General features: G+C 46.7%; 1 protein-coding gene across 4 annotated transcripts; it reads right to left on the bottom strand.

Moving 5' to 3' along the window:
• Positions 1–549: 549 nt before the first annotated feature.
• On the bottom strand, positions 550–57530 carry RCL1 (RNA terminal phosphate cyclase like 1). 4 transcript variants are annotated; one of them, XM_019463716.2, is made up of 9 exons: positions 57216–57524; positions 41547–41618; positions 39057–39232; positions 33788–33862; positions 32768–32892; positions 19840–19965; positions 15706–15862; positions 10903–11006; positions 550–1348 (listed from the first exon to the last, which is right to left on the bottom strand). In XM_019463716.2, the coding sequence occupies exons 1-9, from the start codon at positions 57349–57351 to the stop codon at positions 1198–1200; spliced, it is 1122 nt and encodes a 373-aa protein (XP_019319261.2). In that variant the 5' UTR covers positions 57352–57524; the 3' UTR covers positions 550–1197. The 4 variants fall into 4 exon arrangements, with proteins under 4 accessions (XP_019319261.2, XP_019319265.2, XP_019319263.2 ...); XM_019463720.2 differs by lacking the exon at positions 57216–57524 and adding an exon at positions 54835–54923; XM_019463717.2 differs by lacking the exon at positions 550–1348 and adding an exon at positions 14528–14681 and having other exon boundaries at positions 10929–11006; positions 57216–57530.
• Positions 57531–72089: the final 14559 nt, after the last annotated feature.

Here is a 72089-nt window from a genome sequence, read left to right on the forward strand (position 1 = left end):
CCGTGACCCCGTACACACACCAGATGTAGACTCTGTTCGTTGTCAGGGCCATCCCAGCACGGGCCGGGTGTTCCTGCACGTTCTTGCCAGAGAAGCTTTGCAGGACCAGCAATCCTGAGGGGTGCAGATACGACCCCATCGGGAACGAAGAGCAGGCTCGCCGGAAGAGGTGGAGCCTCCAGGCTCGCGGACCTCACTGGCGGTGATGCAAACTGCTGCTCCCGTGGCATCTGTCTGCCTGGGGTCCCTCCACGTCAGCAGGGGGCAGGGAAAGCGACACAAACATGAAGCTCATGCTGCTTGCTGCGCTCCAGGTAGTAAAATTCTCTGTCTCTGACGCAAGACTCGCGGGACTTCTGCTGGCACCCACGGAACAGTAATAACCTAACTTATTAGCTCGCAAGTAGGGTAAAACTCCAGATTCTGACACTATTATACACAGAAGTTTAAATCAGGAGATCAATGTCGTTACATTATACATTTCAATGGAATAAAATGCCCTTCTTGAATTTTCTTAACAAGATAATAAAATCTACATCACACCTGAGATACAGAAAATATCCAATAAGTTTCATCGAGCCCTGCCCTCTGCAGACACTCATCCCCCCACATATACACGTGACGGACCGGAGAAGAGTGGTAGCTGCCTCCAAGATATCAGTCCGTTCACAAGACGAGGGACAAATTAGTTTCACATTATCGATTTTTGACACGTGCGTTCCACATAAAGAGCTTCCACCCATATGGTCTCATTTAATCCCTACCCAGAAACCGAGGCTCAAAGTGGTCAGTCCTCGCAGAAGAAACTGTAACGGACCCTGCAGGTCTGGAGAACAGCGCCACGACAGAAGCCGGGGATGCAGGCGGAGTGAGCCCTGCCGAGATGCAGGGGCGCGGTTGCTCCAGCAACACAGCTGTGTCCTGAAGGCACGTTCTTCCTCCCCGTGGGCTACGGGAGCTCTGGTCGTGACTGGGCTTCCTGAGGAGTGTCAATGCCACTGCAGAAACGGCTAGAAACCACATGACACAGAGAGGTCTTTTATTTAAATGTTCTGGCTTTGTTTTTAATGGAAAATGAAGAAATCCTTAAGGTAAGAGGCTCTCCTGTCCTGGATGAATTTGGACTTGGTCCCCTTGGGTGTCCGTGGCAAGCGTCTGCTTTGCTTGTAGGCGTTGGGGCCTCATCTTGTGACAGTATCACTTGAGGGTCTTGCTAAGGTTGGAGAAGCCAACGCCAACGCAGGTCAGCAGCACTTTATCCCCACCCTTGAGTTCTTCGCCACATGGCTTGGTTTCAATTTTAAACATAATCTGGAAAAAGCTCTTCAAATGCCGCAAAAACTCTATCCTGAAAAGGAGAAAAAAAAAAAAAAGGGAGGAAGGAGTGAAAAAGGAATTCGATTTTCAAAACAAATTCTCCTTCCCCCACATAGAACCCAAGCTCTTACTTTCACAGATCAAGAATATCTAAAATTAAGAACTGCTCATCAAAGCTCATTGAACAGTACTTCTTCACAGCCTGCCAGTTTCCAAAGTGGATTTAGACAGCCTATAGAGATGCACACGATACAAGATAAACACATTTTTAAAAGGTCCAAGGTGAGTACATGACACAGAAGTCATTCGGTCCCACGCAGTTGAGGGGACATAAACACAGCGTTAGTCTTGAGCAGCGCAGGCAGAGAAACATGTACTCCCGTGACTCACAGCATCATGAGGTAAAACCAAGAAGATGCCAAAATAGAGCAAAGTCTTTCTCTTTGCTCCTCAACCGCAACAAAACCCTTCCATTCACTCCACACAGATTTACTGAGTGCCTACTATGTACCAGGCACTGTCCTTGGTGCTGAGGATGTTGCAGTCAACAAAAAATCCCTTCTGTCATGAAGTGTTCAATCTAGTGAGGGAGACAAGTTAAATATTCTTTAAAAGTACTATGGAAATTTAAATAAACAAGGAGGGGGGGGGGGAGAAACGTGGATATGACAAGATTTGTGTGTATACGGCAGGAGGCCAGGGAGGAGCTCACAGTAAACATGACAAGGAGTTTCACGGGGTGGTTTCCTGTCATCTCCTTTAAGACAGAATGATGGCTGCATCCCAACAGCACCCTGGGAACAGCAATTGCGCAGAAGGACCATGGGACAGGTAAGCGACTTCTACTGGTCTGCCCTAGCCGACTCAACATCTCCCCAAGCTGGCCCAACCAGAAGACTCACCTGGAGTGTTCACTGAACACACAAGTTCCTGAAGGTTTTACTCAACTAACAACTGGTAGGGAACAAGGGTCCAGTGGCAGAGCCTAGAAGCACAGGCCAACACAAAGACAGGCCCTCCCCACCCCTTACCAGGCCCCATCTCCCCAGGGCACAGGGGCCAGAAATCTATTGTTTACAAGTAACCCTAGTGATTCTTTTCAGGCAAGTTTGGGAATACTGGCTTAGTTAAAAAGAGATGGTCTGCATGTCTATAATGAAATATCCAGCAACCTTGTGTTGCCCCCCAAATGAACCATCCAAACTCCCTATCCTGGCCAGATGCCTCTAATGGGCCTGCTATGGAATCACCTAAAGAGCTTTCAAAAGACTGATTCTAGACATAAAGACCCAGGCGAAAGAATTGAGAGTCAAGAAATAAACTCACATACTTATGGTGAGTTGATTTTCAAAAAGGGTGCCAAGATAATTCAATGGGGAAAGAATAATCTGTTCAACAAATGGTGCTGAATGACTCCACATACAGAATGATGAAGTTGGACCCTCTCTTGCCAGCATACATAAAAACTAACTCAAAATGGATTAAGAACAGCTAAAACTATGGAAGTCACAGAAGAAAACAGCAGTAAATCCTCATGATCTTGGGGTAGACATTGGTTTCTGTGTGTTGTTGTTGTTTATTTTTGAGAGAGAGAGAGAGAGACAGAGCGTGAGTGGGGGAGGGGCAGAGACAGAGGGAGACACAGAATCCGAATCAAGCTCCAGGCTCTGAGCCTGACAGAGCCTGATGCGGGGCTCAGACTCATGAACTATGAGATCATGACCTGAGCTCAAGTTGGACGCTTAACCGACTGAGCTACCCAGGCGCCCCAAGTTTCTTAAATACAACACCGAACACAGAGTGATAAAAGAAAAGAAAAGAAAAAGCCACACAAAATGAGACATCATCAAAATTAAAAACTTTTGGACATCAACAGACATTATGAAGAAAGTAAAAAGACAGCTCTCAGGATGGAAAAAAATATTTGCAAATCATATACCTGATAAGAATCTGGTATCGAGATTATATAAAGAACTCTTACAACTCAGAAAACAAAAACAGAAAGACAAGAAATACAATTAAAGATAGGCGAAGGATGTGAATAGACATTTCTCCAAAGCCTTACAAATAGCTAATAGGCACGTGAAAAGATGGTCAACATCATTAGTCATGAGGGAAATGAAAACACCACTATGGGGTCCCACCTCACACCCTATAGAAGGGCCACAATCAAAAAGAGAGAGAACACAGGTGGGGGTGAGGATGTGAAGCAGTTAGAACCCCCGTTCGCTGCTGGCTGGAAGGGAACACGCTGTGTTCCCAGTCTGGCGGTTAAATCCTAAATAAGAAGCTACCACATGACCCAGTAACTCCCCTCTCAGGTACGTGCGCAGGAGGAATGCAGCATAGGCCCACACAAAGGCCTGACACAAAGGTCTGCGACAAAATTGCTCAAAAACAGTCAAAAAGGCAGAAGCAACCCGAATGCCCATCAACTGCTGAGTGCCTACACAAAACGGCAGATTATTCGGCCTAGAAAAGGAAGGCGGCACTGACCCAGCCACAGCGCAAACTCTGAAATCCTGACACTAGGGAAGAAGCCGGACGCAGAAGACCACACGCTGCAGGAGCCCATGTATGTGAAGTGGCCACAAGAGGCCGACCCTGGAGGCAGAGAGCAGACCAGTGGTTGGCCAGGGCCGCGGGGCCCGGGCCGGGCATGGGGAGGGCCGGGGGCCACTGTGAACGGGCAGAGGGCTTCTACCTGCGGTGCCCAACATGTTCTAAACTTGTGGTTATGGTTACACGACTTTGTGAATATGCTAAAAACCACTGAACTGCACACCTTAAATGGGCAAACTGTGTGGCACGTGAATTATATCTCAACACCACTGATTAGAATACATATATACGGTATTTGTGAAGTTCAGAAGACATACTGAACCTGGCTCCCGCGCTCACACCGTGTAGACACAACTGAGCGCGGGGCACCTCCTGGGGTGCATTTTCCACCCCCTCCTGTCCCTCTGTCTTTCCACCTACACAGGAGAGAAAGGGCAAAAAGGAGAAACGGGGCTGGGACAATCCCTCACCCCGTCCGGCTGACGTGACCAGCATTTCAGGGACTAAGAGAAGAAAGAGTACCCCAGAAAGCAGTTCTGGTGCATGGGGTGCGCTCGCAGGAAAGCCCCTCGCTTCTCGGCTCTCTCTTCATCTCCATCTTTACAGCGACAGCCCAGGGGCACCTGGGTGGCTCAGTCGGTTGAGCGTCCGACTTCGGCTCAGGTCATGATCTCACGGTCTGTGAGTTCGAGCCCCGCGTCAGGCTCTATGCTGACAGTGCGGAGCCTGGAGCCTGCTTCGGATTCTGTGTCTCCCTGTCTCTCTCTCTGTTCCCCCCCACCCCGCCCCCCGCCCACTTGCTCTCTGCCTCGCTCTCAAAAATAAATAAACATTAAAAAATTAAAGGAATTAAAAAAATAAATAAAGCGACATCCCATCTGCCAACTCTCCGGCGAGGCTTCCCCAGCCGGCAACCTCTCTGAGATAGGACAGCATTCCCGGCCCTGCTCGTGGTGTCCGATTACTGCTCGTGCGCCATGGGCTCACAACTGCCCCGTCCCCTTTGGGTAAAGCACCTCCAGGGCAAAGACCTCGTCTACTGCTCAGAGCCACTCCAGCTGCTGGGCACCGCTGGGTGAGGAGGCAGCAAAAGGAAGTCAGGAGCCAGGGCTAGTCCTGACAAGTGCCGTCCACACTCCCGGCAGGGAGGGGAAGTCGCTTCTTCCCCTGCTGGCTTCCCGGTCTTCTCACCAACTGAACATTTCAGTTTCTCGCTCTCTGTCCCAGCCTCACCACACCCCCCAGCCTGTCCCAGGAGAGAAAACAAACACATCAAACCCACGGATCAACAAGCTGCATCCGTGGGCAAAGCTTCCAGCTGGCAGCCAGGGGGAGGGCACAGCCACCTCACCCCGTCTGCGTTCTAAGGAGAAAACAGTCTGTTCTCTCGCGGCCTGAGCGCTAACGCAGCCCAGGCACGCTCCGCTCCCAGGGCCTCCCCGGCCGGCCGCACCGTGAATCAGTCGACTGTGCTGGAAAACCCAGACCCCCTGGGCAGCTGGCAGAATCCCCGAGGGGCCCCCTCGCGCTCCTGGGCTCCCGGAGAAGGATGCAGGCCTGCGTATTTGCAGCTCCAGGGTATTTGCGGCCTTTGGACCTGGTGGGGTCCACGTTTTACAAGGTGTTCTGCCGGCCCGCCTGCCCGGCTGAGGAAGCCCGCCTGAGGGGCTGGGGGCAGCCTTCGGAATGTCCTCCGGCCTCCGGCCCGGTTCTCCAGAAGCCGAGACCCTAACCACAGGCGACGTTAAATCTTAACGGTCTCCTGAAGGGATGAAACAAGTCATTAACCAAGTCACATCCTCGCCGGCCGGCGCCCTTCTCCGCCGCCCGCACCCGGGCCCGAGAGGCCCCACTCCCGCCCTTCCCTCTCCCCCGGAAGCCAACGGCGCACCGCGCGCCCTCGCCTGCTGGACACAGCACGCGGCCGCCGGCCAGCCGGGAGTGACCTGCGGCGCGCTCACGGCAGCCCTGTCCCTCAGCGGAGCGGCGACCACCTGCACTGCTCCGTGTACCTGCAGAGGTGGCTGGGATTCTTCCTACACAACTCCCGCGCGAAGGTCCGAACCCCTGACTTAGACAACCGTACCTGCCGTGAGCTTCTCTGGTTGTTGTTCGGGAAAAAGTGACTTGTTTTTAGAAGAACAAAACCGAAAACGACAACCTCCTTTTCCACGAAAGCCTCCAGTCCGTCTGACAAGCAGGTTTCAGAGAATCCTGGAGCACACAGAGCAGCCTTCCTGTCTATTTGCCAAGTGGGGGCTGTTCCGCCACCATTGCTGGTCACCAGGTGGAGGCCAGTGGGCTCCCGCTCACCTGCCCCCCGAACCCCAAGTGCCCGGGACCTGCCAGGTGGCTCGCCCACCTCTGAAACACAGCCCCCGTTGCCTTCAGAAGCCTGACGGAGGCGATGAGAGGTCGCGGGACAGCGCTCTCTCGGGCCGCTCCACAGACACAACCCGGACAGACGGTCCCGCCTCCTGCTCCACCAAGGCACTTCGATATTAGGGTTGCCTGCTTCTCAGGCCTCGGGCGTTGCTCTGCAAGTGGAGGGGAAAGACGCGGGAACAGGAAGAGAACCTGCTCAATGGGGTCCCCAGAGTCATTACACAGCAGCTTTTAAAAAACACACTGGCGGTGCTTTTTGTGGCCAAACAGCGGCTTTCCCAAAGCCCGCTGGCCTCTGTTCCGAGAGTGAACGTGAGCTCTCGGCCGAACTCGGCCTTGGGACCCACATCTCTCCCAGCCTGGCTCCCTGCCTCCTGCTGCCTTCACAAACCGAATTTTGTTTCATCTGGAAAACTGACGATATCGCGTGCTTTTCCCGTATGCCAGCTCCGTGCCGGGGCTCTGACCGTGTGATAATAAGAGTGCCAGGGCCCTGCAGCACCGCAGGCACCCCCAAACGTGAGGTGCGGCGGCGCCCCGCCAGCTTCCAGACAGCAACTGAGCGACTGGACCCAAACAGCCGGGCGTCATTCGCAGGCTGTGCGCCAGACCACACATGGGACGGGAGCCCCCCGTCCCCATCAGTCAGTGACAAAAGGGCCACCAGGCTCTCGCTCCCCAGCTCTTCACAAGCAGTGGAAAGAGGTCATTTATTCAAGTTAGAAAAAAACAAAGTGGCATGATTTATTTTAGACTTCGAACTAAAGATAGAAGGAGATCGTTTTACGGCAGAATTTGAAACGAGGACTCTGAAAAGACGTGGCGTGGCACCCTGCCCCAGGCAGCAAAGTGCGTGGAGCCCAGCAACGTGGATGCAATCCCAGCTCTTACACAAGAGCTCAGTGCGTCAGGGACGCAGGGACTCTGGACGAGACTGTCTCGGTCAGAACCCCACGGCTGACCCATGTGCCTCCGGGCACGTGGCTCCACCTCTCTGTGCCCCAACCCCCCACCTGTAAGATGGACAGCGAAGGGTACCTACCTGCTTTTATCACCCCACCCCCCCATAGGGTCATCATGAAAACTAAGTGAATTCATATTCTGAAAGCACTTCAAACAACATCTGGACAACAGTAAATACTGTAAGTGCTTGTTGAAGAAACCGACCTACACAATTCTCGGGAATAGTACGTAAGACGGGAATGGTTTGTTTAGTAAAACAACTGCAGGAAGTTGCTCATAACGGACACAGATTTAGAGTCGCTGAACAGACAATTTACGGTGACTTCAGGCCTGAGAATACCCAACGCAAGTTTACTAGGCCTCCAGGTGTCCAAAGTGACCTTAGCGGGACACTGGACTTCCCAGACAGAGGGGATGTGGAGGCAGGAACCTCGCTGTTCAGCACAGACTGAGCTCTGTCAGGCACACCGCACGGCTGGGAGGACTAGGTACCCGACCTCATTAAAGTCTCATACCACCTCCACAAACCCAGGGCCGCAGGACCGCTCAGCCACCTTCACTACCGAGGACACAGACGCGCAGACCCGCTCAGTGCCTTGTCCACGGTCTCCCGTGCTCCAGCGCAGAGCCAGAACTGAAACGCACACAGGGGGGGCTCTGATGCCTGCGCACCGGCAGGACGCAGAACGCTCTGGTAACCGCAGCCCCCGATCGTGAACAATTCCCAAAAGCGCCAATTAAGATGCCCATTAGTATTTCCCTTGCTGTTAAACCTGCTTCACATGAAGTGTAAATCCTCCCCTAAACTGTAAAGTTAAGCGTTTTGAGGGAAAGGCAGAACCACCACCGCCAACTCTAACTATCTAAAACTCAACGAAGTCAACAGAAATAGAGCATACACGTACCGGCATGCCATCCAACACTATTTTATTCTACGGGGAAAAAAAATCTCTCTGGCCTTCCTGAAGAATTTCACACATACAGACTTACTTTCTCAAGTAACACAGGAAGCCAACGGCAATCTCCTGAAGTAAGACAGAGGGAAGAGGAAAAGAAGAACACAGAGACCCTTATTTTCCAGAAAGGATTTGAAAGCAAGAAAAAACATCCTCCTTACTCCCAGTGCTCTGTCAACAGACATTTGAAAAGCTATCTATAAAAATCAAAATGTGCAAAGGGCCAGAATACATTTCTTTAAACCAAAGAGGGTCTTGCTTCTGGTTTTCATTAGAAATCTGAGGTTTCAGAAAACGGACTTTTAGGACTTTAACTGCGCATAAAACTAAGTGCAACAGTTTGACCTCAAAAGCTCCTGAACTGGATTAGGATAAACTGCTCCTCCCAAGTGTGGCTGTCCTCATTGCGGATTCCATCCCTTTCCACCCTTCGCCGTATACAAGTACGATGTTAGCTTCGCCTGCTGCGTCCCTGAAGGACATATATTTCTTCCCACCTTTGCCCCTTTGTCACTTTGGACCACCAGAGCCTTCCACGAGGATAAAGGATCCCAAACAGGGGCGCCCGGGTGGCTCAGTCGAGTGAGCGTCCGACTTCGGCTCAGGTCATGATCTTGCGGTTTGTGAGTTCGAGCCCCACGTCGAGCTTGCTGCTGTCAGCCTATAGGCACAGAGCCCGCTTCGGATCCTCTGTTCCCGTCTCTCTATCCCTCCCCCACTTGTGCTCTCCCAAAAACAAATAAATAAAATTAAGGGAAAAAAAAAAAAAAAAAGGATCCTAAACAGATCCTTTCAAAAATACAGCTTTCAAAAACAAACCTCCTTACCCCCACCCTAATGCTAGCTTACCAGAAAGTACCGAAAAGAAGGTAGGCAGTCCTTTCCCACCCATGGCAGCCCCTCTTACATGAAGCCCTGGGAGGCAGGTAACCCAGAGGACAAATGTCCTGTAAGTCCGAGCCCCAAGTCTTAAAACACATAATTTTACAATCTGTCCTATTCCTCTGAAGCTCCATTCAGAGCAGACCGCTTTGTTTTCCCAGGAGACGGTATAATTTTAGGCAAGGTTTCTGGAAGACAAGACACTGCAATTAATGTTTGGTGAAAAGTGAGTCAAGGAGGACACAGGAACTTTTAAAAATGTCAGTCACATCTTGGCCATCTCCACGGGGGCTGCTGACTTGAAAAGATTATAAAGGCCCTGTAGCCAAACTGAAGAAAAAAAAAAAATCTCCAAAAGAAAAAAACCGTCAAGGAAAAATAAAAACATACATTCTGTTTTTCACGCCACGTTCTGCCAAACCCCATGGCCCACGACCACATGCATTTGAAGACAGGGCCTGGTGCTGTGTGAGCAGGAGGCCTTCTGCTGCCCTGAGGCGGACAGACGTGGGCAAAGCAGCAGCAGTGAGAACGGATGCCTGGCTGAAGGGGCCGTGGCGGCCGCAGACTGTCAGCAGCTTCCAGGAAACTCTCTCCGGGAAGCAAATCTCTGCACTCGGGAGTGCTGTGCTCCTAGCCCTGACCTCCTCCTCTCCGAATGCCTGAATTACCAAGTCTATCTCAGCAATGCTGACCCCCGGTGTGAGTGTGCCATTTACTCAATTTCGGGTCCCATGTCCTGTGAGATACTTTAGATGACTTATTGGGAGACCGTGTGGTCCTCACCGGCTTCCTGCTTACCAGTCTTCCCCCACTGTTAACAGAATGGACTCTCTCTCTTCCACCTCCCTGTTCAAAACAACCTCCCCCCATTAATCAAAAAAAAAAAAAAAAAAAAAAGAAGAAGCCTCCTTAAGAATGTCTTTTGAGCTCTTTGTCTCCAGGCCCCTGGAGCCATGGCGGAGAACGCAGCACCCCATGGCTGTGCTCGCCCCCTCTCTCAATGTGATGGCACCATCATTCTTCAGTTATCACAGTACTGTACCTTTCAGACATACAGCATCGGTACCATGATAACCGAAAAAGGACAGTTCAGTCTCATATCTACCTGAAAACTTCCTCCCATGAGGCCCAGCCGGCCCTGCTCCCCACTCACAGATGAGTACGAATGATCTCGAGTGGATAAGTACACACTCGCAGACATCAGCGCTCCAACAGGCTGTTACGGCAACCTCAAGTACTATCAGTGGGAAATGCTTCTCCCCCTGTGCCGTGTATCACTGAAGTCTTCTGAGAGCTGCTCTTTTTGGAGAGTGCTTGCTTTAATGCCTTAGCCGTCAACTCTGGAGGACACCCACAGCCTCAAACTCACCTAACTTCCCGCTAGTCCAGCAGCATGCCTACGAACTCTGTCTCTTCCTCCGGCTTTCCAGCCTGCTCACACCCTATCATCTTGGACAAAAAGACAGTCCTTTTTGCCACAGCTAAGGAAAAGAGGGATTTAAAGAACAACAAAATCCAAGCTATTAACAGAACCAGTTTACCTTTAAAATGGAAACAAAGTCTAAAGCACAGACAAAAGAACTGTCTGGTATTTCTCACGTAACTCTCATATCATGGGAATGACACACGGGAATGATGAAGCTACAAGAAAGGATGTGAAGCAAAATCCTCGTTAAATACCGGGTTTAGGGTGACAACCTCCGGTTCATGTAAGCAACGGTACGAGCAAGCGTTCACGGCGACAAGCTACACGCAGTACGACACCCGGGTGGTTTTGTGCAGCTGCAAGATCGAACTGGATGGCACGGCGCGAGGTGGAAGAAAAACGACTCACGTGTAGGGAGACAGCGGTCCTAGCAGGACTTTGGAGACATCCTGCTGTCCAAGGGTCATGAGCAACAGACCCAGGCTCTGGTTGGTCGAGTCAACACATCCACCCTGTAAACACAAACACTTTCGAGATTAATCGTTCTACCAACCGGAAAATGGAAAACCAACAAAACAGAGAGAAGGAAACAAACCACAGACACCCAGAATATCTGAAGCACAGACGAGCAGGCAACAAAGTTCAAGCAATAATGAAACACAATACCGGTCTTGTAAGAGCGATCCTATACCAACTAACTTCAAGGGGGTAAACAGTTAATAAAAACAACTGCAGGGGCACCTGGGTGGCTCAGCGGGTTGAGCATCCTTCGGCTCAGGTCATGATCTTACTGTTTATGAGTCTGAGCCCCACGACAGGCTCTGTGCTACAGCTCAGAGCCTGGAGCCTGCTTTGGATTCTGTGTCTCCTTCTCTGCCCCTTCTCGTGCTTGCACTGTCTCTCTCTCTCTCTCTCTCTCAAAAATAAATAAACGTTAAAAATTTTTAAAAATTTAAAAAAAAGAACTGCAATCGCGGAGACTATGAGAACGAATAGACACTCAAGTCTACTGAGGCGCATCTAGTGAAAAACGCCACTTTGCCTTTGGAACTAAAGCCGCGGCAGGACATACGGGCAAAAACGTGCACTCGGTTCCATAGCTGAATACCCAGGGCTAAATGAAGGTTGCTTCTATTGATCTGATCTGTCACGGAGCACCACAGTTAAGGTGACGTGAATGGAACATCACCTTCCACGGGCACCACCTGTGCACACACTCTGTCACACTCAGAAACGGCCGGCCACGCTCCAGGGGCCTCCACCTCTCCCTGTGCACGCCTTAAACCTGGGCAACGACTATGATCACCCCCTCAGTTCTTACTGAGGGTGCGTTCTTCCCCTCCCCCCAACTCCTCCTTCCTTTTCTTCCGTATCAGAACTCAGACCAAAACTCTCTCCTGAGGTGCAACTGCTTTGGTTGCCCTTCTTCTTTCGCTCTTGAATTTGTCCACCTCTGCCGCCATTTTGCTTCAGCAGAGGCTTGCATGACAGCTGTTGACATCTGTGCCCTTAAATTTGTCTTGATCTCTCATCATTCCTCCTGGGGTAATTTGATTTCGAACCATTCAAACTTAACACTGTCCACAATGAAAGCAGGATGACCCTGGATCTCTATGTATTTGGCACACGTCACAGTAAGAAACCCGGTTTCTAACACAGTGCATCCCTGTCCACGGCGAGGCTCTCTCGGACTGTGCACCCACTGTTTATGTGGGTACGCCTCTGTCCTCTGTTAGTGGGGGCAGGGTAGCGGATAAGTCAGTTTTCAGGCACAGACACTCATTCTCTGTGTCACACTCTGTGACAACAGTCAGAAAATAAAGGGGTTTCTGCTACAGCTGGCCTTTATGAAAATCCACTGCTCTTCGCAAACCACTGGAGATAGTAAAGGACAATATTCACCTCGTTTAGCAAATTTTAAGAAGAGTTACTGCGTACGTATTTCCATCTACAAAGGAAAACCTGACCCACACGGAGAACAGGAGGCCCAAGGAAACTAACTCTGTTTGACAGAACTTGCTCCCTCTCACAACTGTCTAAAGTTAAACTGTTCTCTTCAGTCTCTCCTTCTTATCACTGTGTTGCTATTCTACCATCCTCACGGACTTCTAGTACGTGCTGGACCGATATTTTAGTGCGATAAATATGTCAGGGTCTGTGCACAGGATACCACGGAGGGAGTGACGGGACTACCCCCGAGGCACGGGGTGTAGAACCTGTACTGAGTGGCTCTGGTCTTGTGGCAAAGATGATACAGGGGCAGGAATGGGGACAATTCAAGTGGAGCCAGTGCTATGCAGCAGAGGGGGTGTGGCCACTGGGGCTGCCAACGCGGGCAGGAGAGGGCTGTCACCCAGCTGGCAGCAGAGGGAGGCTCTGGGGAGGGGGACGGGAGCTGGCCCTGGAGGGGACAGCAGGAGGATGGGGGAAACTGGACCCAGGGCCAGCAAGGAGCAGCCAGGAGGCCAGCGAAGTGGCTGCCTACTGTCTGCAGAGGAGAAGGAGAGACCATGAGAAGAAGAGGACGTACACAGACTGGCTTTTCTAACCAGGTTGAGGGTTTTGACTTTATCTTGGGAAAGTGAGAAGCTGGAGAAGGTCTCTGAGCACAGGGGGGAGTCGATCAGATCAGTATCTCAGGGGGAGACCTGGTCTACAGAAGATACTAGAGAGGCAGGCGGACGCGAGGAGGGCAGCAGGTGGTGGCAACGAAAGGCAGATGAGAAACGCAGCCCCAGAGAGCCTGCGGCGTAATCAAGGGGGCCTGGGAACAGAGGAGACATAAATGAAACGAGGGATTAGACCAGAGGGTTAAAACGCTGGTAAAAAATAAGCGGGACCCTCCAAGGGATGGATTTTTTTTTAGGTTTATTTACTTATTTTGAGAAAGACAGAGACTGTGTGTGTACAGGGGAGGGGCAGAGAGAGGGAGAGAGAATCCCAAGTAGGCTCCACGCTGTCTGCACAGGAATGCTGGGCCTGACACAGGGCTCGATCTCACGAACCATGGGATCGTGACCTGAGCTGATATCGAGAAAAAGAAGTTGGACGCTTAACCGAGCCACCCAGGTGTCCCCAAGGGATGGATTTTATGACTCATTTAAACCATAACATATCACACACCTATGAAAAATTATTCAGGAAAGCATAAAGCGTTTTCATCCTTTTGACAATTAAGGATCACAGACACACACACAGTTTTCTCAATGATTAAAAACAAAGGCAAAAAACCTGGTCCAGGCATAAGGCGATGGTATAAAACAGAACTTAACTGGAGCGTAAAGAAAAAATAAAATAAAATAACCTAATCCAGATTGCACGTTTCCTCTCGGGTGGACTGACGATGGGCTGTGCTCTCACCCAGAGGCTTACAATCTGCTCTTTACAGGGATGTAACATACACTCCAGCTGTGCTCGTGGGCCCCCACTGGGCTATTCTGTAACGCGATGCTTCTGATGCCCCCAGGTCAGCTAGAAAGAGACAGCAGCGTCCCCACGGTCACAGAGAGCGCCTGCCAGTCACCACAGGATGCAGTCTTCCCTCATAAATGCCGAGATGACAATCTTCCTGAACTAAGTAACAGGCAGAGCGAGCTCTCGATCGTTCACTCCCAGCTTCCGGTTACCACCCATCTTTCAAAAATCACTGAATGTAGCACCAAACGTTGGGCTGGTTTAGCATCAAAAAAGCGGAGGCCAGACGATCGAGGCACTCCGACGCAGACAGGTACAGTCTGTCCTCCATTTTAATCAGATGGACGTTAAATAGAGCCATTTCAGACCTGGAAATTTTAATCAACTCTGAAGAAACAGTTCATTCTTACTTGTTCCACCCTGGGACCGGTAACATATTTTCAAGAATGCTGACCTGGATCAGGGGAGCAGACGGCGTTAATAAGCTGTTTTCCTTAGTGAGGCCTGTACAGGGATCAATACCCACGGCCCAAGCATCACCCTACCTCAGAGGTTAATCAGCTACCGTGGAAAAAGGAAAAAGGAGAGAAAAAAAAAAAAAAATCACCACTCTACCCGCCTTACTGGTCTTATTTCTTCACTGGGCTCCCATGTGAGTTTTGCTGCTCTAAACACGGCAAAGCTTCCCCGGGAGACTCCAGAAAAGTACCACAGAGATGTCTAGTGTCCGAGAATAAATACACAGACAAATACAGAGACGAAAGGCCCTTCAGCTAGAGAAGAAAGACAGGTTACAAATGCTACACGCCATCTGGTAGCGCATCACCCAGAGTATGGTTCCCACTTGTGCTCAGTTCTGAAACGTGGGCCCTCGCATCCACAGCAGGGCAGTGACCGTCCCTCAGAGCCTGGATTCTGCACGTCAGAGGCAAAGCCTGGGCTTCCTGACATGGAACCAAGACAAAAGGTAGTGCAGGGTAACAAACCCTGGAGCCAGATTTGGGACTCCCCACTAAATAAAGCGTGTAAGGTCACGAAGAATGTATTTTCAGGTGGCTTCATCTTATTTTCTCCTGCCATCATTTTTCCTTCCTTCCTAGTTTCTTCCTTGCTTCTCTGAGGTCACCTCAACTATCTTAGGGAACAGCGTGTGAGCACATACAGCGTGTGTGCCGCTTGTCTGGACGGGCAGAGAAAGCACCGTGGCGACAGAGAGGGCAGGCCATGTCCCACTCCCGCCGTCCCGTGCGCGGACCCTTCCAAGCCCCGACCACGCTTGGACGCAGGACTGCCTTCCCAAGACATTCTTCTGTGCTTGAGAGCACGCTGCACAATGCGGCCTGTCGATATTATTTTCTATCTGAACTGTCACATACAAATCCAGATTTCCAGTTTCTCTTGAGAAATCTGAGAAGAGCGCACCCCCATTCCCCTACAGCCAGACTGGGGGAGCCGGGAGAAGGCACCTGTGTGGTCAAGGCAGTGTCTGCTCTTCACCTGGCCAGTCACCACCAAACGTGCTCCATTTTTACCTTCCCTCTCTTGTTCCAGTTCTTTCCTCTCCCCATTAAACTTACCTGCTCTGTATCCCAAACCAGAGGGGCTGGATCTCTGCTCACTGACTAGCTTACCTCATCTATTAAACTAGTTAATGCTAAACTGCTGAATGCACAGGAAGAAGTTAATTCCTTGGCTCAAGCCCTCGGAGGAGAAGAAAGTTGCTAAGGAGTAAGAATGAGAGACAGCGAACCGCTCCCTGATGGCACCGCTCCCAGACCTGCAGAGGCCGAGACGTACCCTATAGATCTCTTCGAGCAGCAGCTTGGCGCAGTTCTGGCCGAGGTCCTCCGGAAGCACGGCAGCCCCCTGGCCCTGGGGGTTGGAGGCCAGCTCGGCACTGAGGAATGCGCCGGTGGTGGTTTCCGCAACCAGTGACAACCCGAAACCCGGAGACCTGGAGATTCAAAGGCATGGACGTGAGTACGGCTGATAAAGTGGGGGGTGCACATCCACCCGCAAAAGGAAAGAGAACACAAACATCTTTCTGATGGCCTTCTGTCTGGCCACACCAAGCCTTGCCAGCACTCCCACCGCCTTACACTAGAAATACAAATGACTTAGCGAGAGCATGCAGGGCAGAACCAAAGGAGGCCCGAGTCTGCACTGCTTCTCCTACCGGCCCTGCCTTCCCCCTCTTTCCCCCGACGCCTACCCTGTGAGAGACCCCACTGTGAGAGTTTGTCACCATCGACGTATAAAGCAGCGTTAACAAGGGCTACCAGATATCAAGCACCTACTGATGGCCAATTTCTGAGCTAGGGGTCTGACACTATAAGTCTGCAAGGTAAGTATTACCATCCATGTAACAGGAGAGAAACAAAGCAACCTGCACCAAGTCCACACTGCCAGCAAGTGACCGAGACGCGTTTCGAAGGCAGGTCTTCCAGACTCCAAAGCCTACGAGAGTTCTCTACCACAGTACTGGGCCCTCAACCAACCCAGAAGGAAGGAGCAGCCTGGAGGCCACCTGAAACATCAGGCTGTTCATCCCCCGTGATGAGGAAGTACCACACGAGCCAGAAGAGGCCCAGGGATGGCACACCTCGGATGAAGGAACATCCCCACCTCAGAATTCATTTGAGATAACCAGCTAGCACCGCGTCCTCTTCCGCTGTGTTTCTACTACCAACAGCCAGAAGCTAACGCCTTTCTTGTCCAGAATCACTGCTGACTCATTTGTTCACGCACCCCAACAAACGTGGCGGAAAGCTTCTGTGGCCAGGACGTGGGGCACCACGTACACGAGTGTTCCTGCTCCTAGAGAGCTCAGCGACAACCAGTCTGACACAAAACAAAATCGGTCCACAAACAATAAAAACAAGTCTCTCTCCCCTAAAAGTTCCAAATTTAACATTTCACAGATGTCTACTTTGCCTGGTGCCTTTTAAATGTGTATGTCCCAGATGTACACTCCACATGCAATCATGGCACCCACGTGCCTCCTTTAACCCAATTCAACACACGTGTTCCTGAAGCACTTTCTACGTGTCCAGCACAAGACTAGCCAAGATACCTGCTTCAGAAAAACTGTGCATAAAATCATAAAATTAATAGTGTTTCAAACGCACTAAGTGAGCTCACTGTATGAGAGAACTATATTGGTCAGTCCTAAATTTCTTAAAAGAAAATGGTGTCTACACAGCCAAGGGCTACTAACTAACACCTTTGAGGACAAAGGTTCTGGGCGCTCCGACTCGTGCTCTACAGTGGACACCGCGCCACCCAGCCATCACGCTACGGGACAAGCTGAAGTGGCCTTCGAGTCACCTGACCAGGAGGAAAGCGTGGCACCAGCTCCCTGAGCGGTACAGGCGGAGCCACGAGAGCTTGCAGAGTGGAAAACAGAGGGACGCAGAACCAGAAGATATGCTGCCATCCCTGCTTCAACCCACTCACCTGCAGTTCCCAAGAATTCTGGACTCTTCCATCTCTGAAATTTTTGAAGTGTGTGTAGTTGTTGTTCCAATAAACTTCATGTTTAATCGAAACTGCTCCATTTAACGCTGTATTTGTTGTAGGAAAAACAAAGGACTCGAGAGCCTACGAAGCTCCGTGTGCATTCCTCCAGTATCTCCCCTCCAACCTGGGGTGTGTGTGTCCTCGGGCCTGTTATGCTGACAGAGCAGCTGGTCACCAGGCGACCTCACTGAACATCCGCATCAGTACAGTTTGCAAGTGACAGCCTCCAAAACTTCCCAGTTGGTAAAGGACCAGATTTTTTTAAGGTCCTGACTGCGAGGATCAAAATGGGCCAACGGGCAAATGCGTACGCTGGTCAACGAGCTGACTCAGACCACCCGGAACCTCTGGTCCCCGGGCTTCCGGGCCTCAGCACCCGCTCTCTCAGCCTTAGAGTCAGCAGCAAACCTCACTACAGGGATCCCCCGCTGAACTCGAAGAGGAGAATACCCCCCTGTGGCTTTACACTTCCATTACAGACAAGGAAGGTCACCATGAGTCCTCTGCAGCTTGAGATGTAGAAAACAAACACTCACCTGATGTTATGCATTGCTCTTACACGTAATTTTTTTAAGTGGGGCTTGGAGTTGATGACCCACGAATCTCCATCACGCCCACATCTTGATCCCCATGTGAGCTTCCTACTCACCCTCAGCAAGGACAGGACTGAACTGCACACGGGGGTCAGCTGAGTCGATGGCATTACAAACAGCTGCATCACAGCCGGGGGCAGCATGGCCTCAAGCCCGCTCTGCTCTATTCTCAGCCACCCTTTGGTGGAGCCAGAGGCCAGACCCCTCAGACAACTGCTGCTGCACTGATCCTCCCCCACCGCTCTGTGATCCCCGTCCCCGGAGAATGGCCAAGAAGGGAAGAGAAAGGGAACCTTTTCTGCAGCACCTACTACGTGCCAGCCATTGCATTAGTGGCTTACGCGGGTGATCGCTCCATCTTTACGGTGACCTAACGGTGCCGGCACCATGACTCCCACCATACGAGTGAGGAAGACACCGGTGGTTTCAGAGCAGTGCCCCAAAGGGGTCCAGGACCATCACTGACATTCCCAACTACCCAAGGAAGGGCCAGCTGTGCACACAAATCCTTTCCCAACTACAGCCTCCAACGTCTTCCCCTCTGCAGCGCTGAACCACGAGCCACTGCCACGTGGCTGAAATCGCCTTCGTCACTCCCATGGGCCTTATCAAGGTCAGAAATGCCACATCACCCTCACCCCTCCTTTGCGCTCTCCTTCTTCGGCCGAAGTCAAAACAAAGCTCAGATCCAAGGGCCGCGGACAAGGGTGGGTGTGTGCTACTTCCTGCTCAGAGAAACACCGAGGTCTGAACTCACAAGTCAATCCCTGATGTTCTTATTTTTAGGAGACACAGCCTACAAGCTGCAGACTCCCCAGCGTTAGTGATCCTGTCGTTCACATTGAAATGATTCAGCAAAAACAAGAACACAGAAAACCCACACACAAGTAAAGCCGATTTGGCAAAACAGTCACTGTTAACTAGAAGTAGAAGGAATACACAGGTGTTCACTGTGCTAGCCTTTCAACTTCTCTGTGTATTTAACATTTCCATAATAAAAAAATTAGTTCTTAATTGCTTGCCTAACTTACTGGTTTCTAAATATACAACCAAAAGCCTAAAACAAGTATTTTCATTACACAGATCATCATTAACTTTTTATTTTCTAAAGTGAGGTTTTCTACAAAGGTTTAATTAAACCCAATTCCAATCTGCAATAACAACCCTCTCTGGCTCTAAGAGTGTTGTTCCACTCGATGGAGAGGGAAGCCAACTGGCTGGGACCTGTGGCAGAGGACATTTTCCCCTAAACTGTTATTTACTCAGGGTGGGAGAACTTGTTTACTTTATAAACTTTTTTTTTTTTTTTAAGAGTGAGAGAGAGCTCGAGAGAGAGCGCGCACAAGTCAGGAGAGGGGGAGACAGAGAGGGGGGAGAGAGAGAATCCCGAGCAGCCTCCACACTGTCGGCAAGAAGCCCAACTTGGCACTCGATCCCACGACCCCAGGATCATGATCTGAGCCAAAATCAACAGTCGGACGCTCAGCCACCTGGGCCACCCAGGTGCCCCGAACTTGTTTCGTTTAATTTTTTGTGGGAACAGATGTGATTTAAAGCTGGAAGCACCTGGGTTTTAACTCCCCCAGGCCAGGGTCTGGACCCCTCATCTCCAGCACTGGCCACTGTGACACTTTCCATGCGGCAGGCGCTCCAAAGATGCCTGCAGGTGACGATGGCAGTAAGTCGGGAGGAAATTAACTCTGAAATCATTCCCCTCTGGCTGCCCTGTAGCACAGCTGGCAGCTGTCATTTCGATCAGAACAGGACTGGAAAAAGGCTGGGGTAGCTGCAGAATTAGGCTCTGGACGTGCACACTTACTTTCCAGAGCTGACTCCTTTCATGTGGTCTGTGTAAATGTAGATATCGGGGATGAACTTGTTGAGGATGCTCCTTGCAGAATCCACGATCCGGTTTGCCATCTGCGGTGACACACGCACGGAGTACCTGCGGTCTGCAGTTAAGGGTGCGTCCTGCTCACACTCCAGGACAGAGGGAAGTCAGTTCTGAAGCCAGCAGCTACCCGCGGAACTGTAACACATCGGGGCTCCCAATGCCATTCTACTTTGCACCCGTCTTTAATCGCTTAACTTGGTAACACTTTAACTCAACTTTTAGAGCATTTCCATCAATTGTTATCGTATTAGTATATAACTTTTATATTCTTATTATATAAAAGGATCACAGTGAGAAACACCCAGATATAGAGAGTTGGAAAGTATAAAATAACAAGTTCCCAACCCTGCTCTAGACTTCCTACCCAATGCCCCTCCCTTCCCCTAGAAATGGTTCACCTCAATTCTGGAACAAGAGAAGAAGACCGCCTGTCTGTCTGGCATGAGCCGAGCTCGCTTTGAAGTGTTTGTTGTCTGACCACCCCCCACTGCTGGAACCGATGAGTCTGTCCCTTGAGAACCTGAGGCCAGAACAGACACCACCCTGGGGCTCACCAGGGCCAATCCCAATCCACCGCCCCCCCCCGCCCCCCCCGCCCCCCGTTCTGTTGACAGGAAAAGCAGAAAAAGATCAGTGAAAGACAGTACAGTAGCTGTTTATAAAGATCTAAACAGGGTGTTTTTGTAACAGAGCCTATTTTCAATTATTTAAGTATCAATTACTCCTTTTGTGGACAAGACAGGCTCCTCACAACTGCTACCTTACAGTCAAAATACTGATAATTGGCACTTTTACACCAGGGCACCCCCCGAGAGAGAAGGAGAAAGACATCAGCAACTCAAGCGAAAAGGCTGGTTTTTTAAGGAAGTGGAAACAATTATCTAAAATTTGACTTCATTATGGAGACCGGCTCTCCTCAACCCCACGAATCAAAAATTCAGTACGGAGCACTTTCGATGTGCGACGTTCAGTCAAGAGGTGGCTACGTACGTGGGACAAGAGCCTAGAGAAATGGACGAGTAAGGACATGTGATCTTCCCACTACCCCAATACACACCCCACACAGCAACTCCAACAGGGAGAACAGGGGGTGTGGTCTGCCCAGTCCAGCCCAGCTGCTCAAAACTTACTGTCAATAACATATTCCATTTCCATTCGAGCTGCAGAAACAAAATGCTCAGAGACTGCAAAGAACGCGGCTGGCACCCAGCTCCGCTTTCTGATCCGTCTGGCACCTTCGCCGGAAGATCAACCTTTCCTCATGGCGGTGAGACTCTGCCAATTAGCCCGGGTCCTCCCAGATCTTATGATCAGTCTGCTCAGGGTTCGTCCCCACCTCGGCACCCCGCCACTCGCCCAAACTGTCCAGATTCTTCCACCTGAACTGCCTCCCTTCACTGTCCCAGCCCCGAGCTCCCCTTCTCTCCCCAACACCCTCCAGCCAGTGCCGGGCTGTGGTCTCCTCTTGACCTTACCATACGCCTCTCTTCATCTACACACGTGCTGCCCTTGCCCGTCAACAAGACCATGCATTCCATAAGGAGAGGGGCTCTGCTTCTGTACAGAGCAGAGCTCTCCGATGACTCTCACACCCTATTTCTGTACTCAGAAACACTCGATAAATATTTGACTTGACACAAAGGGCAAACCTAAAATGGGGAAAGAGCAAAGAGGAATTTTTCAATACCCACACCAAGCCCGGTTACATCACCACCTCTGTCCAGAATGTACTTCTGACCACAGGCAGCTGAGATAAACAGTGCCGGGTCTCCTACCTTTGGACCGGGCAGGTGCTGTCCTTCTGAGCCCGAGGCTGTCCACTCTCCTAAGGAGAGCACCAACGCCACTGTCCTGACATAATCCCACGGCATCCACGGCTTCCAAAATCCTTTCAGGTACATTAATAACTGATCTTATGCTCACGGTGACCCCAGGGGCCAGGGCCATGGATTCCTAGTTCCGGAGCTTACACTGAGGACAACTGAGTCACAGAACGGAGATACAAATTAAACAGATCTGACCTCACAAAGACAACCTCCTCCCTCCAGCCCCTCCAGAGATGTGGAAACCAGGTGGGTAACTGTTCCAACTCAGGGCCAGTGGAGTCCTACATCAGAACCCTGGCAGTGCAGAGGGACAGGGCGGCTACACCCCAGACTCACTGTGGAACCACCTAGCGCGGTGTGGAGGCTGAGTTCCAGAATCGGACCATCCGTGTTCAAGTCCCAGCTCCAGTGAACCATCATTCTGTGTCTAGTGTGCTAGACACATGAGGGGCCCCACCTCCTCATCAGTGAGAGAGGGATAATCAAAATACTCTCCCCCCCCCCCACCAGGGTTTAGAGGCTCAAAAGAAAGAATGCACGTGAATGCCTGGCGATGCCTTGTGTGTGGTGGGAACCCCACGAATGCCAGTCACTGCTTTTCAGGCCCAAGACTCAAATCTCAAAGCAGAGGCTGCTATCCTTTCAGGAATCAGAGATCCTTCTGGGAACCTGATGAAAGCTACGGCCCCTCCCTCAAGAAACATGCCCACGTAATTTTGCAGGCAGTTTCAGGAGAATGTGAACCTTCTGAAGCCCATACGTGAATACCATATTAAGAACTCCCATAACCGAGAGAGACAATTTCACAGTTCTAGGCCCTACTATCCCTCACTGGCGTTCCAGGTCAGAGAAGGCACACACGGGTGTGGGTGTGGAAAGAGAGAGACGCAGATTGATGCTCTACGTACCTTCCCTACAATCAGAGAAAGGAAACCAGTTTGTCCTACAAATTCTAACTCACTGCCATCTTGGGCCTCTACCCCAGCTTCTTCATTTGACTCTTAGGTACCAAATCATGAGCTTCTGGGACAGCGCCACAAACTGGAAACAGAGCGTCCCCCTTCTCCCCACCACCCCCCTCAGGCAGGGGGAGAGGAGAGTGGGTGGCATTAAATAAAAGGTAACCGCACCATCCAGTCACAGCTGCTGGCAGGAACCCACACCAGCTCCTGCCCAGGACCTGGCCAGTCAGGGAGGGAAAAGACGCGCCCTCAGTTAAAGCCACAAGAGCAGGGCCGGCTCTTCTAACCCCGGCCCTCCCATGGGGAGTACAACCTCCAAGCTCAGACCCACAGTCAACCGGACTTGGAACTACAAAAACCACAAAACCAGCTAGAGCGTTTTGCCGAAGGCGGCTCTTTTTTTCCCAGGCTCCAAAGCTGGCCAGGAAGGCGATCTCAGTTCAAACCCACATTCCTTTGGGGTGTCCGTGAGAGGGGCAGCTCACATCTGGTTTGCAGACAGGAATCTGAGCAAGGGCACCATGGCTCCTTCCCCGAGGAGCTGGGAGGAGGGTTCAGGGGTCCCAGCCCCGGCCCCACACGAGGAGTTCCTCGGGGTCTTCCTGGCGCCGGTTCTATACAGGGAGGCTCAAAGAACACGGGAGGGAGAAGCAGGGAGGGACGGCCCGCCGCCCGGGGCTCTTCCGGCTTTCTCCGTCTCCTCTGCACAACCCCCGAGCCTTCCCCACCTCCCAGTGTCCTCATCAAAGGTTCACTCACAGGGCGTGTGCACACGCGGGACACCATTCGGGGAGACCCCAGCGTGACAGCCTCCGTGGAACCCATGTCGTTACCACAAGACTGTGTCAAAACAAACAGCACACTCTGCAAATCACATTTCCAGACTACAGAGAATGGGCCCCGAGCAGGGCTCACTGCCACGAGACAGCATGAAGGACACAAATCTCAAAAGAGAAAAATCAAACTGAAACGGCCCGGAATGTGGGCAGGATTTCACGCGCAAGGCCACCGACTGCCGCACTTTCCAGCAACAGAGGCAAACGGCCACCAGCAGGGTTTCGTTCTGGGTTATTTACATGGCAAAACACAGGAGCCTGTTAACAAGAATAAGGTTGAGCTAAAAGTGCATGCGTATTTGGTTAAAGAGAAAACTAAAAAAACCTTCCTACTTGCACGGCATCTCCATCTCTCCACAGAGACCATCACCTTAGAAAGGCCATACAACTGTGCGCCAACCTGGGGGCTCCGGGGACAGAGGTGCTGGGCGTGGCCCTGAGATGGGCCCCAGGGGAGCCACGCAGAGAGAACAGGTCACAGCGCCGGAAGCTCGGTGACAGGCTCCTCTGGTCCCGAGGGCTCCTGCAAAGAACTCCGGGCGGCACCCTCTGTCTCAACAACGGCTTCCCCAGCTAATCCGAGTCCTCACGGCTCACTGTTCAAGCTGATCAAGGCCTCCGAAGAGTCAGTCCACACCACGTTTCTTTTCCTCCCAGGAGGACTATGCCCAAACCTCCTGAGAAACATAAAACTTGACTTTAGGCACCTATCCCACCCCTGGGAAGAAGACATCCTGATCTCTCCCTTTTGTCAAACTCCCACCAGGCAAGTCACTGCGCAAGCCATCCAGCCCTCGGGCCTCCAATGCCTGCCCTGACCCAGATCTTGTCGGCCTCTGGAATCGTACTACTTTCAATATCCGAGACCCCAAAAGACAACTCCCCACACACAAGTTCTTGTTCTTCCACCCAGCACACACACCTACTTCCACTCAACCTTTAGGGCTATTTACATTCAACCTTTAAATCCATTAAGGGTTCCAACCCCGTGACCGCCTGCCTTCTCCAGGCTGGCCAGCCCCTGCCACAGGACTCGGCCAGGAGCACCCGTCTGTCACTGCAACAATACTCACCCCCCCAGTCCCTCTAACCTATCCCCTGCACCAGTCATTCACCCCGTCATCCACACTCAGCCCTAGCTGAGAGTGGCCGTCCGGCCTTCTCTTCTCTGCCCTCCAGGCTGCCGACTGCCGCCAGACACGGCCACACAGTCACAAAGCCGACACCATAATGGTCACCATCTCGGGCTGAGCCCTCACTGCTGTCACACAGACTTGCTCTTCTCCTCAGTCACTGCACCCCACTGCCACAGCACATCCTGACACTTGTCACACTGCCTCATCATACCTCTGCTATTGCCCTTGTCCTCAATCCCAACCTAACTCTTGAAAACGGAACTGTTCCCACCCCCCTTCCTACCACCTTCTGGCGGCTCGATTTAGAGCTGTCCTCACCGCATACCTGCCATCTTCAACCCACACCCTCTCCAATAATAATAAAAATAACAGTAGCTGCAACTTACCACGTGCTTACTCACACACCAGCCCAGTGCCTCGTACTATGCATCTATCACCTCACTCAACCTTCACGGCAGCCCCACACGGTGTCTGTAAAGTACCCAGTGACATGCGGGTCAACCAAGGCTTTGGGCCGAAATCCTGTCATACCTGAGCGGCAAAGCCAGAGTCGGAACTCACGTCTGATCCCAGCACCTTATCACTGCTACCCTGCTGCATGAGCCTCCCTCTCACCCAGAGATCTACCTGATCAACAGCAGTACTCAGATCAGCACCAACCTTTTCTTCGGAAAGGGAGGGAATCTTCTCAACTCTCTCCATCTCCATATGGCAAGTAACCGCTTATCTTTCCTCCTGCTTCTCTTTCCGGTCAAGACTCTTGACAGAGCAACCTCCATGTTGCACCACAGCCCTCCGGGTCACACCCCTCAGCCGGGAAGTGGTCTTGGGGCTGGCTCCTCCTCTCTGGAAGGAGCTCCTCCTTGGCCGTGAGCTGCCCAGAGCATTCTCCAGCCTCAGGCTGACTCCTCTGGGCTCCTCGGGCAGGGGAGGGGGGGCGTCCAACCAGGACTTCTAAGAAGCTGCATTTTCTTTATTCTCCTCTCAACCCCTTGACTCTCCCTGGTCCCCCTTCCCGGGAGCACTTGGCCTTTTTTTTTTTTGGTTTATTTTGAGAGAGAGTGTGTGCTCTTGAACATGAGTGGGGGAGGGGAGAAGGAAGGAAGGGAGGGAGGGAGGGAGGGAGGGAGGGAGAGAGAGAGGGAGAGAGGGAGAGAGAGAGAGAGAAAGAATCCCCAGCAGGCCCCACACTGTCAGCACAGAGCCCAACATGAGGCTCAGTCTTATGAGCCATGAGATCACGATCTGAACTGAAATCAAGAGTTGGATGCTTAACCAACTGAGCTCCCGAGGTGCCCTGGGAGCACTTTGCTTTTGCTTTCAAGTCTTAGTGGCTTCTCAGGGATCCACCCGCCACCCGCCTCTCCCGCACACTACACAGTAGCCAACTCCAAATCACCCACTTTGGGCTCTCACCTGGCCCCCAGGTTACAGATGTGCATTTCTAATTTCCTTTCTAGGCCTATCTCCCTGTAACCACACGAAGGGCCCTCGAACCCAGCAGGAATAGAACTGAACTTATCCCCACTGCCCCCCCCCCCACCGCCCCCCCCCCCCCCGGCAAACACACAGCTACTGTCAGAACGTATATCTCTATCCAGGTGCCAGGAGACACATCAGAATCGCCCTCAAGGACCCCCCTGTCCCCCTATCACAGAGCCAGGTGGTGACGGCACCCCCCGCATGCTGCCCCCAGGATCTCTGTAAACCAGCAACCCTCACCCAGGCTCTTCAGGGCACAATGACTCTCTAGTATCTTTGCCTGTAAGTGGTCGCCACTAGGTGATAGGATGTTTTTCTTTTTTTTTTTTTACTTGAACCTTCTAAAAAGCAGCCAAAAGTTCTTTTAGCATCACCAAAGTTATGGTCTTAACATGGAAATTCTCTCTCTAGATAACTGCTGACTTTGGAACAAAAGCCAACTCCCTCCACGTGGTCTTTAATCTTCACTGGCTCCGGCCCCATCATCCACTACTTCTTCCATCTCCATCTTCTACTACCAAACACCACTGCGCAACCTGCACTGAGGCCACACTGCACGGCTTGCCACTCCCAGAACCGCTGTGCACTGTGACATGTGCACAAGCATTCCCTCCTTGCTCTGCTTCACAGGCCTCCAGCCTTCAAAGCTCAGTCCCAACGCCTTCCCTTCCTATAGGAAAAGGCAGAGGTTAAAAGTCCGGGCTGCGATGAGACAGAGCTCAAATCCCAGCTCTGCCATCATGAGCAGTGTTATGTGGATACAAATTCCATAAGGTGCAGCCTCAGTTTCCCCATCTGCAAAACAGAATGCAAGTAAACTCAGAAGTCACTTTGAGGCTTAAAAATAAAGTGTCTCAAATGTAAACGGATTAACCTTCACAATCAGAAGAAACAAAAGTTGCTGCATGGGTAAAACAACAAGACCCAACTATATGCTGTCTACAAACGGCCCGCTTTAACACATAAGCACACATATAAGCTGAAAGTGAAGATATTCCGTGCAAATGGGAACCAAAAGAGAGGAGGAGTGACTAACCTTCCATCAAACAAAAGACACTAAGTCCAACAAGACTTTAAGGTCACAAGAGACAGGGCTCCACGCTAAGCCTGGAGTGGAGCCTGCTTAAGATATTCTCTCTCTCCCTCTCTCTCTGCCCCACTCACTCGCACTCTCTCTCTCTCAAAAAAAAAAGAAGAAAACATTCTCTCCCTTCCTCCGCCCCCCTCCTCCACTCATGCTCTAAATAAATAAAAATAAATAAATAAATGTTTTAAAGTCACAAGAGATAAAGAAGTTGATCATACAATGTTAAGGTCAATTCAACAGAAAGACGTAACAATTATATATGCACCCACTCAGATCACCTAAATATATAAAGTAAACATCAACAGATCTGAAAAAAGAGCAATACAACAGCAATTGAAGACTTCATACCCCACTTTCAACAATGGATAGGACATCCAGAAAGAAAATCAGTAAGGCAACAGAAGACTTGAACAACACAACCAAATGGAACTCACAGACATCCAGAGCACATTTTACCCAACAGTAGAGGGGCACGCATTCTTCTTGCTTGAACATTCTCCAGGATCACAAGGTTGGTCACAGGACACGTCTTAACAAGTTTAAGGCGGCTGAAATCACCTCAGCTACCTTTTCCAACCACAATGGAACGAAAGTAGGCATCAATAACTGCAAGAAAATGGGAAAATCTACAAACCGGTGAAAATGAACACATCCTTGAACATACAAGGGGTCAAAGAAGAAATCAAAAGGGAAACTAGAAAATCTATAGACAAACAAAAATGAAAACACAACATACCAAAACTTTTGCGACTGAGCAAAGGAGTACCAAGAAGGAATTTTATAGTGATAAGGACCTACATTCTTTCTACAAAAGAAGAAGGGTCTCTAATAAACAGCCGAACTTTACACTTCAAGGAACTAGGAAAAGAAGAACTAAAATCCAAAGTTAGCAGAAGGAAATAAGTAATAGGGTAGATACAAGTGAAACAGAAAAGCAAAAACCAACGGGAAAAAAATCAACAGAAGAATCAGTTTTTTGAAAAGATAAACAAATGACAAACCCTTAGTTAGATTGAGAAAAAAAGAGCAAAGACTCAAGTAAATAAAATCAGAAATGAAAACAGACATTCTAAATGATGCCGCAATTTGTAAAAAAAATAATAAGGTACTATTATGAACAGTTACATGCCAAATTGGACAACCTAGAAGAAATGGATAAATTCTACCAAGTCTGCATCAAGAATAGAGCTTGAACAGACCAATAACAAGTAAGGAGACTGAATCAGTAATCAAAAACCTCGAAACAAAGACCAGATGGCTTCACGATTAATTCACTGGTGAATTCTACCAAACATTTAAATGACAAATACCAATCCTTAGACTTCCAAAAACATCAAAGAGAGAACACTTCCAAATTCATTTTATGAAACCAGTGTCACCCTGATACCAAAGCCAAACCATAAAGACACTACAAAAAAGAAAACTACAGGCCAATATCCCTAATGAACATGGATGCAAAAATTATCAACAAATATTAGTAAACTAAATTCAACAATACATTAAAAGGTTCATATAACATGACCGAGTGGGATTTATCCCTGATATGCAAAGATGGCTCTATGTATGCAAATCAACTAACGTGATAAACCACATTAACAGAATAAAGAATAAAAATCACATGATTGTCTCAACAGACACAGAAAAAGCATCTGATACAATTCAATACTCTTCCACAATTAAAAACTCTCAACAAATTAAGTATAGAAGAAACTTATCTCAACACAATAAGGACATACATGAAAAGCCCACAGCTAACATCATCTTCAGGAACGATGGAAAACTGAAAGCTTTTCCTCTACAATTTGGAATCAAGCATGGATAGCCACGCTTTCCATTCCTATTCAGCATGGTACTGTAAATCCTGGCCAGAGAAATTAAGCATGAAAAAGAAATGAAAGGAACCCAAACTGGAAAGGAAGAAGTAAAATTATCTGACTGCAGATGACCTGATCTTACACGTAGAAACCCTAAAGATAATCACCCCCCAAACAAAAAAACTACTGGAATAAATATTTTTAAAAGTTGCAGAATACAAACTCAACGTACAAAAATCAGTTGCATGTCTGTGCACTAACAATAAGCTATCTGAATAAGAAATCAAGGAAATAATCCTATTTACAAAAGCATCCAAAAAACCTAAAAACGTAAGAATAAACTTCACCAAGGAAGTGAAAGAACTGTATACTGAAAAGTATAAAACGATCATGAAAAACATCTTCAAAAGACACAAATAAATGGAAAGACAGTCTACATTCATGGACTGAGAGAATTAATATTCTTAAAACGTCCAGACTACCCAAAGTAAACTATAGATTCAATGCAATCCCTACCAAACTACCAATGATATATTATTTTAATGTTTATTTATTTTATTTTTGAGAGAGACAGAGCGTGCAGCATGCAAGCGAGCATAAGCAGGAAGAGGCAGTGACAGATGGAGACACAGAATCTGAAGCAAGCAGGCTCTAGGTTCTGAACTGTCAGCACAGAGCCCGATGCGGGGCTCACACCCACGAACTGTGAGATCATGACCTGAGCCAAAGTTAGATGCTTAACCAACTGAGCCACCCAGGCACCCCAAAATCCCAATGATTTTTTTTTTTTTTTACAAAATAACAGATACAGAAAAAACAATCCTAAAATTTATATGGAACTACAAAGGACTCAAAAAAGCCAAAGCAACTTTGAGCAAGAACAATGCTGGAGGCATCAGAGTTCCTGATTTCAAAATATATCACAAAGCTACAGTAATCAAAATGGCATGGTATTGCCACAAAAACCAATGGAACACAACAGAGAGCCCAGAAATAAACCCCTACAAGTCTGTTCAACAGACACACCACATACAAAAATCAACTCAAAATAGATTAAAGATAAACGTAAGACCCTAAAACCATAAATATTCTAGAAGAAAACATAGGGGAAAAGTTTCTTAGCACTGACAATGATTTATTGGATGGAGCACCAAAACAAGGGCAAAAGAAACAACAAAGTGAAAAGGCAATCCACAGGATGAGAGAAAATGTCTGCAATTCATATCTCTGACTAATATCCAAAATATGTAAAAACCCATACAACTCAACAGCAACAAACTAAAAATAATCCAATTAGAAGATGGGCAAAGGACCTGAATAGATACTTCTCCAAAGAAGAACCAGATATGTTCATACATTCATGTGAAAAAGGGCTCAATATCACTCATCATGAGAAATGCAAATCAAAACCACAATGAGTTAGGGGCACCTGGGTGGTTCAGTTGGTTGAGCATCCGACTTCAGCTCAGGTCATGATCTCCCAGGTTGTGGGTTTGAGCCCCGTGTCGGGCTCTGTGCTGACAGCTCAGAACCTGGAGCCTGTTTCAGATTCTGTGTCTCCCTCTCTCTCTGCCCCTCCCCGAATCCCCCTCCCCCCTCTCTCTCTCAAAAATAAACATTAAAATCTTAAAAAAAACAAAACGGGTTATCACCTCATGCTTGTTGGAACAGTTATTATAAAAAAACAAAAAACAAAAGATAACAAGTATGGCTGAAAGTGTGGAGAAAAGGGAATCCTTATACACTGTTGGTGGGAATGTAAATTGATCCCACAATCCCACATAGGGTACATATCCACAGAAACTGAATACACTCCCACATTCATTTCAGTGTTATTCACTATAACCAAGACATGAAGGCAACCTAAATGTCCAATGCAAGACAAATAAAGAAAATGTAGTATTTATATACATAGAGTATTATTAAGCCTTAAAAAAAAAAAAAAGGAAATGCTATCATTTGTGACATGGTTTAATAAGGAAGACAGCGTGCTAAGTGAAATAACACTTGGTGAAAGATACAGAACAGACAGAGAAAAACAAATACTGCATAATTCCATTTATAGAAGGAATCTAAAATAGTCACACTCACAGAAGCAGAGAGAATGGCGGTTGCCAGAGTTTGGAAGGAAGGGGAAAGGTGGAAATGCTGGTAAAAGGGTACAAAGTTTCAGTTATACAAGATGATTAAGTCCTACAAATCCACCATATGCCATAATGTCTGCACTATATACTTAAAAATTTGCTGGGGGTCTTCGGTGGCTCAGTCAGTTGAACACCCAACTTCCGCCCAGATCATGATCTCACAGTTCGTGGGCTCGAGCCCTGTGTCGGGCTCCCTGCTGACATCTCAGAGCCTGGAGCCTGCTTCACATGCTGTGTCTTCCTCTCTCTCTACCCCTCCCCTGCTCATACTCTCTCAACAATAAATAAATGTTAAAAAAAATTTTTTTATAAAAAAAAATTTGCTAAGATAATTATACTGGAATTTAAAAAATAATTTTAAAAAAAATTTGCTAAAAGAGTAGACCTATATCAAACGTTACCACAAAAAATTAAAAGTATAAAAATCTAAAGAAAGTGTAAAAATAAAAAAAAATCAAGAGGGCAGAAAGAAACTCTTGGAGGTAACGAATAGGTTTAAGGCACTATGCTACTGGTTTCGCAGGTATATGCTAATCTCCAAACTCATCAAGCTGTACACATTAATCCGTATAGCTTTTTGTACATAAATCATACATCGATAAAATGGTTTTTAATTAATTAATTATTTTTAAGAGAGACAGTATGAGTGAGGGAGGGGCCGTGGGGGGCAGGAGGGCAGAAGATCTGAAGTAGGGTCTGCGCTGACAGCAGTGAGCCAGATGCAGGGCTCAAACTTGTGAACCATGAGATCATGACCTGAGCCAAAGTCAGACGCTCAACCGACTGAGCCACCCAGGTGCCCCAATAAAGTGGTTGTTTAAAAACAAAAGAAAAGCAAGCATATCCTTATATTATCACAGTGCATGCAAAGTAATCACTTAATAAACAGGTATTACTGGGGCACCTGGGTCGCTCAGTCAGTTAAGCATCCAACTTCAGCTCAGGTCATGATCTTGCAGTCCGTGGGTTCGAGCCCCACGTCAGGCTCTGTGCTGACAGCTCAGAGCCTGGTGCCTGTTTCAGATTCTGTGTCTTCCTCTCTCTCTGACCCTCCCCCGTTCATGCTCTGTCTCTGTCTCAAAAATAAATAAATGTTTAAAAAAATTTTTTTAAATAAATAAATAAACAGGTATTATTCCTGCCCTCCTACATCCTCCAGACAAAATGTGCCATCCTGTATCTTAGCTCCCCAACCTACTGTGTGCCTGTCTACACCACTTTACACATTAGATCAGAATTACGTGTTTGCGTAGGTTTCCCCTCATCAGGGGTGTGTTGGTGGTCCCTAAACCAAAGCCCCCAGGAGAGCAGGACATACCCTGGAGTTGTTTGCTTGAGCGTGAACTAAAAAAGAACAACGAAGGAACCAGTCTAGTCATGGTGAGACGGATAATAAAACATCGCATCTCAGCCAACAATTACCATTTTGCACTGCTAAGACCTCCCCAAGACTGCTGTCTAAAAGTAAATAACTCTGCAAAGAGGTAAACTGTTGGAAGTGATAAGTCATTCTTCCCTTCGAGAGGCAAGTCAAAGAACAGAAAGTTAAATCAAACAAAAGGATACGCAATTCCTCTAATACGTTTGATCTTCCCTGGATCCGTGAGCTGAACGGGCTTCAGGACCTTCCTCACAGGACAGGAGAAGAACACTTCTCCTCCTCCTCCGGGAGGCATTCCCCGTCGCACAACCTGCCCGGGTGGAAAGACAGAAGAAGTGACGATGCTGCGGAGCGCGTGACCCCGACACCCAACCTGGCTGCTCTGTGCCAAGGGGCTCTTCCTCGGGAGGCAGCGAGCTCTTTCGTACCCACCTTGTCAACCCCTTCAATGCCGACGGCACCTTAAGTTAGCACCAAGAGGGCACATGCTGAGCGGTGACTCCGGGCCAGCACGTCCCCGTCACAGTGAAGCCACTTCATCACGAGGGCCTGTCCCCTCATCCTAACTGTGAGCAACTAGCCCAGCTCATTGGCTCATCCCATTTCTCACCCGTCAGGAACCCGCTTCTCCTCCTGTGCAATGAACTGATCTATGAAAACTCATTTTATTCAGTAAAAATGAAGTCATTTCCCCCGTTTTAAAACATTAACTTAAGAAATAGATGCTAAACAGCTTAAGATATCCACTGTTACTGATGTAACCCTGCTTAAACAGATGCTTAAATTACTTCTACTAGGTTTTGAAGACACTGAACATTCACAGGGGCATCCAGGTTGGGAGGCCCTGGAGACAAATTACATCTTGATGATTCGACCAGAGAGGGCGTGTGGCTAGAACCCTGGCTCCACTGCTCACTAGTGGAGATGCCGCGAGGACTCAGGGAGCCGACGCGTGTGCAGCACTCACACCATCACCTACTGCAGAGTAAGTGCGAGTAACTGGCCACTATGACTGTCATTACTCAAGAGTCCCTCTCCAGCTCCAAGTCTGTAACGTTGGGGTCATGACTCCCGTGGGTGTTCTCAATGGAGACGTTCGATGTGACACACACAGACACACTGAGTCACACGGCTCTTCCCATGAGTTCACAAGAGAATACGTTGTACGCATATATATACAGCCAACAAGGTACACGCATCCTTACCTTTAGCTCAAATGATTCACCGTCAATTCCAAACTGTTTCAACAGGGGGAGGGCTGTTGCCTTAAGAACATCAACCTGTGGAATTATTTCAGGAAAAAAAAAAAAAAAGTTTAATTAAACCTTGAGAAGTGGGAAGAACAAAGAGCCCACAAAGCAGGATGAGGTTCAGCAACCGGGCACACGATGTCGTCCTGCGAGGAGGAAGCACGCGGGCTTACAACTGAGGGCATGGGCCGGCTCTGCTCCCAAATAAGACTGCAATTTTACAAGCTGCCGGCTTCTCCGAGCCCCTCTTTCCTCACTTTATAACAGCATACATCTACCCTGTGAGTCATCGTGAGTATCACATGCATCACGCAAAAAGCATCAAGAAACGGCTAGGCCCATCCAGAAAACAAACTGGGACTTCTGCTCATTCCTAGAGGCCTAAGCGTTACAGAAGAAAATATCAGCCTTTTTTATTATTCTTTTTCCAACATGGTTTAGTGCTGAGAGCTGGTGGCAATCCAAGCCAAAGCAAACCAAATGAAGTCTGCAACCTGAGCAGGGGCTACCTGGGAGTCCTGCGGGTGCCACACAGGCAGTCACAGGAGGGGACGGTCCACAAAGGGGTAGGCCGGGGGAGGTAGGCTTGGACTCAGGGAAGCCCCACAGTGCAATGACAATGCCCACAGTTGATGGCAGGGCTGTGCCGAGCATGGCTGTTATGACCTCCTCCCTTAGAGCTCCTCGGGGGCCTGGGGTCCTCTGCTTATTTATTTGTGGATGCCCCAGAGGGAATAAGGGTGACATTCAAATCAGGTTGGCGAACAAGTCAGTGAACGCCGTCTCAACAGCAACTCGGGAAGGAAAGGAAAATCACTCCCTTACTTGTTCCCACTGAACAGAGCTGCTCTCCAGCCTGCAGGGGCGAGCGACCCCTAGGCAGGGGCAGGGCGGCTCGGTCCAGGCTCCACCTCCTGTTAGCTGTGTGGCTTCTGGTCAGAAAATCCCAACTGTCTGAATTTCCTGGTCTTTAAGGTCTGGGGCTCTCAGCCTGTCTCTCTCCGAGCTGCCACCAACTCTAACATGCTGAGATTCAACAGAATGAGACTCCAATAAGCCTTCATAGCAGAGAACAGCCCTAACTAAATATTCTGATACCACAAAATTAACCAGGGGCAGAAATGACCTCTGAAGCCTAGGAACCTGGTCAGAATGGATCAGGTGGGGCAGAAGCAGTTACGAGGAAAACTCATTAAAGATTAGCTAATGTCATTAAATACTGAAGCTAAACGTGTGTCGCAAACTTAAAATAATGCATTTGGGGCTGCCAGAACCGAGAGGAAGCCAGTCTAGGCTAGAATTAAGGGCAACTGGGGAGCAGGCCAACCCAGACTCTGGGAACAGTGGGGGTGGAGGGGCGCACGCTGCTCTGCCAACGACGTGACTCTGGGACCCAGGCGCCCAGCCTGGAGAGAGGGAGAGAGAGGGCGGGGAGAGAGGGGAGAAAGCAGCGCATCCCTTCTGCCTCATCCTACCTATACCTGGAGTCAAAAGGCCGAGGCCAAATGGACTCTGAAGGTCAGCCAGAAGCCCTAGTGTAGCTGAAGGGGGTCCCATCTCCTGAATCAGCCTCTAGCTGCCCTGGACGGCAGGCATCCTGGTGCAGTGGGACTAGGGCCGGAAAAGCAGATGCGGGCTTGAGTCCTTCTCTGCCTCTTGTTAGCTGGGAGACCTGGACACTTCCCCACGTCCCCAGGGCCGTGGGTGCCTCCTGCGTAAAGTGAGGGGCTGGACTGGACGTACCCCTCTCGCTGTGCACACTCTCATTTTAGCAGAGTGAGGATGGTCTACAAGTTCTGCTTAAGGAAAATGGAGCTGGAACTCTGCGATTACAGGCCCAAGTCTGGTCCAAGTGGCACCTGATGGCAGAGGCATTACCCTTCAGTTCAGTCAGTCAGCAGACAGAAATGCGATCAGATCCAAGCCGATGCGAGAAAGGGAAGAAACCTGCTCTCAGCTACCTTGTCTGAAACAGTGATAAGAACATCCACCTCACAGGGTTGGTTCAAGAATTCAGTAAATAAGGATACATACAGAAGAACACAGATTCACTCACAACGGGGCCCAGCACACAGGAGACATGATCGTACTTCTTTTCCCCTTCCAGGAGGGTACTGAAAAAGACTGGAACCTTCCTTGCCATTTGACCGGCTTGTTGGCACCAATAAATATCTACTGTGCTCTGGTGCAGAATCACGGAGATGCAGATAAGATCTCCTGAACTTTTCTTCTCAGAATTTCTCCCTACTCCCTGCCCTTCTGTCCCCAAGGGAAAATGTCCCTATTCTCTCACAAGGCTCATCCTATCACTTCTACTGTCTTACCCTCACCCCTCCAGCAGCTCCAGGAGTCAGCCTTATAAACACCCCCATCATCCTATCTAACCTTCTAACCATCCCGGTTCTTCATCTGTCTGCTACTCATTCCCCAACCTATGGCTGTCTTTATAGTCCAAGGACACTGCTCTCTCGAGGTCAGTACAACTTCTCACTGCCGAACCCCCCACCCAGCCCGAAGTCGGCTCCTGCAAAGACTGGCTTTGTGAGTCATCCCCCGCTTCTTAGAACTTGCCTCCTATGTCCACGGTCGCTGTCTCTGGCCCCTCTTCCCCGCTCACACCTCAAACATTCACTTCCTCTTCTTCCCCTACTCCCAGCCTCTGGGACCATGGGGCAAAACCCAAATGCCCATGGAGGTCAGAAAGGGAATTTAAATGAACGATGAGGTCAGCTAAGGCCTGTGTCCAACTGGAGAGCTCACGTCTCATCCAGAGGACCACGCCACTCAGGTCGGGCTGATGGCCACCCAGCGCCACCACGTCGACCTACTGTAACGTAAAACCTGGGGTCTCAAACATGAACCACCAATTCAGAGACACACACCGGCACACTGCAGCCCAGAGGAGGAACACCTGTAGGATTAATTCAGTCAAAAAGCCTCCAGGGTTCAACCCCGGCACTGGTCCATCTCACTCTCCTAGGGTTGTAACTGTCAATAGGTGAGATCCTGGTGACCTGTCTCTGAGACCCCAGACGATAACTTCTAACTGCCAGCTAGACAACCTCTGTGGATATCCTGCCAATATCCCAGAGAAGAGAATGAAAGTGAAACACATCATCCATCATCCTACCACAATTTTCCTCTTCCCCATATCAAATGCTATCTGATCTCTACCCTTCAAGTCAACCAGGACAGAAATCATGGAATTATTTATAACTCCTTCCTCCTGTCCCATCTCCAATTAGCTGTCAAGTTAAGAAACCTCTCCCCCCACAATGTCCTTCAGATCTGTCCCTTCCTTTCTACTTCCACCTCCATGATGTTCAAACTAGTTGAGACCTTTCCAATTCATCCTCATCTTGGCCTCCGGAGTCATCTTCCTAAAATCCAAGACTGACTCTGTGGCCTCCTTTCCTCTAAAAAACCCTCCCAGCCCTCAGCATTTTGCCTATACCTCTGATAAGGGTACCCTCGTAGCCCCCCTGGCTGCCTCCATAGCTGTCCACCTTAGGAGATCAAGATCCCGAAGGGCAAAACTCCTTGAGTTCATCCTGTGTGCACACAGTGGGCACGGACGTGAATCGGGGAAGCCAAACATCACAGAGAAAGCTTGAAATGAAGCCACAGGCTGAAGAAGTTACTCTTCATCCAGGATTAGGTGTATTTCTTTTATCCTAGGCTGGAGTCAAGTATTCACCAAGGTCACTTTAGCCGTGAAGCTAGAAAAAGCAGAACCCCACCACACCTGAAAACAGATTTTTTTTTTTTTTAAATACTCTGCACACAAGAGTTAAGTATTATTTCTGGGGAATTCATCAACTAATCTTTGTCACTGTTACCATACAAAACTTTTTTTTAATAACGCCAGTGCAAATAGCTTTTAAGATTATTGGCAATTATAGAAAAAAAAAAAAAAAAGAGTACATAACTGAGGCAGCCAGTACCCAAGTTTCCTCATGTTTCAGAGCTTTTTCCCATTATGCAAGGCTCCTGCTCCCCCCGCCCCAATCCAGAAGTGAAAGGCCTCCTGTCACATTTCTAACTGAAAGGCCCATTTCCTAGAATCGTCAGAAAATGCAGTAAAAAAGGAATCATTTGAAACTAGTTTAAAATTCTAAAGAGGCTGTGCACATTCCCTTACAGCTGACAATTTCAGGTCTTGCACTGTACCCAGGATCCTCGGAAGAGTCTGTGCACCCGAACTCCCAAGAATTGAGGAGTAAGTGTCTTAGTGCCTAGCAACACATTAACCACGTTTCCCCCCTACGAGATGTCTTGGTGAACACCAGCGGTCTCCGCTTTGGGGCTCAAGGCGCCACCTAACTGGTCTTTACTGGCTAGAAAAGCTACACACACTTCCCATTCCGCCTCCGGAGCCACCCTCTCCGAGGTCCCGGTCCCAAGTCGGTGGAGGTGAGCCTTGGTAAGGTGTCCTTGGTAAGAACTTCACATCATGGCCTTGGGTTTTCAGATACCTTCTCTGGAGAGCAGGGGATCCTTCCCTCCCCGCAAGAAAGGTCTAAGGCAGGCCTGGACAGAACTGTTCTAGTATCTCTCTCTCTCTCTCTCTCACACACACGACAAAACCCATCCTTGAATGACTCTAAGACAGCTGTGGTGGCCACAACGAAAATTCCAGGTATATATTAAACTATCCTCCCCACACACGCAGGAAAATTTGCATGCTTAATGAGGAGGTCGCTGGCGCCCACAAACTATCAGAGTTCGCGTATACCTTCCCCGCCCCTGCCCTTTTTCTAAATCTGCAAACTCTTCTCAGAAGAAGAAAAGCCCTAAAATTTATGGTTAAAATCTGAGTTAACTCAAGATAACGCTACAGCAATGCCAAGGAGATATTATTATTTTCTGTCTGAAATTTTGGTCTGCTGCCTTGCAGCCGCAGCCATCACATGACCTTAGGAAGATCCACGCTCCAGCACTGGAGCCAACAGAGCCATTTTTCATGTCAACCATGATGAGACTGCACACATCTGCTCTGAAGGTTCTTAGACACGACGGCGAAAGGCACCTTGATGAATGTTAACAGTCATCACGGCATTTGATGATTGCAAATTTTGGTTCATCTGCTTCCCGGGGTGATTAATGTCTAAATCTCAAGGTAAATAACGAAACGGAGACCCTCAACAATGAAACCTGTGCTTTGTCAGGAACTTGCTTCTCAAAAGCTGGGCTGTGACAAGAGACAAGACTATTCACTACTCACCGAAGGGTCAACCTGGTCATTGGTTACCCCCCGCAGGACAATTCTTAACGGGTGCTTCATAAACGGAGCCAGGCAAAGAAGACTCTCCAGGTAGTAGCCAATGCTGCGAAGGACACTACAGTCATGTTCCACGGACCCGCCATACAGGAGGCCGGGCTGGTAATACAAGGTTGTTCCTTATACCGGAGGAGGAAGAGCCACATTCAGCCGAAAAAACAAAAAAACAAAAAACACGAAGTGTCAAAAAGGCAACAAAAGCAGTGAGTCCCAAGGGGAAAGTCTGACAAGGGCATCCGAGAAGTTCAAAATGCCATTCCTAAGAGCCCACACTTAACTTTTCCAAAAGCTGACTCATTACTGTCAAGCCCCTGTAACAATAATAAACTGTGAGTGTAATTTAATAAACAGTAATAAATTAAACCCCTCCCTAAGCATCTGAATTGCCAAAGTCGTGGCAGGGCACAGAGGAGAGATCCCAACGGGCGCTATGGGCTTCCAACAGCACACTCTGCCTGCTGGTGGAGGGCTCTGCGAATGATGTGCTGAAATGGTCACATCAGCAACCAGCTTCTTTCCAGGCCCTTGAAACGAGATTTCCCAGAAACTGCACTCATCAACAGGATTCCTAGAGAAGGCAAGTACTTCATGGCACTTAATGCCATTCATAGTAGCTCTTTTTAAATTTAATAACAACAAATAGAAAGATCTAAAATTATTGAATAGCTTTGGTGGAAACTCCATTATCTTCGTTCACTCTTTCCCATATCCGTATCATCCAAAAAGTTTCTTACTGGGTGTATGTATTAGAGGAAAAGCAAAGTAAAATATTCTAGATTTTGGGGGGAGGGCATAAATGGCTGAACATGGTATTGCTGCTGCTCAAAATCTTTTGTCAGTGTCTCCTGGCGTAATTTACCAATACGTTTAACATTAGAGGAAAGAGATTTACGCTCAGTCCCTCACAAGGAAAGCCACTCTTGAGAGGTTCATAAAATAAATGTAGGTTTTACCAAATTAAAAGCCAAAATCCCAATGATCACAATCAGAATCATGTTCTGATCAAAGTGGGAAAGAGTCTACATCAGTTAGTCTAAATTAAATTTTAGATTAGTCTAAAACCAATCCTTTAGGTCAAAAAGCCAAAAACAAACAAACAAACAAAAAAACAAAAAAAAAAATACGTAACCACTAAATTCTGCAAATCTGTTTATGCCTGCAAATTAACAGGGTGACAAATTGGCCAGATTATCAGAATTGAAGGCTTCTACGCTGGTGGGCACAGGGCACATGAGGAGGAAGCAGGATCATGTAAAATGTCTTACTTCCCAACTTGAGCTGAAGAGAGGACTAGAAAAGAATTACGCACCCTCTGAATCACCGATAAAAATTGCTGAAAAAAATCTCCAGCAAAACAATATTAAAAATTTTTAATTTTTTAAAAATCTCCAGCAATTTCCAAGTAAACAAGCCAAGGAGAACTCAGGGAATGACAGCTTGCAACGACCCCCTGAGGTCTCACGCCTGAAACTTGTTCTCCGTAAGGCATGGCTGAATGTGGCTACAGGCCGCTGAATCTCCTGTGACACAAGGGCCACTTATCAGGCCAAGCTGGTCTTCTTTCTTAAGAGAGCCAATGCATGAGAAAGGTCATGGTTTCCTTTGCTGAATACATGTGCAAAGGTGAACAGCTCGTGGAGCCGGCCAAAGGATGTTTGCCATGGTCTCCCTGACAAGGTCGAGAAGAGTTCCTAACAGCAAACAAACAGCTAAAAAGAACCTAAATGTTTATCAGTAGGGAACAATCAAATAAATGATCATGCATCCCCACGCCAGAATACTCTACTAGGTGCACTGAAATATCGAGATAGATCTGCGTATGCCTGGCAGGGAAAGTTCTCGGAGACCTCGGTGACAGCGAAAAAACGCTGGCTGCAGAACAACATGAAGAGCATGACCCTGCTGGTCTCAGATACGGAAGCGCCATGCAAGCAAATGCGTGGAAAAGAGACCAGGGCACACGCCCCAGACCGTGACCGCAGCGGCCCCTCGGGGCGGGGCTGGAAGAAGAAACAGGTGAAGGGATTTTCACATCTTCTGCATACGCTTGTGCGTGCTTCTTTTAAAAGACAAAAATAAAATAAAATTCAGCGCGTTCAACTATCTCACAGACTTTGTTGTAAAATTTTATTGTGACAAAATAAACAATCGGACTTTGAAAAGCCGCACATCGATTTTAGGCGTGAAGTACTTTTGTTGCTGAAGCAGAGGAGGTGCCTGCTTGAGCTGAAACGTTCAGCCTTCTAACTTCTCTCAGTCAAGGGTGTGCCCCTCACGCTGGCAGATCTGACACACGTCTCCAGTCGACTTCTCACAGGCAGGAAGCCAGGTCTTCCCACCCGAATATTTATCCCGTTAAGAGGCACGAGAAGTAGAGGAACGGGTCAGCAGCACACGTGGCTGCTTTCAGGAATGGGAAGAGACGGCGCTTACCTGTTTGGTTTATTTCGATCCGAGAACCATTAGTTATTTTGTCCAACAGCCTTATGAAGCTGGCTTCAAAGTCTGCGGGGGAAAGAGAACACAGACTGGTCACCGTTTCCAGAGAAGAGGTCTCATCCGGGAACTGCAGTGGAAGGTCCGTGACCCCTGCACCACACCCGGGTTCGAGTCGGGACAGGGCCGGGACCACTGGCTGAGGAAACCGAAGCACCAGAAAAGCACCGACTGGCATGTCTATGTTTAGTGGAACTATGAGAAACAATTCGGCTTTCATATTCCACGACAAACAGCAACTCTACCTGCATCTAGCGGGGTATTAATTTCAGCAGCCTAACACCCATAAAGGCCTGTTCTTCTGACCTCAGGCGTGCATGCCAAACAAGGGAGAAGCAGCAGAAAGGAGGGAAGAGTTTTAGAGTCAATTTCATATTTGTTCCCCACCTGAGAGGGCAGATGAATGTGCAGGCCACCCTCCAGTCTCCGAAGCAGTAAGGGGTCCCGGTTTCCTCCACTCAACACTGTCCCTTCTCTCCCCTCATCATGCCTCTTACTCACCTGGAGCTATCACCCCAGTTTAGTTTTTCATTTCATTACACACATACTTGAATGTACAATATTACCGTCACCTTCTTTTTAATGTGTGAAAAAAAGACTGCAAGAAAAAGCACCCACATGTTAACGAATGGGCTTCTCTTCATGGTAGGACATTGTACGAATTTAACTTTCTTATTTAAATCTGGATGTACGTATTTGCTTCAATTCCTTTTACGGACAGATTGTCGTCTAAAACATAAAAAGTGGGCATTACTTAAAAGGGGGGTGGGCCGAGGGGGAAGAAATGGATTTTAAATGTGAAAAAGGAGAGGAGGTAGAATGAAGACTCAGGCAGGACGGCACTTCCTGTAAGTCCTGTGCCTTCCCATAAGTGGGTCACACACACACTCGTTCTCTCTCACTCCCTCTCTGGCGTCAACCTGTGCCCGTGAACAAGGACAGGAAGACTAACTTTTCTGCACCAAAGGCATGGCCACCACCTGGCGATTTAGGCAGTCTGCACCCCTCTATACGCTAACAGAAGTTTCCAGCACAGACCCCAGCAGCCGCCTGAACTGATCCAGAGGGCTAAGCAATTCCCGTCCACCTGTGCAGTTACTTATTGCTGTCCCCGCACCCCCGTCACAGTAGATGCTGCAATCCGTACCAAGAACACTGGGCTAGAAGTCAGAGACTCCGGCGAGCCCTGAACAGGGAACGACGGCTAATTCCAGCAGGTGTGCATCAAAGCATGCCTTACAGCCGGACATTCTCTCATTTAATCCTCAAATCCCCACGGCAGGGAGGGCTGTTCCCATTTCATAGGAGGCTGGGGCCCGAGAATGAGGACCAGCAAGTGACAAAGCCGGGGGCGGAGGGCAAGCCTGTCCTTCTCCACGGTCCACACTAACCAGGGACGCCACTTTGCCGAACTCCGTTTAATCCTGAGTCCACCACCTCCTCCAGAAAATCACGGTACCTCTTAACTGTAGGCACTGACCTACCGCAGAGTCCTGCAGACCATTTAATGGGTCCCCAATCAACATTTTTAACGAAACCAGAATAGAATAAACAATGTCAGAGTTAACTGTACGGAGTTAACTGTTGGCGAAACCTTAACGCTTTACAAATATCTGTATGCGTACTTGGTCGTGGTGTTAGGTAGCATCCCAAAGTTTGAAAATAACTCAACTACAAAATGACTTCTATGGCCTCTTTATATAGAGTTCTTAAAGTTTTTACAGTTTTATTTATTTTTGAGAGAGAGCGAGCGAGTGAGTATAAGCAGGGGAGGGGCAGAGAGAGAGGGAGACACAGAATCCGAAGCGGGCTCCAGGCTCTGAACTGTCAGCACAGAGCCTGACATGGGGCTCGAACCCACCAACTGCGAGATCATGACCTGAACTGAAGTTGGACGCTCAACCGAGCCACCCAGGCGCCCCTAGCATATTCTGGTTTTAAAAATCGGGCATGATCAAGACCACAGCGCCACTTTCTGCCTGTATTTTTAGCAAACGCAACGTGCTCTGCACAAAAAAAGGAAACCTTGATTTGCTCAAGTTTTTGAGGTGACTAAAGGGGATTGAGGAACAAGAATTCATGAATAAAGTCCAAGATTAAACTGCATAGCTCTTACAGATTAGGAAAGAAAAAAGAACATTAAAACAAAAGCCTAACTTTCCATTTTTTTTTCTTCTGCAATCCACGGGAGCACTTACGCACCAACACAGTTTAAAACGCCCAGCAGAGGGGCACAGGCAGGAACAGAATGGGCACGTAGAGAGACCTCCAGGCTGGACCATCCCCTGGTCACAGCAAATAGGTGACTCAGAAACAGTACTTCAAAGAACCAAACACAAGAGCTAGTTCCAGAATCCTGGCAACAGCGAAGATATAGCTCCATCACGTGGTATGAGAAAGCTCTCAAGTTCACCTAATAATAGTAAGACTGAAGTCCGCAGACTTCATTAAGGCAAGATGTGTAGGATCCGTTGTCCTTTCACTTCCCATACACCCTTTGTGACTCTTCCTCCTCAAGACTGCTCTTGGGGGTACAGTTTCAAGTATCTAAAAACACTGGGGAAAAACATCCAAAAATAGGCACGAGTTTACTGCACTGCTTGGGAATACATGATTAGGTGATAAAGCTATAAAGACCATCGGCACAACTACCATAGTGGTCAGGAGAGTGACTGCCAGCAGCAGCAGAGAAGGGAGTCTCTACTGGAAGACGCCCGGCCCCACAGGTCAGCAATGTTCCATTTCTTGACGCGGATGGGGTCACACAGGTGTTCACCGTATAACCTTTTAAGCACCACTTTTATGTTTTACGCATGTTATGTTACTGTAGTCAACATTTGTTAAAAATTTATATTATCAGGACCTTCAATCTCAGAATTCATTAAATACTGCCTCTGATACCTAATGCACTCCCCTCCTTAAGGGAAGTGAGCTCATCACTTCTTTAAGGGGCCAGTAACTCTGTAAAACAGTGGCAGTCATCAGCCTGACCCACTCCTCACTAAGGCAAACTATGTCTCAAATAAGGATGTTTATTTATATCTATTTATAACATTCATATATAAATGTTAGATATAAATACATACAGGATATATATCAGAACACTCTATAGCATCAAAATTAAAGAGATTTCTTATATACTGATATAAATCATCTGCATGGTATGCTGAGTGAAAAAAAAGTAGGAAGCTGATGGCCATTTGTGTGAAAGAGGACAACATACATACGTACTTGCTTATTTATGTAAAAAATAGCCCTGGAAAGAAACACAACAAACTGGTAACACCGGTTGCTTCACAGGGAAGGAAAAATAAAAAAGAGACAAAAGCCCATCTTATAAACCCTTTTTGTTCCCTCTGAATTTCATGCCATGCGTATATTTTTTAAAATACATAAAATTTAAGTTAAAAAATACAAATAAAGGTACTGTGACACAGTTTAAATAGCCAACAAAACCACTTTCATTAAATAGCCTATGAAAGATCTTTCTAAATACTACAGTCATTATGTATAAAATATACGTATTCTATGTATAATATGTAGTAATACATCATGTGACAAATGATAAATTATATTTTAACTGAAACATATAACATCTTTCCTAAATTGTCAATATGTCCAGAAAAAAATTACAGAACATAATAAAATATTTTGAACAGAAATATTAATTTTATCAGAATACACAGGAGACTACCAAAAAAAAGTTCACCATACTAAACATAGCATGAAAAAAAGGAAAAGAGAAAAAAACGAACTGAGATTTCAGATACGGAACAGATTTACAAGCCAAAAAGTAAATGAAAAAATAATCTCAAAAAGATTTTATTTTTTTTATTTATTTATTTTTTTAATGTTTTATTTATTTTTGAGACAGGGAGAGACAGAGCATGAACAGGGGAGGGTCAGAGAGAGGGAGACACAGAATCTGAAACAGGCTCCAGGCTCTTAACTGTCAGCACAGAGCCCGACGCGGGGCTCGAACCCACGAACCACGAGATCATGACCCGAGCCAAAGTCGGCCGCTTAACCGACCGAGCCACCCAGGCGCCCCTCAAAAAGATTTTAAAAGTGGAAACTATAGCAGAAAAAAAATCAAGCTAATTCATTTTAACAAATATGACACAGGGGCACCTGGCTGGCTCAGTCAGTAGAGTATGCCACTCTTAATCTCAGGGTTGTGAGTTCGAGCCCCACACTGTGAGTTTAAGCCCCACACTGGGCATGGAGCCTGCTTTAAAAATTAATCAATTAATTAATTTAAAAAATACAACACAGATCAATAGTCTCATTCATCTGTAAGAAGAAATAAAATGTGAGTTAAGAAAATCAGAAATAAAAAATAATATAATTAAAAAGAAACTATAATCTCTATGGATACATTTGAAATTAATATAGCTATGTAAAAAGATGATAAACAGATAAACAGAAAGAGAAATCTAAAACTAAGGGAAGGAGAAAATTTATCAATAAATCAAAAGGATCACTGATGAAGTTGCTGGCAAATGTTTTCCTGACAATTCAAAGGAAAATAATTCTTATATTACGTATTCCAAAGAACAACAACAACAACAAAAGCACAGAGAGATGGCTTCAATCACAGAACAGTTAAGAGCATCACATGCAAAATAAAAAATTACAAACTAATTTATTCTGTTTATTTTTTATGTTTTTTAATCTTTTTTTTTTTTTTTTTAACATTTATTCATTTCTGGGAGTGAGAGGCAGAGTGTGAGCAGGGGAGGGGCAGAGCTGAGAGGGAGACACAGAATCCAAAGCAGGCTCCAAAGCAGGCTCCAGGCTCTGAGCTATCAGCAGAGCCCGACGCGAGGCTCAAACCCACGGACCGTGAGATCCTGATCTGAGCTGAAGTCAGATGTTTAACTGTTTGGGCGCCTCCAAACTAACTTCATTTAATGAGAACAAATGAGGGGCACCTGAATAGCTCAGTCGGTTAAGTATCTGACTTTGGCTCAGCTCGTGATCTCAAGGTTTGTGGGTTGAGCCACACATCCAGCTCTGCACTGACAGTGTGGAGCCTGCTTGGGATTCTCCCGGATTCTCTCTCTCTCTCTCTCTCTCTCCTTCTCTCTAGGCCCTTCCCCCACTCGTGCTCTCTCTCTCAAAATAAATAAATAAACTTAAAAAAAAAAAGACGACATTATTAAATACAAGATTAAATACAAAAACGGAGGCGGGGGGGGGGGGTGGGGAATCAGGTAACTAGCTTAACTACTACTAAAAAGGCATCTGTTAAAATTCAATATCTAATTCTGTTTTAAAAAAGTATGAAGAATGAATTTATTTATTGTAACAGACTTTTACAGATAAAAACAGAGGCCTCTTTAGAAGTTCAAGGAGAACATCTTCATTGGCCTTGGGGTAGACCAAGATTTCTTTACAGGGCAGAGAAAGATTTATAGACTGGGTGACATTAATCGTACTTATTGCTCATCAAAAAAACCCACTAAGTGTGAAAAGACAAGTCACAGAATGGAACTAGTTATTTGCGATACTTTACCACAGAAGCCAAAAATTGTGCCATATTAATAAAATGTGATAGCACGCTATAGCAATGAAAATCAACTGCTGCTACAACAAAGATGAATCTTACAAACACGATACAGAACAAAGAAACCAGACATACACAAAAAATACAGACTCGGGGTGCCTGGGTGGCTCAGTCGGTTGAGCATCCGACTTCGGCTCAGATCACGATCTCACAGTTCGTGAGTTCGAGCCCCGTGTCAGGCTCTGTGCTGACAGCTCGGAGCCTGGAGCCTGCTTCAGATTCTGTGTCTCCCTCTCTGTCTCTCTGCCCCTTCCCCGCTATGCTCTGTCTCTCTCTGTCTCTCAAAAATGAATAAACATTAAAAAAAATTTTTTTTTTTTAAAATACAGACTCTATAAGACCACTTATATAAATTACGGTTAACATTTCAGAAATTTAATTTATGCTTCAAAAAGGCAGTTTATTACTTACACTGCAGGTGGAGAAAATGATGTGACAAAACAAGCATGAGAGGGGTCTCAGGGCTGCTGTTTTATTTCTTGGCGTGATAATGGCTATGGGAGCATATCCCCTTTGTAGTAATTCACCAAGCTATGTATCTATGATCTTTGCACTTTTATTAATGTGTAGTACACTTTGGTAAAAGCTCATTTTTAAGAAATAAAAACCAAGTTCAAAGAAAGAGTACCTTTAAAAAATATGAAAAACGCAAAGAAATCCAATCATCTCTCTAATCTGCTATGCTAGAAATACCATTAAATACATCTCCAAAAAAAAAAAAAAATGCAGAAGGTGTCAATACAAGGAAGAAATCACAATTAAGGGAAAAGTTAGCTTACCAATTAGGCAAGAGGATTTCACATACTTTGATTTGACCCCACATTTTAAGAAAGCATTGTCTTTGGCCTAGCAATTCCACATCTAGAACTCTATCCTGCAGAAATAGAAGTATGCTAGGAGATACAAAAAATTTTATTGCTGTTTTATTTATAATAACAAACACTGAAGATTACTTTTTTTGTCCCATACTTTCAGGTGTTTATAAAAAACCTGTAAAAGAAATAAAATTAACAGTAGGAAATTTAACTCTCTGATTTATACTGCTTTATGACCTTCCAAGTTTCCCATTTATATATAAATTCTTCAGTTGTAGTCCTTTTCTTTACAAACACATTGGGAGGAAAAATCATACAATCACGTCAATTGGTGTAGAAAAGGCATTTGACAAAATACAACACTCATTCATAATAATGATAAACCCTTAGAACAATACGAATAGAAGGGAACTGTCTCAATTTCATGGAAAGCATCTTCAAAACAAAACAAAACAAAAACCCACACAGCTAACACTACACTTAGCAGCCAAACGCTGGAGGCTTTCCCCCTAAGACAGTGAACAAGGCAAGGCAGTTTGCTCTCACTGCATACTTAATATGGTGTAGAAGTTTCAGCGAGTGCAGTAAGGAAAAGGAAATAAAGCCATAAAGTTCAGAAAGATAAAACTATTCCCATTTGCAGATGGCATGGTTGTTTACACAGAAAATCCGAAAGGGGTGCCTGGGTGGCTCTGTCAGTCAAAGGTCTGACTTTTGATTTCAGCTCAGGTCATGATCTCATGGTTTGTAAGACTGAGCAGAGGGGCTCTGTGCTGACGGCATGGAGCCTGCCTGGGATACTCTCTCCTTCTCTCTGCCCCTCCCCAGCTTGCGCACACACACACACACACACACACACTCTCTCCCTCTCAAAATAAATAAACTTAAAAAAAAAAAATCCCAAAGACTCTACAAAAAGACTCCCAGAACTAACAATTTAGCAAGGTTACAGGATAAAAGATACACATCTTCTGAAAAATGAACTGTATTTCTATATACTAGCATTGACATAGATGGAGACCGACACTAAAAATACCATACCATTGACAACTGCTCAAAAAAGTAAAATATTTAGGTGTAAATCTAACAAAATGTGTATAGGACTCATATGCTGAAAACCACACAAGGTTCCTGTCAAAATCCTAACAAGATTTGTGTTTAGATAAGACAAGATCATTCTAAAATTTATATGGAAAGGTAAAAGAACCAGAATACCTTATAAAATCACAAAAAGTAAGAGTAAAGCTGGAGGGATCAGCCTACACGATGATAGGTACAGTAATCAAGAGTACGTGCTACTGGCCAAGGAACAGACCTATAAATCAGTGGAACCGGATTAAGGCCCCAGAAACAGAACCACACAAATGTCCCCAACTGATTTTTTTACAAAGGTACAAAAGTGATTCAATGGAAGAAAGACAGCCCTTTCAACAAATGGTGTTGGAGTAACTGGACACCCATAAAACCGAAAAAAAAAAAAAAAAAAAAAAGGAACTTCAATCTAAGTTTTAAACCTAGTACAAAAATCAAATGTAAAACTATAAAACCTTTAGAAAACAGAACATGAAAAATCTCTGGGATCTAGAGCTAGGCAACGAGATCTTAGCTTCAACAACAAAAGCACAAGCCATAAAAGACAAATTTGACAAATTCTATTACATTAAAAGTAAAATCTTGCTCTGCAAAATACCACTAAGAGAACGACAAGACTGGGGGTGCCTTAAGTCGGTGGAGCGAGCACCTCCTGATGTCAGGGTCATGAGTTCAAGCCCCACACTGGGTATAGAGCCTACTTAAAAGAGAGAGAGAGAATGAAAAGACAGGCTCTAAAGTGGGATAAAATATCAGCCGTCCACATATCTGACAAAGGGCCAGAACACATAAAGAGAATTCTCAAAAGTTAAGGGTCAAAACAATCCTACTAGGAAATGACGTCCAAGGAGGCAGTGAGCACAGCAAGTACTACACCTATCACCCCACCCATGAAGACACCCATGAAGATGGCCAAAATAGAAACGGGGAGCCCACTGGCAGGAGGCTTCGAGGACGAGCCTGGGGAACCACGAGGCCCAGAGGCGGCATGGCGTTCCCCCCCACCCCCCCGCCCCCATCCCAGTCCTTGGTGGAGTACCTCCTCCGGCTCCTCCCGTGACGGCCACTGGCTGTGGCTGATGGCCGCCTCTCTGGACTATGGCGCTTCTGCACTGCCTGTGCCCGGACCGGCCACCCTGCAGCTCCCGATGGCATCCCAGGTGTGCGAGGACCGTGGGCTCTGTCCCCTTCATTGTCTCTTTCCTCCTTTTCTGGGGTGGGGGGGGTGCTCCTGGGTTTTGTGATCCTCCTCTGAAACCGGGTTACACTCACTGGTGTTCCTCTTCCTTCTGAATGCCATCGGTGGCCTCCACATCAACAGCATCACCCACCCGTGGCCACCACCCAGGAAACGGCAGCCCGTCCTCCAAATCCAAGAACATCAAGTTCTACAAGAAAGTGTGGTCAAGATGGGACTTTTCCAACATGTGACCTCTGATGGGGAAAGGGGTAGGACAATGACCTTGAAACTGCTGCCTCTCAGCCAATGACCTTTGGAGGTCATCCAGAAAGAGCCCAGCAGATTCTGCAGCTGGTCTGCAGGGCCAGAGGCAGGAGGGGGCCTCAGTGCCACCAGCTGCACAGGCTTAGCCAAATTATCAAGATGCTGATTTTAGAAGAAGTAACACATTTTAAAACCTCTCAGGGTTTTAATAATAAAAGAAAAATAAATAATTTAAAAAGAAAAATAATAAAAAATAAAGAGTGACAATGCAGAATACTGGCAAGGGTGTACAGAACCTATATCACCCCCACATTGCTGATGGGAATATAAAATGGTAAACCCACAATGGAAAACAGTGTGGCAGTTTAAGTATGCAAACTACCACACAACCCAGCAACTACACTCCCAGGCATTTATCCCAGGCAAAGACTTATGTTCACATAAAACCCTGTACACAAATGTTTATAGCAGCCTTACTCAGAATGGCCCCCAAACTGGTAACAATCCACATGTCTCTCAACAGGTGGATGGTTAAGAAAAACTGTGGTACTTTCATACCATGGAAGACTGTTCAGCAATAAAAAGGAACAAACTTGATTTAAAAAAAACTTAAATCTCCAGAGAATCATGCTGAGTGAAAAGTCAATTGCATAAGGTTACTTACTATGATTTCACTTATATAACATTCTCTGAATGACAAAATTATAGGAATGGAGAACAGATTATCGATTGCTAAGGGTTAAGAAGTTGGTGGGGCAAGGAGGAAAAATGAGTGTGGCTACTGAAAAAGGGCAACTTGAGGAATCCTTGTGGTAATGTTCAGTGTCTTTACTCTTACCAATGTCAATTTCCTGGAAATGATACTTTACTATAGTTTTTCCAGATGTTACATATGGGGGAAACTGGCTAAAGTATAGACAAGATCTCTTGGTATTATGTATTACAACTGCATATGAATCCACAACAATCTCAAAATCTAAAGTTTAGCTTTCAGGGTGCCTGGATGACTCAGACAGTTAAGCACTCAACTCTTAATTTCAGCTCAGGTCATGATCTCATGGTTTGTGGGATCAAGCCCCCATGTAGGGCTCTGAGCTGACAGCTGCCCAGCCTGCTTGGGATTCTCTCTCTCCTTCTCTCTCTCTCTGCCCCTGCCCCAAGCACATGCATATACACACACACACACACACACACACTCAAAATAAACATTTTTAAAAAACAAAAAATAACTAAAAACTTAGTTTAAAAAAAAAAAAGATGGTACGCAATTCTATCTGGAACAGCATTTTACAGCTTCCAAGCAACAGCAGATGTGAAAGAAGACCATTAGGATTCTTAGTGTTTGTCTTTAAAAGATGAGTATCTCATTTGGGGCTCCCAATAATTGTCAGGTGGCAGCAAACTGTAACAGTCAACAGAGGCACAAAACGGCAGGTTCCCGATCAACAAGACACTATTCAATCTACTATTGTTACTAAAATAAAATACAGGTGCTCCTTGTGGTATACTAAGTAATGGGTGGAGGGCCTGGGTGGCTCAGTCAGTTAAGCACCCGACTCTTGATTTCAGCTGAGGTCATGATCTCAGGTTGTGGGACTGAGACCCTCACTGGGCTCTGTGCTGACAGCATGGAGCTTGCCTGGGATTCTGTCTCCACCTCTCTCTCCGTTCCTCCCCTGCTCACATGCATGCTCTCTCAAAATAAATAAACACTCAAAAGAAAATAAATAAATGTATTTGGTCTTTGTCCCCAATTCCTGGCACAGAGCTCCTAAGACCCTTGGAAGTTCCAAAATAATAGGAGTGTCTTTTAAAATTTATTCATAAGGAGCCCCTTTGGAGGACACTTGAATTTATGCTGATGAGGTGACTCAGGATGAGGCCCATATACAGCCTCAGAATAGGACTGGTCACCAGAAAAAAAGTGATTAGAGGCTTGGAAACTTCGGCCCCACCAACTGACCCTGAGCGAAGGGGAGGCTGCCTGGAGATTAAATCCTGTAAAACTCTAGAACAAGGAGAGAACTTCCAGGCTGGTGAATGAACACACATGCTGAAGGGTGGCATACTCTGGTTCCAGAGGGACAGAAGCCCTTGCCTCAGGACCCTTCGGGGCCTGGCCCTATATACCTCATCTATGTGTGTGCAGCCGTATCCTTCATAAAATCCTTTATAATAAACTGGTAAATTAGTGTTTCCCTGAGCTTTGTGAGCAAATTATCAGTAGCAAATTATCAGTCCAAGAAGGGAGTGTGGGAACCCCCGATTTATACAGCCAGTTGGTCGTAAGTACAAGTGGCCTGAACGTGCGATTGGGACTTGTGATTGGCACCTCAAGTGGCAGCAGTCTGGTGGGACCGAGCCCTTACCCTGTGGGATCTGAAGTTATCTCCATGTAGACAGTGTCAGAATTGAGTTAAATCTGTAGTACACCCAGTTGTTGCTAGTTGAGAACAGGAGAACTGCTTTGTAGGGGAAAAAACCCACACATCTGGTGTTAGAAGTATTCAGAGGAGAAAAACAAGTTTCCCTTACAATTCTCCTTCCAGAAGATGCAATTTATGAACAGCCAGACTTATCCCCAAAACAACCCACCAATTTACCAAAAGATGTTTTCCTTTCAAAGGACCTCTATGTAGCATGTTTCAGCAACACATTTGAAGGAATTCTTTTCATTAAAACTCCATTCACCCCTCCCTTTTCAGAATCTCATCTGCTTGTGCCACATGCAGCACTCCCGTGGGTCCACGTAACTCCTCTCTCCAATATCACAGGGGAACCGAGGCTCAGTCAGGTGACTGGCTCAGGGACGGGGACCGGAGCTCAGGGACCAGGGCCGGAGCAGGCCTGCGTCCTAACTGCTAATGCAGGGCTCCTCCTGCCCAAGTCTATCCTTCTGTTATTCCCACTTAAAACGGCCATCACTCTCGCGGAATTCTTTCCATTTGGACCTCACCTTACCCACCGTGAACTCAACCTAACCCTGCATGACACAGCCCTCAGGAAATCCAGAGACAGAGGCAGTGTGGACGGCTGCTTTATAACATGACAAGGAACAGCCAAGTCCATCATGCAGTTCAAAGGGAGAACAAGCCCGGAGGGCGGGAGCTGGCTGCAGTCTCCCTCCAGCCCTGCGGTCAACCTCACCAGCTAGTTTACCTGCTAACTATGCCTTGGCTTTCTACCTGCAGGAAAACAGCAGCCAAAAAAAAAAAAAAAAAAAAAAAAAAAAAGATTTTCTCCTAATAGGAAGAGTAGAACGAAACACAACTGTTCAAGTTTCTCAAGAGTGAAGCAAAAATTACACATATGGTTGTACAATTAATAAAAACAAGTCCAGGAGCATCTTTCCTTGTGGTTCCAATTCTTCTCATTATGTACAATCCCTCTGCGTTGGAAGGAGGCACTTTTATTTAAGAGATCAGCTTATTTGCCTGAAGTCACAGAGTGTGACCCTGTGTCTCAGCCCCTTCTGAATCCCCGAGCAGCTTTCTTGGTTGACATGCTGCTATTCCCAACCATCGGAGACACGGGGAAAAGAAAAACAAAGGAGAAGGCTTAATGATTAAGTCTTGTATGCCAGGGTGTGTTTCAACATCCACACTGTTGACATTTTGGGCAGAAGTATTCTTCATGTGAGGAAGTTGTCTGATGCACTGCAGGATGTTTATGGTATCCCTGGGCTCCACCCACTAGATGCCAGAAGCAGCCTCCCAGTCGTGACCACCAAAAATATCTCCAAAAACTGCCAAACGCCCCCCTGGGAAGCAAAACTGCCCTCGTGGAAAACCACTACATTATACGTAATACATACAAATACTTGGGAGCCATCACCCAAAAGGAACCCTTTAGACGGAAAAGAGAAGATAAAATGAAGGCATAATTCTCTTTAAAAGAAGACAAAGTTGAAAGTTGTGAAAAGTTCCCATATAGAAGCAGGAATGGATTTCGGACACCAGACAGCAGAACTATCCTCGCAGGCAGAAGTTACGTAGCAAAACCAGCTAACTAACGTTTATTCTGCCGACGTGCCAGGCACTGTTCGGGGCACTTTGAGTGTTATTTCATTTAATCTTTACAATAACCCTACGAGGTTGGTAACGCTGGCCTCGCTTTACCGATGAAAAAACCGAGGCTCGGAAATGTTAAAGAACTCGCCCAAAGTCCAAGAGCTAAGAGCGAAAGCAGAACCAGGACCCAAACCAAGGTCTGACTCAGACCCAGCTCTTAACCACCCAGCTACTACAACCGCAACACATTAAGCATTTTACCTCAACGTAATAAACAAAGAACCCTTTGACTTACAAGCTGTTCCCTTCACCGACAGTGATTCTGGCAGCCACCACCCTATCTGTCCAGGCCGGCAGCAGATACAGAAAGTGTTCCTTCGATAAGCCCCACGAAGCCTCGCATATACCGGGGCTCCGTAACCTTTTCTGAACCACTGCCCCTGACGCAGGCCCCACACCCCCCACCCTCCAGAAGGGATGATTAAGCAAGCACCTTCAAGAGACGCAAGTTTTCTACTTAGGGCGAAGATTTTATTGGATAGGCCGAGTTGTTGCCGATTCTCAGAACCTGAGTCAGAAAGAGTCAGAAAGGGACAGATGATTGGCAACACAGCCCCCTGGCTACACCTTCAATCAAACTACCAAGGGCTTTCTCGACTATGACCATGTATCTTGTATCAGGGGCCACTTGTATTGACCTCCATAAACAGGCACGTATGTGTGTGGATATGCATATGATACATACACAGGGGTGTGTAACCATGAATGCATATATATATATTTATCTCAGTTCCCTCTTGAAAAAATTAAGCAAACATCTACAAGATTTCTCAGGACTTGGAACCAGCACAAAGAACTCTAAATCAGGAGCCTCTTTTTTTTTCCCCCTTGGTATATTAATCAGGTAAGAAAAATAAGGCTCTACGTAGTGCTCCCCATAAAATACCAGCACACCTGCCAACAAGCACTACCTCCCCCAGGTTGTGCAGTCTGGCGTCCTTCCAGGAAAAGTGCAAAGTGGCCCGGCCCTGTTGGAAGAAATGAGAGTTCGTGCGCATGGCAGCGAAGAGAAGTTCACAAACAGAGGACCGGGGCAGGGGGGAGGGAAGAATCCTTTGGAACATTAAATATTAGTTTGGAGGCCACCTGTCGAAAGACAAACACTAAATTGTATCTTACAGGTACTATATTTTCCACAGAAATCCCAGGTTTCCAGGACACAGTGCTTCTATTCCTATTAAAACAAAACACACAAACAAACAAAAACTACGCCCGGTGTTCACAGAAGGAGAAGCTGGTCGTACCATATCCAGCCAATGGCAAGTTCTCTAGAGTAACCTGGAGGTAAAGGGGAGAGCTGGCCGAGAATGCCAGAGGAAAGCAATCGAGCAATTGCTTTGCCCAAACAGACACAAAATATGGGCAAGAAATGCTGAGAATACCCAGCATAAACCATGCTTGGGGCCGCTCCTTAAACTTCCTCAGGGTTTCTGAGAAGTAGAAGACAATCATGTAGCAACACAAACCTTTCTCATGGTCACCAGGTATGAAGGGTCTTCTGGTTCTTTCTTTGCTAACCCTCTGTCTCCATCAATGACATGGCATTTTCCCTTTACGCGCAACCAATCACCATTCAAGAGAAGCAGAAATGTAACCCTCCAGAATAGGCATCAGACAGATGATGAAATGGGCTGGCCACATAGTACAGAAGTTGGTGCAAAATTACACACTTCGACACGACCCACAAAGCTTCCAGGACCAACCACAAACCCTCTCCTTCAAGGTGCAGATAGGTTTTTCCTCCCCCCCCCGCCCCCCCCCCCCCCCCACTTTGGGGGACTCTCTCAGTTTGGGATAACCAGACAGAAGCTTTAAAATGCATGTGTCCAGGGGACCAGTTGAAAATCGGCACCACTTAACTTGATCTGGGTTTAAATAGGGCCTGTTTTGTAATCAATCCACCGTTGTAGGGCAAAAGGGGGGCTCGGAAACCTGTAGTTTAGCGCTTGTCACCAAATCTCTTACTAAAGGCAAGGCAATTAGGCCCATGACTGTTAAAAAATGTATCCCAAAGCTTCCGTCCTGCACACATCACAGATACGGCTAAAAACAAAGAATTTTTAAAATGTCTTTAATCCACATCCACAGAGAGGTGTGAGGACAGCCGAGAAATCATGGCGACAGGGACAGCCGATGTCCATGGGGGCAGCTGTTTCTGAGACGTGTTTTGGGACAGGACGCGGAACCAACCAGTGGTAGGTACTTTTCTCTCCAAATCTCTCTCCATCTTATAACTGCCCAATCACAGTTCGGTCCAGCAAACTGCCTTTATCCTTTGAGAGGTTCTCGGCGAGGGCGAGAGCAAGAGGGACCGAAGGCGGGCGAGGGGGCGATGCCCGGGATTTGTTGCAACACGTAGTGCTGGAAAACGTGTAGCTGTTTACTACCAGCGCCCCGGAGCCGCCAGCGCAGCGCGCCGCGGAGCACGCCCCTCGGGCCCGACCCCGCCTCCCCCACCCCAGCCACGGCGCGCCCGGGTGCGGGGGCGACGCGCCACTAGCCCTCCCCGCCGCGCCCGCGGGACGCGCAGGCTCCCCGCGCGCCGCCCCCCGGGGCATCCGCGCCGCACGCCCGCAGCCCCCACGCCCATCCTGCGCGCTGCCCGCCCCGAGGTACCTCGGAGGCCCGGGTTGTCGTCTCTGGCTCGAATCCTTCGGATTTTGACGGGGCGCCCACTCAGGGTGGACAGGACCAGTCGTTGGCGCAAGAAGTTGCAGCCCGCGTAGCTGAGGGAGTGCGACTGGGTCGCCATGTGCGCGCCCTCGGCAAAGGTGCCGGCGGCTGGGGCGCAGCGACTTCGGACGGGAGCGAGGGTCGCGACCCCGGCGGCGGCGGCGACAGCGGCGGTGGTGACCCGGGCTCTCTCTCGTAGCCCCGCAGCCCCCGGCGCGTCCACGTGGTTTGGAACAGGAAGACGGAGAGACGAGACACCGGGTCAGAGGGGAGAGGGGCGGAGTCGGTGACCGACACCCCGCCTCCCCACCCGACCGGGGGCGGCTCCCGCGCTGGATCTCGCGGCTATTGGTCCGCGCGAGATCAGGGCGGTGCCCATGCCGCGCTTCCATTGGCCAGCGCTGGAGCTGGGCGGTGCCCGGGCCGCGCTGCCATTGGCCCGCGCTGGAGTGGGGCGGTGCCCGGGCCCCGGCAACAGCGCCTGGCAGGAGGGAGCGCGTGCGGGAGGTGGCCCGGGAGCCCGGTGCGGTAGCTCGCTTGCCCCGCAGGTCTCCCTGGGGTCTCTCCCGGCGTGGCGGCCGGGGGAGGCGACGGGCTGGGGTTGGGTGCCTACCACATGCCTGGTACTTAGCCTCAGTACTGACCGCAAACCCTAAATGTGGAAGGTATTATCTCCCCGCCTTTTTCTTTATAGAGAAGAAAACGGGATTGGCGCGCTCATCCAGTTGCAGACTCCGCGCTGAGCACGCTGCCGGCGCTGTCCCCACGCTCCCCGCTGTCACCAGGCGGGGTAGTCCCATTCCCTCCTTACGCTTGAGGAAAGATTCGAGGAACATTGCACAGGTGACAGTGGCCGCATGCTTTGGGACCGGAGTCTTGCGACACCAGGCCATTGCTTGTTTTATTATGAGACACCAAGATTTCTTTGCCCCTTTCACATCGGTCCCTTTACATTCACAGCGCTTCTCGCCAAGTCTGTTCCTCCCACCCCGCATGCCTCAAAATGGGTAGTTGTAATAACTTCACACATACACACACGGACTCTGCTTTCCCCTCTTTCCTATCTTTTTAATCCTGCACACCAGAATCTTCCCAAAGATTGGATTGTGTCACTCCTCGGCTCAAAAACCTTAAGAGAGGCGCAGATATCTATCAAATGACCACGAACTGAAGAATCCAATATCATAATAACACGGGTTTGCAACTGTTCTTGGACAATATCACCAGATCATGAGTTCCAGAACATTTAGGGGCTAGGCAGGGGGAGGGAGGAAGATGGCAGTGATCTGCAAGGGGTGGAGCTTGGGTAAGATTAACCAAGGTAGCAAGTCTTGTGTAGATGAGACTGGGTTATGAGGAACCACTGGAGAGGTCTGAACTCCCACAGAGGGACAGGTTATTAGAGGTAAAGACAGAATTTAACAAGCAGAGCAGAAGTCTATTAAGGGAGGTGGGTAATGCATTTATATTATTGCCATTTCTTGAGACTGCCTTTCAGGAAATTGGCAGTGTCTTCCGATGTGAGTATTGAAAGCTCCTGGACCTCTGAGGGCGTTCTTTGAACCCTGCAATGGTCTGTGCCAAAGCAAATACAGGCGCCATCACACCAGGAGTGGATTTTTTTTTTTTAATACCATCTCATTTTAATTCCTCAGCAACCTTAAAACACAGCTACTATACTCTGTAGCAAACCCCGTTGATGCCTTGTTCATATCCCTTCAGCAATGCAAATCTGCTCATTTTCCTCCCACAGCACCTGTATCTCTTTGTCTAAGGGTTTTTCCCACCTGCATGGAACTCAGTAGACCAAAGGTGCTGAGAAATTGGGGCACCTGGTGGCTCAGTCGGTTAAGCGTCTGGCTCTTGATTTCAGCTCAGGTCATAATTTCACATTTCATGAGATGGAGCCCCAGTTAGGTTCTGCACTGACAGAGCATGGAGACTGCTTAGGATTCTCTCTCTCCCTGTGTCTTTCTGCTATCTCTCACTTGTGCTCTCTAAATAAATAAATAAATAAATAAATAAACTTAAAGGAAAAAAAAGTGCTGAGGAATTAATCCCAAGTCCTCAACCAATGACCGATGGGCATTGATGTATAAATATCCCAGATCCTGAACCCTTGGACAAAATAGCTCTGTGGTATATATTTTACAGTGTTTCCCTAGGGTTCCGCAGAGGGGTTTAAGCTCCAGCTGCCCACTGTGGTGACTTACCTGGTGACTAGCTTCCTCTCTTCCCTGAATACTTCTCAGCTGCCTTCTGATACTTCCTGGGATTAACTCCCAAATAAACTACTTCCACTCAAATTATTGTCTCAGAGTCGTCTTCTGGGCAGAGTGAATCCTGATCTTTAAAATTTGAGAACTGAGGTTGAGAGAGAATAAATGACCTGCTTAAAGTGGCATCGCTAATAAATGACAACCAGAATAGAAATCCCATCTTCCTGTTTGTCTCCCTCTGTAGCTCCCTCTCCCTCTCTCTTGAGTCATATATCTTTGGAGCCCTGAATCTCCAGTAAAAAGTCTAGCTACCATAAGGCTGCCATGCCAGAGAGACCACACAGAGTGCTGACTATTCCAGTGGACAGCATTCGAAGGAGTCCAGTCCCCAGCCAGCCTCCAGCCAGTTTATGGAGCCACTATGGCTGACACCATTCGGAGCACAGATAAGCTGTCCTCACCAAGCCCTGCCCAAGCTGCATATTCCTGAACTAAAACGATTGCTCCTGTTTTAAGCTATGAGTTTGGTGGTAGTTTGTTACACAGTAACAGATAACTAAAACTACATGCCTCTGATTTCCCATAATTCTAGGTTAGCCAACCCCAAGAGATTTGAAAGATTTGGAAGACAAGAGCAAAGTCACGGCCACGTTGTTCATGTTTGAAAGGTCACTGCAGGGTAGCAGGCTCTCTTGCAGCTCACGTACTTACCCGAGGCTGACCTTCCTTATTGGACTGGGCCCCTAGCTCCTCCAGTTTCCACCAGATCCTGCTTTAGCAACTCCAGCTGCTGGGCCAATTATGCATTTACCTCCACGATGAAGGACACCATCTTCTACTGGTCCCTCACATCGTTGAGGTTGGACGCTTGCAAGCAGTGAGAGAGTGATGCACGTTCCAGCATGTCCTACTGACTTTGGGTCCTATCAACAGGCACAAAGGCAACAGCCTCACAGACTGAAATCAGCCTCCACGATTGCATTAGATCAAATCCCTATAGCAAATCTCCAGTGAGTGGTTCTGCTTTTTTTTTTTTTTTTTTTTTTTGAACCCTGACTGGTACGACAAGTCATTATTGAAAGTTTACTGAGAGTAAGGCTCTCAGCTAAAGGCTTTACATACATGATCTTACTGGTCCTCACACCAACTAGGTCAAAAGTTGGATTTTAAGTATATAGGGGCTTAGGATACAATTCTCTCTACTTTCATGTATATTTGAAATTGCCCATGACAAACTTTTTAATCTCATAGATTTTTCTGTCACACCAAATGATAAATGACATATACCTTGCCTTATAATCACTTCCATACAAAAAAAGATAAGGATAAGGGTAATATAAGGATAAGAGTGTCCTTGGCTCAGCAATGGGACATTGAATTTAGGGACCAGAGTAGAAATGGATTCTTCCCCATCTGTACAAAAAGTTGCTCAACACATTTCTACCCACTCTGCTATCTCATAGTCTCCTTTATTCAAACCATAGTGGTTCTATAGGATTTTTCTCAGCTCAGCCTGGAAATAATGATTACCTGTTTCAGTTTTAGGATGAATTTCTGTGTTTAGTGCTCTGCCCTGGGCTCGCACAATAACTATTCACAACTACATTTTTGCATAACCTGTTTATGTGGGCAGCCTTCCTGAAAACACTGAGTGATCCAGTGAGTTCAAGAACAGTATTCGGTCATGTAGAGTAGACGTAGTGTCTTATCATTGTATCCCCAGTGCTTAGCACCTAGCAGGAGTTCAACAAGTATGACTAGAATCAATTACTTGATCAATTAATTGAAAGATACATGGATACCCTAAATCAATAAATTCAGAACTATCTAAACCAGTGGTTTTCAAACCTTAGCATGTACAGGAACTGCTCGGAGGGCTTGTGGGTTTTGTTTTGTTTTGTTTTTTACATTTTTTATTTTATTTTTTGAGAAACAGAGACAGAACACAAGCAGGGGAGGAGCAGAGAGAGAGGGAGATACAGAATCTAAAGCAGGCTTCAGTCCCTGAGCTGTCAGCACAGAGCCTGATGTAGGGCTCAAACCCACAAACATGAGATCATGACCCAAGCCAAAGTCGGACACTTAACCGACTGAGCCACCCAGGTGCCCCTAGAGGGCCTGTTAAAACATAGATGGCTATGGTAAAATACTGAGAGTTTTTCCTCTAAGATTAAGAGCAAGACAAAGATGTCCATTCTCAAAACTTTATTCAACATAGTACTGGAAGTCCTAGCCACAGCAATCAGACAAGAAAAAGAAATAAAAGGCAACTGAATTGGTAAGGAAGAAGTAAAATTGTCACTATTTTTGGATGACATGACACTATACAAAGAAAACCCCAAACACTCCACCAAAAAATACTGTTAAAAGTAATACATGAATTCAGTAAAGTTGCAGGATACAAAATTAATACACATAAATCTGTTGCATTTTTATACACTAATAACAAAGTAGCAGAAAGAGAAATTTTTAAAAATCCCATTTATAATTATACCCCCCCCACACACACACACACAAAACCCTAGGAATAAACTTAACCAAGGGAGTGAAAGACCTGTACTCTGAAAACTATAAAACAATGATAAAATAAATTGCAAAGCAATATGAACAATGGAAAGATATACCATGCTCATGGATTAGCAGAATTAATATTGTTAAAATGTCCATATACCCTTGGGGCACCTGGGTGGTCAGTTAAGCATTTGACTCCTGATTTTGGCTCAGCTCATGATCTCACAGTTCATCATCGAGCCCTGCATTGCACTTTGTGCTGACAGCACAGAGCCTGCCAGGGATTCTCTCTCCCCCTCTGCTGCTTATGCATGTGTGTGTACTCTCTCTATCAAAATAAATGATTAAACATTTTTTTAAAAGTCTATATACCCAAAGCAATCTACAGATTCAATGTAATACCTATCAAAATACTAATATCATTTTTCACAGCACTAGAACAAAGAATTCTAAAATTTATGTGGAACCACAAAAGACCTCAGGTAGCCAACAATCTTGAGAAAGAATAAAGCTGGAAGAATCACAATCTCAGATTTTAAGATCTACTACAAAGCTAAAATAATCAAAGCAATATGGTACAGGCACAAAAAGTAGACATTTAGATCAATGGGAAAGAATAGAGAGCCCAGAAATAAACACATTCTTTTTTTTTTTTAAGTTGACTTAATTTTTTTTTTTTTTTATTTTTGAGACAGAGAGAGAGACAGAGCATTAGCAGGGGAGGGGCAGAGAGAGAGGGAGACACAGAATCCGAAGCAGGCTCCAGGCTCTGAACTGTCAGCACAGAGCCCAATGTGGGGCTCGAACTCACAAACTGTGAGATCATGACCTGAGCCGAAGTCGGATGCTCTACCGACTGAGCCACCCAGGCGCCCCTTAAGTTGGCTTATTTTGAGAGAAGTGAGCACAAGCAGGGGGAGGGGCAGGGAGAGAGGAGAAAGAGAATCCCAAGCAGGCTCTGTGCCATGCAGAGCCTAACATGGGACTCAGTCTCACAAAGTGTGAGATCATGACCTGAGCCAAAATCAAGAGTCAGATGCATAACCAACTGAGCCATCCAGGCACCCCATAAACTCATTCTTATATGGTCAATTAATCTACGATAAAGGAGGCAAGAATATGCAATGGGAAAAAGACAATCTCTCCAACAAATGGTGTTAGCAAAACCAGACACCTACATGCAAAAGAATGAAACTGGACCACTTTCTTACACCAAACACAAAAATAAACTGAAAATGAATTATTAAAGACCTAAATGTAAGACCTGACACCATAAGACTCCCAGAGGAGTACAGGCAATAATCTCTCGGACACTGGCCTTAGCAACATTTTTCTAGATGTCTTCTCAGGCAAAGGAAACAAAAGCAAAAATAAACTATTAGGACTATGACAAAATAAAAGGATTTTGCACAGCAAAGGAAACCATCAACAAAACAAAAGGCAACCTACTGAACGGCAGAAGATAATTGCAAATGATATATCCAATAAGGGGTTAATATCCAAAATATACAAAGGATGTACACAACTTAACACCAAAAAACCAAACCGTCCAATTAAAAAATGGCCAAAGGATATGAATACACATTTTTCCGAAGAAGACATACAAACGGCCATCAGACACACGAAAAGATGCGCTCAAAACTGCTAATCATCAAGGAAATGCAAATCAAAACCACAATGAAATATTACCTTACACCTGTCAGAATAGCTAAAATCACAAAGGCAAGAAATAGCAAGTGTTGGTGAGGATATGGAGAAAAAGGAACCCTTGAGCATGGGTGGTGGGAATATAAACTGGTGTAACCACTGTGGAAAACATATGGATGTTCCTCAAAAACTTCAAAATGGAACTATCATATGGTCCAGTAATTCCATTCCTGGATATTCCACTAATTCAAAAAGATATGTGCATCTCTATGTTTACTGTAGCATTGTTTATTATTATTGCAGCTATTACAATAGGCAAGATATGGAAGCAACATAAGTGTCCATCAATAGATGAATGGACAGAGAAGATACGGTGTATGTACACAATGCAATGTTACCCATAAAAATGAATGAGATCTTGGGGCATCTGGGTGGCTCATTTGGTTGAGCTTCTGACTCTTGATTTGGGCTCAGGTCATGATCCCAGAGTCCTGGGATCCAGCCTCACTTTGGGCTCCATGATCAGCATAAAGCCTGTTTGGGATTCTGTATCTCTTTTCCTTTTCCTCTCTCTTCCACCCTCTCCCCCGCCCCCCCAAAAAAGATGAGATCTTGACATTTGCAACAACATGGATGAACCTACGGCTTCATGAAGAATCCTATGCTAAGTGAAACAAGTTAGGCAGAGAAAGACAAATACCATATGATTTCACTTACGTGAGGAATCTAAAAAACAAAACAAAGGAGCAAACACAACAGAAACAGACTCATAGATACAGAGAACAACCTAATGGTAGCCAGAGGGTAGGAAGTTGGGGTATGGGCAAAATGGGTGAAAGGGAATAAGAAGTACAGACTTCCAGTTATGGAATGAATAAGTCATGGGAATGAAAGGTACAGTGTAGGGAATATGGTCTATGATATTGCAAGTATATGGTAAGCATAGCATAACATATAGATTTGTCAAATCACTATGGTATATACCTGAAACTACCGTAACATTGTGTGTCAACTATTCTTTAATTCACACACACACGCGCACACACACGCACACACACAATTGTTGGGCCTCTTTCCCACAGTCTCTTCAATATATCTGGGGCAAAGCCTAAGAATTTGCATTTCCAACAACTTCCAAGTTGGTGTTGATGGCTTAAGAACCACGCTTTGAGAAGCTTAAAAAACAAACAAACAAAAGATGTACGGGATGCCTTCGAACACACACGTAATGGGAGTTGCAGAAGCAGACAAGAAAGAGAACGGGGCAGAAAGAATATTTGAAAAAAAAATTGTGAGTAAATCTTTCCAAATTTGATGAAGTTCATAAATCTACATATCCAAGTTGTTAAAGTGACTATTTAGAAGTTGACCCTGGGGGTGAGAACCCCTTCCTGATGGACACCTTGATTACAACCTCGTGTGGCTCTGAAGCACAGAACCCAGCCAGGCCTGAACTCCTGACCCACAGAAACTGTGAGATAATGAGTATGTGTTCGAGCCACTATGTGTGTGGTTTGTTACCCAGCTACAGAAAATTAATACAGTGGGTTTCAAACCCAGGTCTGCCTGGCTCCCAGAGTCTATTCTCCTTCTCCATCTCTTGATTAGTTAAATATATTGTGAAAGGTGTTAACTGAGGAGCTGGTAGAGATTACAGACTTTCAGAGTTCCAAGAAGCTCACAGGTCATTAGTCCGGTCCTCTAGGACGAGCAGAGCCCCCTGTCCCAAAGGAGCATCCAAGAAGGTTGGGATATTGAGCTAGAAGACGTTGGCCTGAGTCCCACTAACATTTAGATGATGACCAGGAATAACCATAAGTAGTGCTTTTGAAGATTCTTTTTTTAATGACTCTTGGAGACTCATTGATTGTGATATTGAACATCTGTCTTCCCATGACTATTAGCAGCAAAAACACTGATACAATTCGAAAATGTTTGAGTGCTTGTTTTTAGAGCCTTTGGGACGGGGGCGAAGAGAGAAACTTGAGTCTTATTTTACAGACAACCTCAAACCACCTTCATTGACAGTGAAAGTGACAGAGAAGTGGATGATCAGAAGGTGATCAACACTCAGAGCAGAATTCTCAAGGCTCCAGTTGCCAGTCTTGAAGCTACATCATAATTAGGAAACATTGTGATTTATAATTATGAAACTTTAAGCGTGAATTTACACCTAATACACAAATGTAACATTGTCACATAAACAATACATCCCTGACTTTCTAGGACTATCTTAACTTCTTTTTTTTTTTTATTAACTTCTTTTTTTTTTTTTTAATGTTTATTTACTTTTGAGAGAGGGAGAGGGAGAGAGTGTGTGAGCAGGGGAGAGGCAGAGAGAAAGGGAGACAGCACATCCGAAGTGGCCTCTGAGCTGACAGCACACAGCCTGATGCAGCGTTCAAATTCATAAACTGTGAGATCAAGACCTGAGCTGATGTCGGGTGCTTAACCAACTGAGCCACCCAGGCGCCCCTGTCTTAAATTCTCATATTTTATTCACTGTCTCTGTCCAAATCATACTTGTCACTCATGAAATCACATGTTCCAATATTTGATTCAGAACTGTCTGCATTACAAGCGTTTTCACTGTTATAGAAATACTTCACCACAGAAAGGAATTTACTGGTCCATGAAAAGTCAAAGGCACCCAAATGTCCACTGACTGATAAACGGACAAACAAAATAGAGTGTATCCATACACTCCAATATTAGTTGGTTATAAAAAGGAACGAAACACTATATGTGCTACACCATAGATGAGCCTTGAAAACATCATACTAAGTGAAAGAAGCCATCTATGAAAAAAAGAAAAATCCACCTGTTGTGTGGTTCCATTTATATGAAGTGTCCAAACAGGCAAAGCTGTAGAGACCAAAAGTAGATTAGGTGGAGGCAAAGACGGTCATTAGAAAGTCTAGACTTCTGTTACACCAGCTTAGCAAACCCAGTGCAAGGAAGCCACGTCCCTCCTAATGGCGCCAGCAGATCTGGAGTCGAGCTCTCACTGAGTCACACACCCGTTTCTGAACCAATCACAGTAGTCTGGAGGAATAGATGTTCTGATTGGCCAAACCTGGGCCACAGGCTCACCTCCTTTGTAGAGAAAGTCTCGTCGGTGCCTCTCGGACTACAGGAATGGAGCCTGAGAGACGGAGCCTGGCTCCCCTAAGGGAAACTACAGTGTTACTATCATAAGAGATGACAGATGCCAGGCCGGCAAAAACAGTACATGATCGCCTCACCAAACCTATCGGTCAAAGGGTCTCATCAACATAGAATCTCTTCGTGAATTAGCGCAGTCAGAACTTTATACTCCATGGAACTTTTTCCAAATCAGTTCGATCCCACACACGTTTGTCTAACGCCTGGCAGGGTCCTAGGGTTGCCTATGCCTGGGGAAGGTACAAGGCTAGAGGTGAGAGACTAAGAATGCACAGGTGAGTAAGACTCGGCCCCTGTTCTCAGGATGTTCACAGCCCAGTTCAGTGGTTCTTGAGCTTCCCTGGGGGATATTATTAAAGATGCATATGTCCGGGCCACAATCGAAGATTTTCTGATTTGGTGGGTGTGGGGCTGGCTCTGGAAATGTGTCTCCAGATGCACACCTCAGGCGATTATGCTGCATGGGGTCCAGGAGCTACCCTTTATGGGATTCTCTGACTTGATTGAGGGCAAAGACCTACAAAAGGGAGGCGATGGCACATCTGAGAGCCTTTACAGGCCGAGGGCGAATGCCTGAGAGGCGGAGAGGAAGCAGGGTCTTTGTGTAGCTTACATCATGCAGTTTGCACAAGATACGGTTGCCTATGAAGGAGACAATGGATTACATCCAGCCTGCTGCGAATGTTTCTGATTATGATGAGCCTGGGGATATTTGGATGATGAGAAGCTAAGAGTTGGTTTTTGTTCATGTGCTTGGAACGGCCCTGTACATTCGCTCTCCTTTAATTCCAGAGAGAAATTTGAGAGAGCACAAACGAACTTACCCTTCAGAATTTATCCTACCCTTCAGTACTTGCTTAACTGAAAATCTTTTTTTTTTAATTAATTTATTTATTTTAAGAGAGACGGAGACAGTGCAAGCGGGGGGAGGGCGGTGCAGAGAGAGTGGGAGAGAGAGAATCCAAGCAGGCTCCGCATTGTCAGCACAGAGCCTAATGAGGGGCTCGAACTCACAAAAACTGTGAGATCGTGACCTAAGCCGAAACCAAGAGTCAGACATTTAACCAACTGAGCCACCCAGGCACCCTTTAACTGAAAATCTTCATCCTTCTTTGTTTCTTTCAAATTGTTTCAATATATCATTTCACCTTTAAAAATAATTTAATGTTAGATGAGGCACCTGGATGGCTCAGTTGGTTAGGCGTCTGACTTGGGCCCAGGTCATGATCCCGTGCTTTGTGGGTTCAAGCCCCACATCAGGCTCTGTGCTGACAGCTCAGAGCCTGGAGCCTGCTTCAGATTCTGTGTCTCCCCCTCTCTCTCTGCCTCTCCCCTCTCATTCTCTCTCTCTCTCACAAAAATAAATAAAACATTAAAAAAATTTAATAATATTTGATGTTATATACTATTAGGGTTCCATTTAGATCGACCCTTTTTTTTTATTTTTATTTTTTTACGTTTATTTTTGAGACAGAGAGAGACAGAGCATGAACGGGGGAGGGGCAGACAGAGAGGGAGACACAGAACCGGAAGCAGGCTCCAGACTCTGAGCCATCAGCCCAGAGCCCGACGCGGGGCTCGAACTCACGGTCTGAGATCGTGACCTGAGCTGAAGTCTGACGCTTAACCGACTGAGCCACCCAGGCGCCCCTAGATCGACCCTTTTAATAACAAGTAATGAGGTATCTTAACCTCGTAAAATGTAGGTGTAATCCCTCAATATATTACAGTTGATATATCTTTTTTATATTAGCATAGGTTTATTAGAGACTAGTGTTTCTGTCACTTTAGGATCTTATAGACCATTGAGAGAGAGAGAGAGAGAGAGAGAGAGAGAGAGGTAAATTGTGGTGGTTTAGAATGTGTCCACCAATTTTTCATAACTGCCTTCGATGGGTGGATCCGAGTTTCCCTTCCCTTGAGTATGGGTTGGGCTTACTGACTCACTTCTAATGAATAAAATATGGCAGAAGTGACAGTGTGACTTCTAAGACTAGGTCACAAGAGGCACTGCAGCCTCTTGCTTATTCTTTTTCTTGGATTGCTTGCTGTGAGAGAATCTAGCTGCCATGTCCTTAGGACCCTCCACAGCACTACAGAGAGTCCATGTAACAGGGCACTGAGGCCATCACATAACAGCCATGTGAGGGAGCCATCTTGAAAGGGGACCATCCAGGTGACTGCAGCCCCAGCCACTCTCTTGATTGTAAAAGATGCTGAGACAGAACCATCTGGCTAAGAGGCTCTCAGGTTCCTGTTAACTCAGAAACCGATGAGATAATACTGTTTGAACCTGCTAAGTTTTGGAACAATTTGTTATGCAGCAATAGATAACTAATACACTGATTAAAAAAAGATGCTACTCTTGGGGCTCTTGGCTGGCTCAGTCAGAAGAACATGAGACTCTTGATCTCAGGGTTGTGAGTTTGAGCTCTACATTAGGTATAGAGATTACTTAAATAAATAAAACATTTTAAAAAATGATGCTACCTTTAATTTTAAAGTAAATAACACTTTTTAAAAAACTACCATTTGTTATCACCATCATTTTATATAATAAATTATTAAAATCTTTTAACTTTTTATTGTGCACAATCCTAATATGCCAGAGAGTGACCCTCGTATACTTATCTATCCAGTTCAACAACTACTAACTTATGGCCAATCTTATTTTATCTAGACCCACATCCATTTTCCCATATCCACTGAAAATTATTTTGAAGGAAATCCCAGACATCATAATGTTTCATCTGTAAATATCTCCATATGTATCTCTGAAAGATAAATACCCTTTTATTTGCTAAAGAAACTATAATAAAACCTTGGCTTGCGAGCATAATTCATTCCAGAAACATGCTTGTAATCCAAAGCACTTGTATATCAAGGCGAATTTCAAGAACCATTGGCTCAGTTGTGATCATGTGACATTGGGCATCACGTATGACTCATATTGCAAGACATCATTCATTGATCAAGTTAAAGTTCATTAGAAATGTTTGCTAGTCAAGGGGCGCCTGGGTGGCTCATTCAGTTAAGTGTCTGACTTCAGCTGAGGTCGTGATCTCACGGTTTCATGGATTCGAGCCCTGCCTTGGGCTCTGTGCTGACAGCTCAGAGCCTGAAGCCTGTTTCAGATTCTGTGTCTCCTCCTCTCTCTACCCCTCCCCTCCTCAAAAATAAATAAACATTAAATTTTTTTTAAAAAAAGAAGAAATGTTTGCTGGTCTTGTGGAACACTCACAGAACAAGTTACTCGCAATCCGAGGTTTTATGGTACTGTGATTGTCTTATAGAGTTTCCCATATCTGATTTTGTTGATTGCATCCCTAAGACGTCACTTAACATGCTCTTCTGTCACTGTATATATATTAATTGATTATTTGATCTAAAGCAGATTTCTCAAGCTGGGCACTATTGACATTTTGGGCCAAATGATTCTTCATTGGTGGCAGGGGGGTGGTGATTGTCCCATACAGAAGGTTAAGCAGCACCCCTAGCCTCTAACCATCAGATGTTAGTAGCACACTCTCTCCCAATTGTGACAATCAAAAATATCTCCAGACAATGCCAAATGTTTCCTAGAAGGCAGCATTGAGAGTCCCTGACCTAGAGAATTCCCAAGATTCAGTTTCCGTTTCTCGTTTGTTTTGCAGGAGGTATACTTCATAGGTAGGATGTGCACTTCTGTCATGAGGCATAAATGTCTAGAAGTCTGTTTCTTGCATGCTGGCCGCTACTGATAATCATTGCCTACTGCCATTCATTCATTAGGGGCAGCAAAACAATCCTGTTCTTATTCGATGATTTCTTCTTCATTAACTGGAAAACTTCCATAAAGAGAAGCTTTCTGTCATCGACTATTTGGTTACCCAAGGTGCAGTTCATAGAGGAAAGAGAAGATCTCTGTTCCTTTTCCTTTATTTGCCAGTTTTCAGAATAACAAGTTCTGCAAAAGTGTCCATTGGGGATTTGCAAGGATATGAGCTCATGAATTCAAGCACATTCGATGTGTTTCAATCCACCTCACTTTGTATTCTTAAAACTGTTCAAGGTATCCCCTCTCTCCAGGAAGAGACTATTCAACTTGGTCGCTGAGCCTTTTTGCATGGCTCAAGTATTCCCTTGATAAATTTCTTGCTTTCGGGGCGCCTGAGTGGCTAGTCGGTTAAGCGTCCGACTTCGGCTCAGGTCATGGTCTCACAGTTCGTGGGTTCGTGCCCTGCGTTGGGCTCTGTGCTGACAGCTCGGAGCCTGGAGCCTGCTTCGGATTCTGTGTCTCCCTCTCTGTCTGCCCCTCTCTCGCTCATGCTCTGTCTCTCAAAAATAAATAAATGTTAAAAAAATTTTTTTAATTAAAAAAAAAAAAAATTTCTTGCTTTTTGGATGACACGATGTTCCCGGCTCAACGTGTATATTTCCTGTGCCTCATCTGGAATCAGCCATTTTTCCAAGAAGCTTGATTTCTTTTAGAGGGAAGTGGTTATTAGAGGCCATAACCTGGGCACTCTTACCTATTCTGTTTTTATTTCTAGGCTTTCTCAGTAGACAGAGCTAGAAAATATTTTTTTTTCTTTTTTAAGATAAGATATACTGAGTTCATCCTGGTACTTCCAATTCAAAATCAGGATTCAAGTGAAATTAAGTTAACTGCATTGTTCTTACATTTGTATCTTTCTGATCCCGTGGCAAAAAAAAAAACCTTGCTTTCCCACATCTCCAACATAATTAATTGCTTTTTCTCACAAAACATGAAAAAGAGTCTAAGAGCAGTAATCCTAGCAATACCACTCCCCAACTCTGCATCGGAAAACTAACCCTGTCCCTTATACATGAATTCCTGTTAGTTTCTGCTTCAGAAGTTTGCCTTTTCCTAGACATAACCACTGAGAGGGTCCTAACTGAAATAACGGTGAAACTATTTAAGAACACAAAGAACAAGCTGTTGTCAAGCCCAAGGAAAGATTTCAAAAATCCTATTCACATCTGAGTTTTTAAAACCTGTAAGCTATATGCCATTTACTTATAAACCGTTTCTGTTTGCCAACTATAAGGCACGTGCATTTCACTGCCCACCTGATTTTAGGCGTGACCATGCATTTTGCTCTGGCCAGTGAAATGTGAGTAGAAATTATTACAGGTGTCACTTTCAAACTGAAGCTCCTCTTTCCCTTTTCCACGGCGACCGGCATTTTTCCAGTTAGTAGATGCTCCATTAGCCTGGGTTTTAGAGTGAGGACAAACAGGATTCAATAGTCAATCCACCACCGACATGCAG

This window comes from Panthera pardus, unplaced genomic scaffold (genome assembly GCF_024362965.1).
Source record: "Panthera pardus isolate Hobbes unplaced genomic scaffold, ASM2436296v1 HiC_scaffold_20, whole genome shotgun sequence".
Taxonomy (NCBI): domain Eukaryota; kingdom Metazoa; phylum Chordata; class Mammalia; order Carnivora; family Felidae; genus Panthera; species Panthera pardus.

What these genes read in the sequence shown, in the direction of transcription:
- RCL1 (XM_019463716.2), bottom strand. Translation starts at nt 57,351, where the DNA reads ATGGCGACCCAGTCGCACTCCCTCAGCTACGCGGGCTGCAACTTCTTG. An exon ending in GATCGAAATAAACCAAACAG is followed by an intron (nt 39,233 to 41,546) that starts GTAAGCGCCGTC and finishes CTCCGGTATAAG; the next exon opens with GAACAACCTTGTATTACCAG. An exon ending in GGACCGCTGTCTCCCTACAC is followed by an intron (nt 1,349 to 10,902) that starts GTGAGTCGTTTT and finishes TCTCCTTTTCAG; the next exon opens with GATAGAGTTTTTGCGGCATT.